Raw genomic sequence first — 72,089 nt, forward strand, 5'->3', positions numbered from 1 at the left:
ACATAGCCTATGCATGATTTATAGTAAAATATCTTCAACACATAGAAATCATATAGCTAACAATAAATTATTCAACTTTACAGTTTTCCGGAACGGACCAAGTCACAATCCCCTTGGTGCACGCCCACACGCCCGTCACCTAGCATGTGCGCCACCTCCAAAATAATCACATGATACCAAAATCTGGGGTTTCATACCCTCAGGACCAGATTTATAATTGTTACTTACTTCAACCTGTGTAATTCTTTATTCCGCTATGCCCTTTCCATGAGAATTGGTCTCCAAAAGCCTCATATCTAGCCATAATTAATTTGATTCAGTCAATACCAATTATTGTAATTAATTTCATAAGGAGATACTAATTTTTCCAATAAAATCCGAAATTAACTCAAAAATCGCTCGTAGGACCCACGTATCGGAACCCGACAAAAGTTATAAAATATGAACGCTCTTCCAACCACGAGTCCAACCATACAAATTTCACCAAAATCCGACAGCAATTCGACCCTCAAATCTTCAATTAAAGTCTATGAAGATTTCTACCATTTTCAACCCAATCCTTACCCATTTGAACTTAACAATCTTTCCACAACCTTATTGGTATGTATATATGATACTCTACACCCAAGAATCATACTATTAATCACCCATCTTTACTCCAAACCCGAAATTGAAGAATTAGGGAAAGAAATTCTTACCTCTTTGAAGCCCTAGCAAGATCCTTGTGAAATCTTCAAACCTTGAACAAGAATTGATGGATAAATAACTAAGTCTTCACTTTCTCTCTCTAAAATGCTCTCACCTCTCTCTAAAATATCAAATTTTGATTCAAAAATGAGCTTCAAGGGCTATAAATCGAAGTTGGGTCGGGTAAAAAATTAGAAAGAATGGAAGCTCCGACACAGTTATGTGGTCGCATAACAGGTATGCGGTCCGCATACCGGCCGCATAATTTGGCCTCCAAAGTTGGGCGCTACTGACCCGGTCTGCGGTCATTATGCGGCCCGCATACTTGTTCTGCGGTCGTATAATGCACCGCAAAATAGGTCTGCGGTCGCATAGTGCGCCGCAGATTTTCCTCAAATCTTGCCCCTCTCCTGATCCACTTTGCGACCATTATGCGGTCCGCAGAGTGATTCTGCGACCGCATAGTGGTCACAGAAATGACCATTTTCCGACAAAATCTTTCTTTACACATCGGTGCATTGTTCAACCCAAAAAGTCCGAGCCGCGGCGAGCTTATAATCTTTGTACTAATTGATATACCTCGGTACCACCAAACCTTAATTTCCTTAGCAAAATTTCTCCGGGGTCGTTACACATAAGTTAACATCCGGTCAACCTTTTCAACTTAAATTCTAAACCTTGGAACTAAGCACTCTAAATCATTTCAAAACCTTACCAAACCCAAACCAATTACCCCGGCAGACCAAATAACAACTGTAATTCACAATTTGAGCAGTAAATGGGGGGAACAGGATTGCAATAGTCAAAACAACCGGCCGGGTCATTACACTTTCGCATAATGCCTCATATGGAGCCATCTAAATGCTCGACGGGTAGCGATTATTGTAGGCAAACTCCGCTAACGTCAAGAACTGATCCCAAGAACCTCCAAAGTCAATAACACAAGCGCGGAGCATATACTCCAATATCTGAATAGTACGCTCGAACTGCTCATCCGTCTGAGGATGGAATGTTGTGCTCAACTCAACCCGCGTACCCAACTCACGTTGTACTTCCCACCAAAAGTGCGAGGTAAACTGTGTACCTCGATCTGAAATAATAGACACGGGCATCCCGTGAAGGCGGACAATCTTACAAATGAAAATTTCAGCTAACCTTTCTGAAGAATAGGTAGCTGCCACTGGAATGAAATGTGCTGACTTGGTCAACCTATCCACAGTGACCCCAAACTGCATCAAATTTTCTCTGAGTCCTTGGGAGTCCAACAATAAAATCCTTAGTGATACTATCCCATTTCCATTCAGGAATTTCTAACTTCTGAAGCAACCTATCAGGTCTCTGATGCTCGTACTTAACTTGCTGACAATTCAGACACCGAGCTACATATGCAACTATATCCTTTTTTATTCTCCTCCACCAATAATGTTGCCGTAAATCTTGATACATTTTGGCGATACCTGGATGAATAGAATACCTGAAACTGTGTGCCTCTTCAAGAATTAATCTTGATACATTGGGTTCTGAAACATATAACCTCACGAATTGGTTAGCAAAGGTCTAAACATATGCAGCTAATGGACTCTCACCAACCGGAATATACGCAAGACTGCCCATACTCACAGCCTTTCTACTCAAAGCATCGGCCACCACATTGGCCTTTCCGGGGTGATACAAAATGGTGATATCATAGTCTTTCAACAACTCCAACCATCTTCTCTGCCTCAAATTAAGATCTTTTTGTTTGAACAGGTATTGAAGGCAATGATGATCAGTAAATACCTCACACGAGACACCGTAGAGGTAATGCCTCCAAATCTTCAGCGCATGAACAATGGCTGCCAGTTCTAAGTCATGAACAGGATAATTCTTCTCGTGAACTTTCAATTGCCGCGATGCATATGCAATTACCTTTCCATCTTGCATTAATACCGCACCAAGCCCAATATGAGAGGCGTCATAATATACCGTATACTATCCTGAACCTGTGGATAATACCAACACTAGCGTTGTAGTCAAAGCAGTCTTGAGCTTCTGAAAGCTAAACTCACACTCGTCTGACCATCTAAATGGGTCACCCTTCTGGGTCAAACTGGTCTTAATAGTTGTTCATAATTAATTACAGAATCGTCAATTAACTTCATGTTAACAAAAATCTCGTTTCAAACCTTCACAATACTAATAACGAGATGCGAGGCATGAAGACCTCATAATTATTTATCCAAATTAACGAGTCGCATTTAACGGCACCTGGGCGGGCACCTACCTCGTAGGTTACAACTCAATATTACAACACGAATTTGCCAAGTATGCACAGAGAATTTCATACAAATATTTTTAAATAAGCCTAGCAGGCATGACTCCCTATTAGTACTATCGTACAAATTAAATTTCACAAGGGAGAATTTAAACACAAGAATTTTTGTTTTCACAAGGATCTCGTCCTTATATAACTTCCACCGCAGCTCATAGCCCGATTTAAGCATATCAATTTATTTTAAAATACGAGGACCTCGGCCTCCGTTCTGAATCACAAGTAATATGCACATCTTGCCAATCGAAACTTTCCATTTTCTCCTTTTAAATAACTTTCGTTAAACAAAATCACAACACATAATGAACCCCACACCGGTAGGGCATATAATTCATAATTTGTAAATAAATTATCCGAAAATACATCAAAACATACTGAAATAAGTACCAGAAATGCACCTTTAGCCTCACAGATCTTATTAGAGTCCATCATGGAATGATAGGTGTAGTTATCTCCATAAAACCTCCCAGCAGAAGTAAACACATAAGTAGATTATAGAATTACGAAGCTCACTCATAAGTGGAGCACAATAGGAGGACTCGTCTTGATACTCAAAACTGAATCAAGTTAAGGAAATTATTCCTTTATTTTAAATCGAGGTCGTACCTATAACGATACCATCTGATGTAATGACCTCCACCATACCATAAAAAAAATATAACAATGGCTGGGTCTCCACCTCTAGGACGCCTTCTACCCGCTTGTCCTCCACCCTTAACTGATCGTGTGGGTGGTGTAGTAACTGCATTGGGGCACGTAGCCTGAGTGCTTTAATGAAATATGCCTCTACCAAGTTTGGGATAATTTTCTCATGATGTGCCTAGTATCGCCGTATTCATAACAACCGGCTGCTCATACTGAGTCTGTGCCAGATAACTAGAATAACCATTGTAGGACACTTATATCAGTGGTGCATTAAAAGAACTTATTGGAGCACCTCGATTAATCCGATGTGCGAACTGGGCTGGCCGATTACCCGAGCCCCCGCCATAATGATTTATACTCGCAAAGTAGAATCCACTGAATCGCCAAGAACCTTGAGACGTCTTGGTCTCCTTAGTTTCCTTTTTCCTCACCCCGAACACGTTCTAATATCTTGGCAATTTCTACCACTAATGGAAATGAAGTATCAGCCTGTAGCTCCCGAGTCATACGAAATTTTACGATCATAATAAGTCCTTTAATGAGTCTGTGGACTCGCTCTCTGGCTGTAGGAAGCAAAGTTGGAATATGACGGGCTAACTTATTGAACCTGATGGCATATTATGACACCGTCATGGTAACCTGACGCAATCGTTCAAACCCCATGCGCCATGTATTACGGAGAGTCCGGGAAACAAACTCTTTCAAAAGCATTTCTGAGAACCGAGCCAAGTGGGCGGTGTTGTATTGGCTGGTCTGCCCTCTTCATAGGCTTGCCACAGATACCTGTGGAGAATTATCTCTCCCAAGGCCAATTTATTCTTTTGTTATGCTGTCTCGACACTGTTGAGCCAACCCATTTCTTAACATACTCTTCGATTCTTCTCAGAGGTAACCCTTACCCCTATTTATACACAACGATCACAAAAGTAGAGCTCCATACAGACAAATCTTGGCATAAACCACATAGTCTAGAATCTCGTCAACCACTGTACTTCCTCCGAAGCATCCCAAAATCCGCAACCATGACGTCCACGCTAAGTAGATCTTCTGTAAATTTAAAGTTGTTTCTCTAACTCCTTTGGTACTGAAGTATAGGATTATTACGGAGGCGGACATACCGCAAGTCCCAACCTTATTCTCTACAAAATCTCAAGCCTTACACACATATAAATTTTGGGAGAACCTTTCAGTACCACATATATACATTTCAGGCCAAAACTGATATAACACATGACTCGCAATCCATTCATTGATAGTGGACTCCCCCACTCGGCGCGAAGTCATAGTTCACCATGTTCGATGGTCCACAATATTAACCTTCACAACTCGTATAAATCAACCAGATGCCAAGGTACGTTGCACCCCCCCCCCCCCACATTATTCACTGGGTGATCTCTTTATATGTCCGCATCTTCAGTCGGAATCACACGTTGAGGCAATATTTGCGCATCTCTGGCTCCCTCATAATTCATCTGCGGCATCACGAACCGTCGACGCACAACTAATACTGAGTGCGCAATCTTATACATTAGTAGATACAAAGGAATGTGAGATATAGGTTTCAAGCAAAATCAATGCCACACGATAAGGAATGAAAGAGGTGATATTGTTCCTAAACTTCATAGCCTCTGAGAGATAAGTACAGACGTCTTCGTACCGATCCTTCAAACTCTACTAAGTTTGCCCGTGACTCGTGAGACCTATGTAACCTAGTGCTCTGATACCAACTGTCATGACCCGAAATTTCCCACCGACGGGACCGTGATGGCGCCTAACATTTCACTTGCCAGGCAAGCCAACATTAGAGAATCATTAAACCAATTCCTTATTTTCATTCAGTAAATAATAATAATTAACTAAGATAAAATATAATATGTGCGGAATATCATAAAACTATATTAATTACTACCACCTGGATCTGGAGTCACAATTCACGAGCATTCTAAAATTGGCTACAAGTAATAGTCAGAAAGAAATACAACTGTCTGAATGAAAGAAACAATAGAACAGAAAAGATAGACGGGGACTTCAAGGTTTGTGAACGCCGACAGATCTACCTTGAGTCTCCGGACAGCGGACCAATAGCAAAATCTCAATCAACCCGAGCCGGTATCAAAATCTGCACAGAAAGTGCAGAGTGCAGTATCAGTACAACCGACCCCATATACTGGTAAGTGTTGAGCCTAAACTCAACGAAGTAGTGACGAGGCTAAGGCAAGGCACCTACAAATCAACCTGTACAATTTAACAGTGTATATGCAAATAACAGAAATGAAGAACTAAACATGAAATGTCGGGAGGCGAACATACTGAGGGGAATACAAGATAAAGAACTACAACAGAATGATCACCGGAGCAGTTAATATACCATGAATCAACAGGGATAGTGAATACAGTAAGAAAAAATGCACGGCATCACCCTTCGTGCTTTTACTCTCAATCTCACCATAAAATAAATAGAAACGGCACGGCATCACCCTTCGTGCATTAACACTCATATCATGGCACGACATCACACTTCGTGTATTAACACTCACAATATAGAACGGCATCACCCTTCGTGCATTAGCACTCACAATATGGCACGACATCACTCTTCGTGCATTAACACTCACAATATGGCACGGCATCACCCTTCGTGCATTAACACTCTCCCTTACATAATACAATGCATAAATAACAACAGGGAGATAGAATAACAAGTACAAACCTTACTTCAACATTTGGTTCCATAATATCAATCTCAACTTTAAAATAAAAACTCAACTATTACCAGAAAATCCGTAAACATGATAAGAATGATAAATTGAACAATACTAGTATAACACGTAGCAATTTGGCATAGGAATGAGACAATATAAGAAAAAAATAGAGAAACATGGAAAACAGGTAAATTGGCGGCGCATAAGTACTCGTCACCTCACATATACGCCGCTCACATGAATTTCGCTTAGCAAGTAATCTAAGGTTCCTAATTCCCTCAAGTCAGGGTTAGACACAATATTTACCTCGCTCCGAAGGCCACTTAATTCTCAATCACAACATTTCCTTTGGAATTCACCTCCAAACCACTCGTATCTATTCAAAAATGACTCAATAATATCAAACATTGCTAAAGGAATCAATTATATTGCATAAATTAAATTTCCCAAATTTTCCTCCAAAAAGTCGAAAAATCGACCCTGGGCCCACTTGGTCAAAACCCGAGGTTCAGACCAAAATCATTTAACCCATTCACCCTCGAGCCCGAATATGTAATTAGTTTTGGAATCCGACCTCAAATTAGGGTCTAAATCCTCAAATTTTCAAAATCCCTAGTTTCTACCCTAACCCCTAATTCTACCATAAAACTCTAGATTTTAGGTTGATAATTCAAGAAATGTAATGTGTAATTGGAAGAAAATGGTTTAGAATCACTTACCAACACTTTGGGGAAGAAAATGACTCTTGAAAATAGCCTCTACCCGTTTGGTTCTTGAAAAATATTGAAGAAATGGCTTAAACCCGTGTTTGGAGTCTGTTTTAAGTCACGGGACAGGCCTTCATCGCGTTCGCGAGAGGCCTGTTGCGATCGCGATGCACAGCGGCCTAAGGCCTTCACGTTCGCGAGTCTTTCTATGCGTTCGCTTAAGGCAACTCCCCCCAAGCCTTCGCGTTCAGGACCCAATGGACGCGTTCGCGTAGAAGTTAATGACCCCCTTCCCCCAGGTCCCTTAAACTATCGCGTTCGCGTGAGACAGATCGCGTTTGCGAAGGCTACCACCCCCAACACTTCGCGTTCGCGAAGAAGAAATTTCTCCTGCCCCCATTTTACCTTTCGCGTTCGCAACACTACCTACACGAACGCGAAGAAGGACACACCAGAACAGCTAATGCAGCAAAAATCTAAGATTTTCTAAGTGCAAATCACCCCGTAGCCTATCTGAAACTCACCTGAGCCCTCGGGACTCCAAACCAAACATGCACACAAGTCTAAAAATATTATACGGACCTGCTCGCGTTATCAAATCGCCAAAATAACACCTAGAACTCTGAATTTTGCACCAAATCGAATGAAATTCTCAAGAACACTTTAAAATTGCTATTTTCTCAACCGAAGGTCCGAATCACGTCAAATCAACTCTGTTTCTCACCAAATTTCTCAGACAAGTCTTAAATATCATAATGAACCTGTACCGAGCTTCGAAACCAAAATACGGACCTGGTACTAACAATGCCAAACATCAATCAATTCTTAAAAATAATTAATTTTCAGACTTTTAGTGTTCATCAAAAATTCATAACTCAAGCTAGGGACCTCTGAATTGAATTTCGGGCATACGCCCAGGTCCCATAATTCGATACGGACCTACCGGGACAGTCAACGCACGGATCCGGGCCCGTTTACCAAAAATGTTGACCGAAGTATACTAAAATCAACTTTTAAGGCAAAAAATTCTTATTTACATTAGTTTTCAACATAAAAGTTTTTCGTAAACCTGTCCGGACTACGCACACAAATCGAGGAGGGTAAAAATGAAATTTTTTAAGGCTTAATAGTGCAGATTCGAGTTCTAAAATATAAGATGACCTTTTGGGTCATCACATTCTCCACCTCTAAAACGGCCTCGAACGGATATAGAAAAGTACCTGGGCTGGTGAAAAGGTGGGGATATCTACTCCGCATATCGGACTCGGACTCCCAAGTAGCTGCCTCAATAGGCTGACCTCTCCACTGCACTCGAACTGAAGGGTAACTCTGGAGGCAACGCAAGTCTATAACTACCTCCCACACTCTCTCGAGGATCTCAAATGGTCCAATATACCTAGGGCTCAACTTGCCCTTCTTCCTAAATCTCATAACACCCTTCATGGGAGATACCCGAAGCAATATTCTTTCTCCAACCATGAATGCAATATCACGAACTTTACGGTCAGCATAACTCTTTTGCCTAGACTGAGCTGTGCGAAGTCGATCCTGAATAATCTTGACCTTATCCAAGGCATCTTGTACCAAATCGATACCCAATAACCGAGCCTCTCCCGGTTCAAACCAGCCAACTAGCAAACGGCATCGCCTTCCTATCACAATCCAAAATCCTAACCTGTCGTGATGGCGCCTATCTCAGTATTAGGCAAGCCGACAACATCAATAACCCACAATTTCCTTTAAATTTAAAAACGTAACGTTTAATACAATACCAAATATCTAGCAATTTTTGATACAACACTCCCAAAATCTGGTGTCACTGAGTACATGAGCATCTAATATGAGTACAAGTCTAGAAAATACGGTCTATAATAGTCTGAGACCAAATACAATAAACAAGGAGATAGAGAAGGAGAGACAAGGTCTACGGAACCCGGCAACTACCTCAAAATCTCCTGAAAGTCAACTGCGCAAAATGATCAGCACCCGCTATGTTCAGGAATACCTGGATCTGCACACGAAGTGCAGGGTGTAGTATGAGTACAACCAACTCAGCAAGTAACAATAATAACTAAGAAACTGAAGATAATGACGAGCTACACAATCATAGTTCACTTTCAGTAAGTCAAATCAATTTTTATACAGTTCAATTTCAGGTAATCTGGATATAAATTCTTTCAGAGATTTTACAACAATGACAGATAGCAACCAAGTGCAACGACAAATGTAAAGCAAGTACAGCCTCTCAGGAAACAATCACTCAACTTATCACAACAGCTCAACCACTCGGCTCTCAGCCCTTGGTACTCACACTCAATGGGTACTCGCGCTCACTAGGGGTGTGTACAGACTCCGGAGGGGCTCCTACAGCCCAAGCGCCATAATTTGCACGGATAACTCACGTGTTGTATGGACAACTCACGTGCTATAATATCCTGCACGGACAACTCACGTGCCATAATATCCTTACCTCACCGACAGGCCTTCGGCCTTACTCAGTCCTCAACCTCTCAAGTCTCTCGGGCTCTCAGAAATCACAAAGATCAGCCCAACAAAGATAACATATTATATCAACAAATATCCAGAAAAACTGAGGTATAATACGCAAGAAAAATCATGACTGAGTGCAAGACAATAATTAGCAAATAATTCAACAAGTATGTGACCTCTACGGTCTAAACAGTGCTATAACATATCCTATGCATGATTTATAGTAAAATATCTTCAACACATAGAAATCATATAGCTAACAATAAATTATTCAACTTTACAGTTTCTCGGGACGGACCAAGTCACAATCCCCTTGGTGCACGCCCATACGCCCGTCACCTAGCATGTGCGCCACCTCCAAAATAATCACATGATACCAAAATCTGGGGTTTCATACTCTCAGGACCAGATTTATAATTGTTACTTACTTCAACCTGTGTAATTCTTTATTCCGCTATGCCCTTTCCACGAGAATTGGTCTCCAAAAGCCTCATATCTAGCCATAATTAATTTGATTCAGTCAATACCAATTATTGTAATTAATTCCATAAGGAGATACTAATTTTTCCAATAAAATCCGAAATTAACTCAAAAATCGCTCCTGGGACCCACGTATCGGAACCCAACAAAAGTTACAAAATATGAACGCTCTTCCAACCACGAGTCCAACCATACAAATTTCACCAAAATCCGACACCAATTCGACCCTCAAATATTCAATTAAAGTCTATGAAAATTTCTACCATTTTCAACACAATCCTTACCCATTTGAACTTAACAATCTTTCCACAACCTTATTGGTATGTATATATGATACTCTACACCCAAGAATCATACTATTAATTACCCATCTTTACTCCAAACCCGAAATTGAAGAATTAGGGAAAGAAATTCTTACCTCTTTGATGCCCTAGCAATATCCTTGTGAAATCTTCAAACCTTGAACAAGAATTGATGGATAAATAATTAAGTCTTCACTTTCTCTCTCTAAAATGCTCTCACCTCTCTCTAAAATATCAAATTTTGGCTCAAAAATGAGCTTCAAGGGCTATAAATCGAAGTTGGGTCGGGTAAAAAATTAGAAAGAATGGAAGCTCTGACACAGTTATGTGGTCGCATATGCGGTCGCATAACAGGTATGCGGTCCGCATACCGGCCGCATAATTTGGCCTCCAAAGCTGGGCGCTACTGACCCGGTCTGCGGTCATTATGCAGCCCGCATACTTGTTCTGCAGTCGCATAATGCACTGCAAAATAGGTCTGCGGTCGCATAGTGCACCGCAGATTTTCCTCAAATCTTTCCCCTCTCCTGATCCACTTTGCGACCATTATGCGGTCCGCAGAGTGATTCTGCGACCGCATAGTGGTCGCAGAAATGACCATTTTCCGACAAAATCTTTCTTTACACATCGGTGCATTGTTCAACCCAAAAAGTCTGAGAAGCGGCGAGCTTATAATCTTTGTACTAATTGATCTACTTCGGTACCACCAAACCTTAATTTCCTTAGCAAAATTTCTCTGGGGTCGTTACACATAAGTTAACATCCGGTCAACCTTTTCAACTTAAATTCTAAACCTTGGAACTATGCACTCTAAATCATTTCAAAACCTCACCAAACCCAAACCAATTACCTCGGCAGACCAAATAACAAATGTAATTCACAATTTGAGTAGTAAATTGGGGGAATGGGATTGCAATAGTCAAAACAACCGGCCGGGTCATTACACTTCCGTATAATGCCTCATATGGAGCCATCTAAATGCTCGACGGGTAGCTGTTATTGTAGGCAAACTCCGCTAACGTCAAGAACTTCCAAAGTCAATAACACAGGCGCGGAGCATATACTCCAAGATCTGAATAGTACGCTCGAACTGCTCATCCGTCTGAGGATGGAATGTTGTGCTCAACTCAACCCGCGTACCCAACTCACGTTGTACTGCCCTCCAAAAGTGCGAGGTAAACTGCGTACCTCGATCTGAAATAATAGACACGGGCATCCCGTGAACGCGGACAATCTTACGAATGAAAATTTCAGCTAACCTTTCTGAAGAATAGGTAGCTGCCACTGGAATGAAATGTGCTAACTTGGTCAACCTGTCCACAGTGACCCCAAACTGCATCAAATTTTCTCTAAGTCCATGGGAGTCCAACAACAAAATCCATAGTGATACTCTAATCCACTATAAGGCCTTTTTCACGATTATCCAACTCTATCTGGCTCGAATCTAACCAAAATAATTCAATACAATCACTAAAAATTATAGGAATCAGTTCTATAAGAAAATACTATATTTTTAATAAAGATCCCGAAATTAATTAAAAATTTGTCCGTGGGGCCCACCTCTCAGAATCCGGCAAAAGTTATGAAATCCGACAACCCATTCAATTACGAACCCAACTATACCAGTTTTACTCGAATCCGACTCTGAATCGATACCGAAATCTCAAAAATTCATTTCTATGAAATTTCTAAAAATTTCCCAAATTTAAATCTCAAAACACTAATTTATGGTGAAAACAATGATATACTTGTATATGTAGACCAAATTAGAGTTAGAATCACTTACCCCAATGTTTTACCCTTGAAAATCTGTCAAAAGTCGCCTCTGCTCAAGCTCAAGTTTGCCAAAAATGGGAAATGGGACGAATGTCCTCTGTTTTTATAACTTACAGCTCTGCCCAGTTCGATCAAGGCGCTCAATCTCGGGAGCTCGATCTCAGGGAGCTTGATCTCAGGAGCTAGATCTCAGGGAGCTCGATCTTGGGAGCTCGGTCAAGGAGCTCGATCTCAAAGAGCTCAATCTCAGGGAGCTCGATCTCAGGGAGCTCGATCTGGGGAGCTCGATCTCAGGGACATGGTCATGGCCTCGATCAAGTTCGATCTTGGGTCTTGACCCTGGCCCTCGAGCCTTGCCTTCGATCATGGCCCTCGAGCCTTGCCTTCGATCGAGGCTTCGACACTGAGCCTCATCCCTGACTTCGACTCAGGCCTCGATCATGGGCTCGATATCTGGGTTCGATTTGGGGCTCGATCACAACCCAGAATATACAGTAGAAGGGAAAATTGAAGCAGCTTTTTAAGTCCAACTTTTGTTCCGTTAACCATCCGAAACTCACCCGAGGCCCTCGGGACCTCAACCAAATATACCAACAAGTCCTAAAACATCATACGAACTTAGTCAAACCTCTAAATCACATCAAACAACGGTAAAACGATGAATCATACCCCAATTCAAGCTTAATGAAACTAAGAGTTTTCAACTTCTACATTCGATGTCGGAACCTATCAAATCAACTCCGATTGACCTCAAATTTTACACACAAGTCATAAATGATATAACGAAGCTGTAAAAAATTTTAGAACTGGATTCCGACCCCGATATCAAAAAGTTAATTCCCCGGTCAAACTTTCAAACTTTAAATTCTTATTTTAGCCATTTCAAGCATAATTTAACTACGGACTTCCAAATAAAATTTCGAACACGCTCCTAAGTCCAAAATTACTATACGGAGCTGTTGGAATCATCAAAATTCTATTTCGGGGTCGTTTTCACATAATTAGACATCCGGTCACTATTCGAACTTAAACATTTTAATTTTTCTTCAAAATTCCATAACTCGGGCTAGAGACCTCGGAATTTGATTCCGGGCATACGCCCAAGTCCCAAATCACGATACGGACCTACCAGAACTGTCAAAATACTGATCCGAGTCCGTTTACTCAAAATATTCACCAAAGTTAACTCAATTGAGTTTTAAAGCTCTAATCCACATTTTAATCCATTTTTTTCACATAAAAACTTTCCATAAAATTTTTATGGATTGCGCACGCAAGTCGAAGAATGATAAATAGTACTTTTCGAGGTCTTAGAACACATAATTAATTATTAAATTTAAAGATGACATTTTGGGTCATCACATTCTCCACCTCTTAAACAAACGTTCGTCCTCGAACGGGTTTAGAATTGTACCTGGAGTGCTGAATAAGTGTGGATATCTGTTCCGCATGTCTTCCTCGGCCTTCCAAGTCGCTTCCTCGACTGGTTGGCCCCTCCACTGGACTTTTACTGCAGAAATCTTCTTGGACCTCAACTGGCGAACCTGTTTATCGACAATGGCAATTGGCTCCTCTTCATAACCCAAGCTATTATCTAGCTGAACTGTGCTAAAGTCTAACACATGTGATAGGTCGGCATGATACTTCCGGAGCATAGATACGTGGAAAACCGGATGAACTCTCGATAGGCTGGGAGGCAATGCAAGCTCATAAGCAACCTCCCCAACTCGTTTCAACACCTTAAATGGGCCTATAAACCTTGGGCTCAACTTGCCCTTCTTCCCGAATCTCATACTTCCCTTAATCGGCGAAACCTTCAAGAGAACTTTTTCACCTACCATAATTGATATATCATGCGCTTTCTGATCCGCGTAACTTTTCTGCCTGGACTGTGCTGTACGAAGTCATTCCTGAATCAACTTTATCTTTTCCAAGGCATCCCTTACCAAATCAGTACCATATAACGTAGCCTCACCTGGCTCAAACCATTTGATTGGTGAACGACTTCGCCGACCATATAAAGCCTCAAATGGAGCCATCTCGATGCTGGATAGGTAACTGTTATTATAAGCAAACTCGGCCAAAGGTAGGAAATGATCTCACTGACCTCCAAAGTCGGTCACACATGCCCTGAGCATATCCTCCAAAATCTGAATTGTCCTCTCTGACTGTCCATCGGTCTGCGGATGAAAGGTTGTGCTGAGCTCTACACGGGTCCCCAACTCACTCTGTACTGCTCTCCATAAATGTGAAGTAAACTGAGGGCCTCTATCTGATATGATGGAAATTGGCGCACCGTGCAACCGAACTATCTCCTGAATATAAATCTAGGCCAACCTCTCTGAAGTATACGTAGTCACAACAGGAATAAAATGTGCCGACTTAGTCAACCTGTCAACAATCACCCAAACTGCATCAAACTTCCTCAAGGTCCGCAGCAACCCAACTACAAAGTCCATAGTAATTCGTTCCCATTTCCACTCTGGTATAGTCATCTGCTGAAGTAGGCCACCTGGCCTCTAGTGCTCATATTTAACTTGCTGGCAATTTAGACACCTAGATACATACTCAACTATGTCCTTTTTCATTCGTCGCCACCAATAATGTTGCCTCAAGTCATGATACATCTTAGTAGCACCTGGATGAATAGAATACCGAGAACTGTGTGCCTCTTCCAGGATCTTTTTCCTCAGTCCATCCACATTAGGAATACATAGACGATCCTAAAGTCGCAGAACACCATCCGCTCTAATAGTAACTTCCTTGGCACCACCTCATAGTACCGTTTCACGAAGAACCATCAAGTATAGGTCATCATACTGGCAAGCCTTGATCTTCTCAAATAGTGAAGATTGGGCCACGACACATGAAAGAACTTGGTTGGGCTCTGAAATATCCAGCCTCACAAGTTTGTTAGCCAAGGACTGAATATCCGAGGCTAATGGCCTTTCCTCTGCTGAAATGAAAGCCAAACTACCCATACTCTCCGCCTTCCTGCTCAAGGCATCTGCAACCACATTTGCTTTGCCCGGATGATACAAGATAGTAATATCATAATCTTTTAGTAACTCCAGCCATCTGCGCTGCCTCAAATTTAGATCCCTCTGCTTGAACAAATGCTGCAAACTAAGATAATTAGTGTAAACTTCACAAGACACCCCATAAAGATAATACCTCCAAATCTTTAGAGCGTGAACAATCGCAACTAACTCCAAATCATGTACTAGATAATTCTTCTCGTGGGACTTCAGCTGACGTGAAGCATATGCAATAACTCGCCTTTCCTGCATCAATACACAACCCAAGCCAACGTGTGACACGTCGCAATACACTGTATACATTCCCGAACCAGATGGTAACACTAACACGGGTGCAATAGTCAGTGCTGTTTTGAGCTTCTGAAAGCTTGATTCACAATCATCGGACCATCGGAACTGAACACCCTTCTGGGTTAATTTGGTCAAAGGTGCTGCAATAGATGAAACACCTTCCACGAACCGACGATAATAACCTGCTAAACCCAGAAAACTCCCGATCTCAGTCACCGAAGTGGGACGATGCCAATTCTGAACTGCCTCAATCTTTTTGGTATCAACTTTAATACCTTCGCCCGATACAATATGTCCCAAAAATGCTACAAACTCTAGCCAAAACTCACATTTAGAGAACTTAGCATATAGCTTTTTTTCCCGCAATGTCTGAAGCACTACTCTCATATGCTGCTCATGTTCCTCCTTAATGCGCGAATAGATTAATATGTCATCAATTAAGACAATGACAAACGAATCAATATATGGCATGAATACCCTGTTCATCAGATCCATAAACGCTGTTGGGGCATTAGTTAAACCGAAGGACATCACCAGAAACTCATAATGACCATATCTAGTCCGAAAAGCAGTCTTCGGAACATCCGAATCCCGAATCTTCAACTGATGGTACCCCGATCCAAGTCGATCTTAGAGAATACCCTAGCACCCTGCAACTGGTCAAATAGATCATCAATATGCGGCAATGGGTACTTGTTCTTAATAGTGACTTTGTTCAATTGGCGATAATCAATACACATCCGCATTGTTCCATCCTTCTTTTTCACAAATAATACTGGTGCATCCCAAAGCGATACACTCGGTCTGACGAACCCTTTGGCTAGTAACTCTTCAAGTTGTTCTTTCAATTCTTTCAATTCTTTCGGAGCCATGCGATACGGTGGGATAGATATAGGCTGGGTATCTGAGGCCAAGTCAATACAGAAATCAATATCACGATCAGGTAGCATACCTGGAAGATCTGACGGAAATACATCGGGGAACTCCTGAACTACAGGCACTGAATCGATAGCCGGAGTCTCTGCAGTAGTATCCCGAACATAGGCTAGATAAGCCAAACAACCCTTCTCAACCATGTGTTGAGCCTTTATAAAAGAAATAACTCGATTAAATGAACTAACAGGTGAACCCTTCCACTCCAGCTTAGGCAATGCTGGAATAGCCAAGGTAACAGTCTTGGCATGACAATCTAGAATAGCATGTTATGGAGATAACCAGTCCATGCCTAGAATAATTTCAAAATCGGTCATCTCAAGCAATAGGAGATCTGCTCTAGTTTCATAACCACAGAATGTAATAATACAGGACCAGCAGATCTGGTTCACAACAATAGAATCGCCCACAGAAGTGGACACATAAATAGGAGTACTCAAGGACTCACGAGAAACACCCAAAAATGGAGCAAATAGAGATGACACATATGAATGCGTAGATCCTAGATCAAATAATACTAAGGCATCTTTGCCACAAACAGAAATAATACCTGTAATCACGGCATCTGAGGCCTCTGCATCTGGTCTAGCCGAAAAAGCATAGAACCGAGCTGGGGCGCCAACTGTCTGGCCTCCCCCTGGCTGACCTCCACCTCTAGGACGGCCCCTACCCACCTGTCCTCCACCTCTAGGTGGTCGGACTACTGGTGGAGCAACTGGTCTGGTAAGCATAGGATGTTGACCCTGCTGTACTGGTCTACCCCGAAGCCTGGGGCAAAACCTCTGCATATAACTGGGATCCCCGCACTCGTAACAACTCTTCGGTGCGATGGGCTGCTGACTAAGCGTCTGGCCCTGGGGACGTGAATTCCCACTGGGAGGACCCTGAATAGCTAGTGGGTGGTAAGAACTCTCTGGGATAGAACTGAGATAAGGTCGCACTGGAGCACCTCGAGGAGGTGGTGGTGCTGGATATGGGGGTCTGCTGGACTGCCCCCCCACGAACTGACCTCTGCCCCCGGACGGAGCACCTCTGAACTCTCCAGAGTACCTGAACCGCTTATCTCTCATAATCTGCTCTCGGCTCCGCTGACGTACACCCTCAATCCTCCAGGCTATCTCCACAACTCGCTCATAAGAAGTACCCATCTCAACCTCTCGAGCCATAGTGGCCTGAATACCAGTATGTAAACTGGCTACAAACCTTCGCACTCTCTCCGCCTCAGTAGGGAGTATCATTAGTGCATGGCGAGATAATTCAGAAAACCTCGCCTCATAATCAGTCACTAACATCTGACCCTGCTGGAGCTGCTCAAATTGAAACCGCAACTCTTCTCTCTGGGAGGGTGGAATATACCTATCCAAGAAGATACGGGTGAACCTGTCCCAAGTCATGGGAGGAAAATCCGCTGGTCTGCCAAGAGCATAAGACTGCCACCATCTACGGGCTCTACCCTCTAGTTGAAAAGTAGCGAAATCAACCCCATAGGATTCCAATATCCTCATGTTGTACAGTCTATCCTTGCAACGATCAATGAAATCCTGTGGATCCTCATGTCGCTCACCCCCGAAGACAGGAGGATGTAATCTAGTCCATCTGTACAATAGTTTCTAAGGATCGGCGGCTACAGCTGGCCTGGGCTCAGGTGCAGCTGCTGCCACTGGCTGGGCGCCACCCACAGGTACTGCACCTTGGGTCTGATATACAACAGCTGCCTGTCCATGAGCCTTCACGGTAGGGGTCAGTGCTCCCCCGCCCGCCTGAGATGTGGCTGGGTCTGCCGGAAATAAACCGACCTGAGTCATATTGTCCATGAACCACAGCATACGACCCATGACATCCTGAAATCCTGGTGCAGATGTGAAATCCACCGGAGCTGGCTCTGCCACAGGCACCTCACCTTGTTCCTCAATAATGGGATTCTCTGCTGGACCCACTGGCGGCATAACTGGAACAGTCCTGGGACGTCCTCTCCCTCTACCATGGACTGGAGCCCTCCCTCGGCCTCTGCCTCGGCCTCTAGCAACTGGGGAAGTAGCTCTTCCCTGGTCTGGAACTTCATTCGAGCGCGTTCTCACCATCTGTGAGAGAATAAGAGAAGGATATTTAGTATTACATTAATTGCACAATGGAATATGGAGAAAGGTAGTTTCCTAACACCCTATAGCCTCTCCAAGATAAGTACAGACGTCTCCGTACCGATCCGCAAGACTCTATTAGGCCTGCTCATAACTTGTGAGACCTAAGTGAACCTAGTGCTCTGATACCATGTTGTCACGACCCAATTTTACCTATAGATCGTGATGGCGCCCAACACTACAGCTAGGCAAGCCAACTAATAAATTAAGCATACATTGATAAAATTCAAAACCAAGAAAATATAAACCCAAACTCTACCAACGTGTGTGCCAAGACCTGGTGTCACAAGTGAATGAGCATCTAGTAGATTATACAAAATATCCAAATACTGTCTGAAATGAAATAGACAGAATGTAAATATAAGAAGAGACACTGGTAGCTGCAGAACGGCTCAGAAAGGCAGCTCACCACTATGCCTCGGGATGACGTGGGTATGTGATGATAGGTCCTCCACTAGTACCTGTCTCAGATCCTGCACAAAAAGTGCAGCAAGTGTAGTATGAGTACGTAAACAACGTGTACCCAGTAAGTATCAAGCCTAATCTCGAAGTGGTAGAGACGAGATGGCCGACTTTGACACTCACTATGGGTCAATAATAATAACTGAAATAAAACTAGGATATTTAAATCAGCATGATTTACAGAATTTACAATAATTTATTTAATCAGCAGAAATAATCAAATCCCTTCAAATGTAACAATTATCAATATATTAATTAAATTCCTTCAATTCAAATAATTTTTAATTTATCAATTAAATCTCATTTACAGGAGTAACAATTAATTCCTTAACAAGCAAGAACAATAATTCATTAAATTCTAAGGATTTTCTAATTTATTGATTAGCTTCACAAGCTGAAATAAATTATTAAAGTATTGTGTAATTATTATTATTAAGAACGATTTCTGCCGAAGACGTACGACCCGATCTAGAGTATCGTGTATACTGCCGAGGGACGTGCGGCGCGATCCATAGATGCATCTATCCTGCCGAGGCGTTCGGCCCGCTCCACAAGAAAGGAGGACATTTTCTTATGTGCCTCCGGAAGGAGAGTATATTTATTATAAGATAAATTCGGGAGGAGAACAATTTCTTTTAACAATTTATTGATTTAAACAGAAAATCAAGCCTATGAGATTTCCATCCTTTCCATCCTTTAATATCTTTATCTAACAATTCACAATATATTTATATATATATATCAATTAATATTAATTAATCAAAGAATATAATTTACACAAGTAATGCATGCTTTGAGTCCTAAACTACCCGGACTTTAGCATTAATAGTAGCTACGCACGGACTCTCGTCACCTCGTGCGTACGTAGCCCCCACAATTAGCAACAATTATTTAATTTTAATTACCTATGAGGTAATTTCCCCCTCACAAGATTAGACAAGAGACTTACCTCGTCTTGCTCCAATCTAATCCACTATAAGGCCTTTTCCACGATTATCCAACTCTATCTGGCTCGAATCTAACCAAAATAATTCAATACAATCACTAAAAATTATAGGAATCAGTTCTATAAGAAAATACTACATTTTTAATAAAGATCCCGAAATTAATTAAAAATTCATCCATGGGGCCCATGTCTCGGAATCCGGCAAAAGTTACGAAATTCGACAACTCATTCAATTACGAGCCCAACCATATCAGTTTCACTCGAATCCGACTCCGAATCGATACCGAAATCTCAAAAATTCGTTTCTATGAAATTTCTAAAAATTTCCCAAATTTAAATCTCAAAACACTAATTTATGGTGAAAACAATGATATACTTGTATATGTAGACCAAATCCGAGTTAGAATCACTTACCCCAATATTTTTCCCTTGAAAATCTGTCAAAAGTCGCCTCTGCTCAAGCTCAAGTTCGCCAAAAATGGCAAATGGGACGAATATCCTCTGTTTTTATAACTTACAGCTCTGCCCAGTTCGATCAAGGAGCTCGATCTCGGAAGCTCGATCTTAGGGAGCTCGATCTTGGGAGCTCGATCAAGGAGCTCGATCTCAGAGAGCTCGATCTCAGGGACATGGTCATGACCTCGATCAAGTTCGATCTTGGGTCTTGACCCTGGCCCTCGAGCCTTGCCTTCGATCATGGCCCTCGAGCCTTGCCTTCGATCGAGGCTTCGATACTGAGCCTCGTCCCTGACTTCGACTCAGGCCTCGATCATGGGCTCGATATCTGGGTTCGATTTGGGGCTCGATCACAACCCAGAATATACAGTAGAAGGGAAAATTGCAGCAACTTTTTAAGTCCAACTTTTGTTCCGTTAACCATCCGAAACTCACCCGAGGCCCTCGGGACCTCAACCAAATATACCAACAAGTCCTAAAACATCATACGAACTTAGTCAAACCTCTAAATCACATCAAACAATGCTAAAACCATGAATTATACCCCAATTCAAGCTTAATAAAACTAAGAGTTTTCAACTTCTACATTTGATGTCGGAACCTACCAAATCAACTCCGATTGACCTCAAATTTTACACACAAGTCATAAATCACATAACGGAGCTGTAAAAATTTTTAGAACTGGATTTCGACCCCGATATCAAAAAGTCAACTCCCCGGTCAAACTTCCAAACTTTAAATTCCTATTTTAGCCATTTCAAGCCTAATTTAACTACGGACTTCCAAATAAAATTTCGAACACGATCCTAAGGCCAAAATCACCATACGGAGCCGGGGTCATTTTCACATAATTAGATATCTGGTCACTATTCGAACTTAAACATTTTATTTTTTCTTCAAAATTCCATAATTCGGGCTAGGGACCTCGGAATTTGATTCCGGGCATACGCCCAAGTCCCAAATCACGATATGGACCTACCGGAACTGTCAAAATACTGACCCGAGTCCGTTTGCTCAAAATAATGACCAAAGTCAACTCAATTGAGTTTTAAAGCTCTAATCCACATTTTAATCCATTTTTTTCACATAAAAACTTTCCATAAAATTTTTATGGATTGTGCACGCAAGTCGAGGAATGATAAATAGTACTTTTCGAGGTCTTAGAACACATAATTAATTATTAAATTTAAAGATGATATTTTGGGTCATCACACCAAACATGCACACAAGGTCTTAAATATCATAATGAACCTGTACCGGGCTCCGAAACCAAAATATGGACCCGGTACTAATAATGCCAAACATCAATCAATTCTTAAAAATAATTAATTTTTAGACTTTTAATTTTCATCAAAAATTCATAACTCAAGCTAGGGACCTCCAAATTCCATTCCGGGCATACATCCAGGTCCCATAATTCGATACGGACTTACCGGGACCGTCAACGCATGGATCTGGTCCCGTTTACCAAAAATATTGACCAAAGTCAACTAAAATTAACTTTTTAAGGCAAACATTTTTATTTTCATTAGTTTTCAACATAAAAGCTTTCCGGAAACCTGTCCGGACTGCGCACGCAAATCGAAAAGGATAAAAATAATATTTTTAAGGCTTAAGAGCACAGATTCAAGTTCTAAAATATAAGATAACCTTTTGGGTCATCACAGAACCCATGTAAGCTATTTGAGAGATTCAAAGATGAATCTTTACTTGAATTTAGCTGTATATTATTTGTAAGTTACCCATATGAGATAAAATATTGTGATAATCAAATAAACAAGATTAACTTTCAAAACTATCTCTACTCTCAGGAACCCAACATGAAGATGAATGCCTAATTCTAAGAAAGAGCTTCTAATACTTTTTTTTGTATATAAATGTAAACACAAAAAAGTTATTAAAAAGTGCACCACCTCCGTTATTATTCATGAACCGAGCTCCGCATGGTATTGCTAAATATTTTAGGGAGACATGTTATTTATGTGATAACTGATTGAAGCTTATTTTTTAGTCTCACCTAAAGATGTTATTGCAGGAACTGTTTCAGTAAGTGCAACATTCTGTAAGATAAAAAAATCAAAGGCATATATCTGTTGTACTTTTTCATGCTTTTGTCATAAAGTTGTGCTCAAATAGTGTATATATATATATATATATATATATATATATATATATATATGAAGCTATTTTTTGTTAAATTTTGTGAAACTTTTAGTACAGTGTAACCGAGAAGTTACACATATATGTGTGAATACCCATTTGGACTTAAAAATGTATTAAGTAGTTAAATCGCGGGATTGTTTTTGTTTCCTCAATATATTTATCAAAAACATAATCTTGAATCATTCCAAATAAAAGTATATTGTACATTTTATTAGATTTTGAAAAAATCTGAAAATATATTATCAACTAGAATATTATTTATTCCTCTAGATTTTCCTGGAAGAAAATCTTAGAAACAATGTAGAGGGAATTACTGACTTCTACTTCTTTCTCTTTCACTTCGAAAAATGATGGGTCTTGTAATTTGTTCTCAAATAGTGTAAGTTTTAGAATGAATAGTTTATTTTTTGATGTTTTAGCCTTGATTGTCTGAGATTTGTTATATTTTATATTATAAAAATTAAGAAATACCATAGAAAAAATATGTCGAACTTTTGTTTTCAAAAGTAATATTTTCTCAATTATTAATTAATATCTTAAAGGTTATATTTCTCTCATTTTCCTTTTATCGTATACCTTATTTTGGAAATCCAAAAATTGTATACATATTTTTTTTAAAAGAAAAGAAAGAAGGATGATATAAAGATTTTACAAAAATCTAAAACTAAACCTTGTGTTGGATTTTTTATATTTATTCTTCTTGATATTAATATTATATCAGGGAAATTTTCAAAAGAATATGACAATAATACATAAAGAGCTAAATGTTTTGCTGGATTTTAACTCAGTACCTAATTATATAAAATATTATATTTATTTTTTAGCTCATTTTATTCTAATAATATTATCATGTTTTGTCCAATGGCGCAACAGGTAGCCATGTCAATAGTTAGTACTTCATTATTTATTAAATAAATGTTGTCTTACTTTTCAATTTTATTTCCTCAAATCAAGAAAGATATTGTAACCTTTATATTTGTCGATCGATAAGGTTCGCGAGGAAGAATATAATGTATGTTATGAATTTGAAGGCTCAATGCTATATATGCAAAAATGCGATGTTGGAAGAATATATAAATAAAAGAGAAATTATTTGACAATGCAATAACAACAACAAACAATCGATAGTGTTAGAATATAGAAAAGATAAAATTGATGAACGACATACGGTTGATTCTTTTGTAATAACATTAAGAATAATAATTATTTGGTCATATTTTAATAATCGCGCGAAGCGCGGGCATATTTACTAGTGACAGAATAATTACAGCATTTTCAGGCCAATCCTAATATTCAGTAATTACATACAAATAGACCTCCACACAAACTCCTACGTGACATTATCCTTACACTCCCCCTCAAGTTGAGCAGGGTGTGGAACAACTGTCAACTTGCACTTCAAATCTAGGAAGCGGACCTTGGACAAAGGCTTGGTGAGAGCATCGGCCACTTGATCATGAGAACTCACATACCTTACCGACAAAGACTTATCACAAACCTTGTAACGGACAAAATGAAAATCGATTTCCATATATTTTGTTCGAGAATGAAAAATGGGATTAGCAGTCAAGTAGGTAGCACTAAGATTATCACACCAAAGAATGGGAATAGAGGTGGTAAAGCATCCAATCTCTCGGAGGAGAAGCTCAACCCATGTCATCTCAGAGGTAGCAGCAGCTAATGCATGATATTCAGCGTATGTGCTCGACCACGATATAGCTTTTTGCTTTCGAGAAGCCCATGAAATCAAATTGGAGCCAAGAAAAATGGCGAATCCAGTGGTAGACTTGCGATCATCAACATCACCTCCCCAATCTGAATCACTATAACCATGAAGCAAGGCAGAGGACCCACGAGAAAAAAATAAACCATGAGAGGAAGTAGCATTGACATAACAGAGAATACGTTTGACAGCAACCCAATGAGAATCCATAGGACAATGCATAAACTGTGAAACTTTGTTAACCGCATACGTTGTATCGGGTCTAGTAAACGTCAAGTATTGTAAAGCTCCAACGGTACTCCTATAGAGAGTCTGACCATGAAATGGACGTCCACCAGTTGTGGAGAGCTTGGATGAGGTTGAAGCTGGTGTGGAGACAGGACCACACGACCCCATTTCCACACGATTAAGAAGGTCGTTGACATACTGTTAGGATCGGGAACCCGAGTAGTGCGGAATTTAGCCAAATAACGGTATAATGACAATAACAAAGACAATGAAAGTTGATAATAACGGCAATTAAAGAAGATAAAGAAGACACAAATTTAATGTGGTTCGGTCAAGGTGACCTACGTCCACAAGCGGAGAGAAGCAATTTCACTATACCAACAAGAGTACAAAAGAGAGTACAAAATTGGAGTAAATACTCTAATTAATCCCAAATACCCCAAGAGAATAACCTCACAATATCACTCCAAATAAAGGGTTCACACAAGTATTTCCCAACACTCACTCTCTTACAAAATACTCTATAATGAAATAAAGGAGGAGAAAGAAAGACAAGAGTGAAAAGCTCTTGAATTGGTGTGTTTTCAAATGAGGAGAAACTCCTCTATTTATAGCAAGAAATCCTTGGCCTAATAATGGATATTATGTCATGGCAAATGTCATGATCCACAAATTTATTATAATGGATATTATGTTATGGCAAATGTCATGAACCACAAATTTGTTATAATGGATATTATGTTATGGCAAATGTCATAAAAATTTGGCCATATTACAAATCTCCACCTTGGCCTAATTTCGGCTTATATATAGTAAATTTGCTCCACCTTCTCCGCAAAAACCCCAATGGGCAAAATCATTCTTCATAAATGCCAATCAAGTTCAGGCAAAGCTTGAACTTGGACACTGGAAGAGGTTTTCTGAACATGTCAGCAGGATTGTCTCTAGTGTTGATCTTCTGAACAGAGACTTTTCTTTCAGCAATGATTTTTCGGATGAAATGATACTTTATATAAATGTGCTTCATCCTCTCATGATACATTTGATCTTTAGTTAAGTGAATGGCACTTTGACTATCACAGAAAATGGTAATACCACCTTGGTGTAAACTGAGTTCCGCAAATAGACCCTTTAACCATAAAGCTTCTTTGATCGCCTCAGTCACTGCCATATATTCTGCTTCGGTAGTAGATAAAGCTACTACATGTTGTAATGTAGCTTTCCAACTAATAGTGCAACCACCGATGCAAAATATATAGCCTATCAGTGATCTTCTTTTGTTAAGATCACCTGCATAATCTGAGTCTACAAAACCAACCAAAGTGTTAGTATTTCTCCCAAACTCCAAACATGTGTTTGAAGTACCTCACAAGTATCTGAGAATCCATTTCACAGCATGCCAATATGATTTACTAGGGCAAGCCATATACCGACTTACCACGCTCACTGCTTGTGAAATGTCTGGACGTGTACAAACCATTGTATACATAATACTGCCGACTGCACTGGAATAAGGAACTTGTTCCATGTACATCTCTTCTTCCTCTGACTACGGGGATTGAGCAACTGATAACTTAAAATGAGCAGCAAGAGGGGTACTAACTGGTTTAGCATCTTTCATGCCAAACCTCTCCAAGTACTTCTTCTGGGTCAGAAATAGCCTGTTGGCTTTTCGATCTCTTTTGATCTCCATGCCAAGGATTTTCTTAGCTGCTCCCAAATCTTTCATCTCAAATTCACTTTTCAGCTGACTTTTCAAATTGTGAATTTCTGTTAAATCCTTAGCAGCAATGAGCATGTCATCAACATATAATAATAGGTACACAAATGAACCATCATTTAACTTCCGGAAGTAAACACAACTATCATACATGCTCCTCGAATAACCATGACCCAACATAAAGGAATCAAACCTTTTATACCATTGTCTTAGAGACTGCTTTAATCCGTACAAGGATTTCTTCAACAAGCAAACATGATCTTCTTTCCCTTCAATTTCAAATCTTTCGGGTCGATGCATGTATATTTGTTCCTCAAGTTCGCCATGTAAGAAAGTTGTCTTAACATCAAGTTGTTCTAATTCCAAATCATACATGGCAAAGAAGGCAAGCAAGACACGAATAGAGCTATGTTTAACAACAGGTGAGAAAATATCATTAAAATCAACTCCTTGTACCTGACTATAGCCCTTTGCAACTAATTGTGCCTTATACCTTGCATCTTCAACCCCTGGAATGCCATCCTTTTTCTTGAAGACCCATTTGCAACCAACAATTCTTTTTCCTAATAGCGGCTTCACAAGAGACCAAGTACCATTCTTGTGGAGAGACTCAATTTCTTCATTCATTGCAATCAGCCACTTGGCTGAGTCAGCACCAGAAACTGCTTCTGAATATTTTGATGGTTCTCCAATTTCTTCAGTTTCCTGTGCAACTGAAAAAGCAAATGCAACATAATCTCCAAACCTTAATGGTTGTTTACCTTCTCTTCTTGGTCTATGTTTGGCTATAGAATACTCCTCTTCTTCTGGTTCAACTTCAGGAGTCTCAACTTCAGGAATTTCAGCTTCTGTCTCAACTTTAGGAGTTTCAACTGTATTTTGCTCCAAAGTTGATGAGCTTGGCTCAGAAGGAATGCCAATCTCAATCTCCACCTAGTTCTGTGTACTCTTTCCTTTATCTGTATTACAAGAACTAGAAGACTCTTTTCTAGAATGTAACATAGAGGATTCATCAAAGGTTACATCTCTGCTAATTATAAATTTTGGTACCGTGGGATCAGGATACCATAGTCGGTATCCTTTCACCCCCCAGATGCATACCCAAGGAAAATGCACTTTTTAGCCCTTGGCTCTAATTTTCCATCATTTACATGCATGTATGCAGGGCAACCAAATATCTTTAAATCAGAATAATTAGCAGGAGTACCTGACCACATTTCCTCTGGAGTCTTAAAGTTCAAAGGTGCGAAAGGAGCTCGGTTAATAATATAACAAGCTGTAGAGATAGCTTCTGCTCAAAACGCGTTTGTCAATCCAGTATTTGAAATCATGCAACGAGCCCTTTCCAAAAGAGTTCTATTCATCCTTTATGCCACACCATTTTGCTGAGGTATCATTCTCACAGTACGATGTCGAGCAATTCCTTCATTCTTGCAAAATTCGTTGAATTCATCATTACAAAATTCCAAGCCATTATCTATTCTAAGTCGCTTAACCTGTTTTCCTGTTTGCTTCTCAATCAAAACTTTCCAATGTTTGAAATTTAAGAAAACATCACTTTTATTTTTCAGGAAATAAACCCAAACTTTCCTTGAATAATCATCAATGAAAGTTAACATATACCTGGCACCACCTTTTGATGGGGTACATGAAGGACCCCCAAAGATCTGAATGAATGTAATCCAAAGTACCTTTTGTTCTATGAATACCTAAAGATTTAAAGTTGACTCTTTTCTGCTTCCCGAACACACAATGTTCACAAAAATCCATATTTTCGGTACTTTGGCCATATAAGAGACCTCTTTTACTGAGGATGAAAAGACCTTTTTTACTCATATGCCCCAATCGCATATGCCACAATTTGGTGATGTCAGAATCTGATTTATCTGATATTGAAGCTGCAGCAGCACCTGTAACAGTAGATCCCAAAAGAGTATACAACGTACCAGATCTGCGTACTTTCAGGATCACAAGAGCACCATGAGAAATTTTCAGAACTCCACCTTCACCTGTGTACTTGCACCCAAGAGATTCTAGAGTGCCCAAAGAGATGAGATTTTTCTTCAAGTCAGGAACATGTCTAACATCGGTGAGAGTTCTCACCACACTATCGTGCATTTTGATTCGAACTGTACCTTTTTTAATAACTTTGCAGGCAGCAATGTTGCCCATCAAGACAACTTTACCTCCAATAGATTCATATGTGGTAAATAAATTCCGACTAGGACACATATGATAAGAACAACCCGAATCTAAAATTCACTCATTGTTAGATTTGAAACTATTATTAGTTGCTAAAAAAATAGTTTCCTCAGTCTCATCAATAGCTACACTTACTTCGGCAGTGTCAGTATTTTTGTGCTCATTTTGCTTTTCTGCATGCTTTTTTTTTGTTTTTCAATTTAAAACATTCAGAAATAATGTGACCTTTCTTATGATAATATTTGCACATGACATTTCTGTATCTGGATTTTGACCTTGATTTAGGTTTCTCACTACTTGAATCTTTCTTATTGGATCTACCTCTTATGAATAAGCCTTCCCCTTGGTTCCCACTAGTTTTCCCAGTAATATCTCTATCTATTTGTTCTTTTGATTTCAAAATAGATTTGATATCTTTATAAGAGATATTATCCTTTCCATAAAGCATAGTATCTCTTATATGTTTAAACGACTGGGGTAAGGAAACAAGCAATAACACAGCTTGATCCTCATCTTTGATTTCAGCATCTATGTTACTTAAATCCATAAGAAGAGAATCAAAAGTATCAAGATGAGTAAGTATATAGGTACCTTCAGCCATACGAAAAGTGTAGAGTTTTTGCTTTAGGTAAAGTCTGTTTTCTACTGTTCTTTTCATATATATAAGGTTTTAAGCTTTTCTCATATGCCTTTGGCTGAGCTTTCTGCTGCAACTTCACACAAAACCTCATTTGAAAGATTTAAAATAATACCTACTTTTGCCTTTTTGTCTATGACTGCAAACTCCCCGTCCGTCATTTTATCCGGCATCTTCTCCTTTTCTTCCAGTGCCAAATCTAAGCCATCCTGAATTAGGATAGCTTTCATCTTTAATTGTCATATTCCGAAGTTTACACTTCGGTCAAATTTCTCAACATAAGACTTTGTTAAAGTCATTTTGGCTATTTAAACTAACCCGGTTAGATCTGGCTCTGATACCAATTTGTTAGGATCGGAAACCCGGGTAGAGCAGAATTTAGCCAAATAACGGTATAATGACAATAACAAAGACAATGGAAGTTGATAATAACGGCAATTAAAGAAGATAAAGAAGACACAAATTTAACGTGGTTCGGTCAAGGTGACCTACGTCCACAAGCGGAGAGAAGCAATTTTACTATACCAACAAGAATACAAAAGAGAGTACAAAATTAGAGTAAATACTCTAATTAATCCCAAATACCCCAAGAGAATAACCTCACAAGATCACTCCAAAGAAAAGGTTTACACAAGTATTTTCCAACACTCACTCTCTTACAAAATACTTTATAATGAAATAAAGGAGGAGAAAGAAAGACAAGAGTGAAAAGCTCTTGAATTGGTGTGTTTTCAAATGAGGAGATACTCCTCTATTTATTGCAAGAAATCATTGGCCTAATAATGGATATTATGTCATGGCAAATGCCATGATCCACAAATTTGTTATAATGGATATTATGTCATGGCAAATGTCATGAACCACAAATTTGTTATAATGGATATTATATCATGGTAAATGTTATGAAAATTTGGCCATATTACACATACTTATCTTGCGACAAATGCAATCCTTTATGCGTCCAGTTGGCTTGAATGCCCAAGAAATAAGATAATTTTCCCAAATTTCTAATAGCAAATTGAGTTTGCAGTTTGGCTATAAGAGCTGCAATATAAGCAGAATTAGAACTCACAACCAAAATGTCATCAACATATATTAAACAAAATAGCTTGTCATCGGCGTTCGGCATATAGAACAGAGAACTATCAGTTTTGGATCCCACAAAGCCTAGAGAAAGAAGTTCATCATCTAAACGCTTGTTCCACATACGTGGGCCTGTTTGAGGCCGTAGAGAGATCGTTTAAGTAAACAAACATGATCTGGATGAGTAGGATCAACAAATCCAGGAGGTTGAGACATATATACAATCTCATCTAAGTTCCCATGAAGAAAGGCATTAGAAATATCCAGTTGAGTGATGTGCCACTGATTAGACATTGCCAAGAATAACAACAATCGTATGGCGGCTGGCCGTGACGGCAAAATCGATGCCCGGTTGTTGATGATATCCTTTAGCTACAAGCCTTGATTTAGAGCGATCCAATGAACCATCTCACTTTAACTTTGTCTTGAATACCCACTTACAACCAATTACGTTATGAGATGGCGATGGTGAAACTAGTTCCCAAGTACCATTATGAATAAGTGCATTATACTCCTCTGACATGGCGCGGCGCCAAATAACATCCTTGATAGCCTGTGAGTAGCAAGAAGGTTCCATTATTGCCGATGTTGGTGTCAAAACAGACATTGAAAATGGCTTCTTCGGCTTCAGTAAGCCTGTTTGTGATCGTGTGACCATTTTTTGCGAAGCCGGAGCTGCTGGTTATAATGTACCAGCAGTTGAAGTGTCTCCAAGATCATGAGAGTGCATTGTACCAGATAGAGGATTTTCTTCAACCAGAGTGGGTGACATCAAGTCTACACCATGAGATACTCTAACTTGTAAAGGCTGATCAATAGCAATTATATGTCCATGAGTAGGATCAACAGATGATGAGGATGGGTGCTTAGACAAAGACTCTGCAGGTAGAGAGGGTGAAGGCGGATTCGATGTATGCGATGGGGATGAAAGTTGTGGCATAGATGGTTGAATACTTGAAGGGCCAGCAAGAGGCTGGAATGGCAACTTCACATTGAGAGGTTCAGATTTAGCATTGGGTATAGATGGAGACACCACGACATCTTGTGAAACAAATGGAAAAATATTTTCATCAAAAATTACATGGCGAGAAACATAAAATTTGAAGAAACTGGGTCAAAGCATTTGTACCCTTTGTGTAACTTACTATAGCCCAGAAATACACATGGTTTGGATCGAGGAGACAATTTATCCTTCGTATAAGGACGAAGCCATGGGAAACAAAGGCAACCAAAAATACGCAACAGAGAGTAATCTGGATCGGTGTTAAACAACGTATGAAATGGAGTTTTATTTTTTAAGCGTGGGGTTGGTAAACGATTAATAGTATACACAGCAGTATCAAATGCGTTTGTCCAAAATTTGTGTGGGACATTAGCATGATGTAGAAAAGCTCGGCCGGTTTCAACAATATGCCTATGCTTTCTTTCGGCACAACCATTTTGTTCGGGGGTATACGGACATGAGGAACGTTGCACAATTCCATTATCTCTCAAATAATTTGTTAAGGCTTGATATTCCCCTCCCCAATTTGCGTAAAAACCTTTAATAGGACGACCAAAATATTTTTCAACAATTGTGCGAAATTGCATAAAAATTGAAAGGACCTCAGATTTAAAGCGAAGAAAATAAATCCATGTATATTGCTAAAGTGATCAAAGAAAAGCACATAATATCGATAGCCTTCACTAGAAACAACTGGAGCAGGACCCCAAACATCTGAACAAACTAAATCTAAAGGTCCGGAGGCTTGAAAACTAGACTCATTAAAAGAAACTTTATGACTCTTACGAACAACACATGTAGAACATAAACGAGAAGATTTAAATGAAGGGACGATGACGCTAGACGATAATGCTTGACGAACTGTAGGATAGGATGTATGAGCCAAACGAGCATGCCAAATCCCAAGAGACGCAGCATAAGAAGCAAGTGCAGATGACTTCCACACAGGAAGAGAATATAATCCAGCTTTATCTGGACCTGTGTGCAATATTTCCCTCGTCACCAAGTCCTTAATCAAAAAATGGTTAGGAAAGAATTCAATTGAAACTTGGTTAGATTTAGTAAAAGAACTGATAGATAATAAATTTTGAGTAGCAGTTGTGTCACGACCCAAAATCCCACCACAGGCGTTGTAATGGCACCTAGTCTCTAAGACTAGGTAAGCCGATTATAATTACCTTTTGAAGCTATTTTTTTTTAAAACCAACAGCGAAAATAATCACAATATACAACCTCCCAAGATTGGTAGTATTGAGTCACGAACTATAACTGAATACATGGAATGATCACGAAGACCGAATATACAATACTATTTGATTACAAATTAACAGTACAATAAAATGAAAAAACTCCAAGGGACTGCGACGGCAAAGCAACTCTACCTTGAATCTTTACGATCGTGCTTTAACTCTACTCAAGTCTGATACCTCCAATACCTGGCTCTGTACAAAAATGTGCAGAAGTGTAGAGTGAGCACACCACAGCGGTGCCCAGTAAGTATCAAGACTAACCTCAATGGAGTAGAGACGAGGTACAATCAAGATACTCACTAGTCTAATAACTTGTGTAATATAATATACAAAATACTAGGAAACAATAACAATAAGGGCAGGATAAAACAACCAGTGATATGCACAACAGACAACAAGAATTCAATTAATATACCTCAACAATTAATAAACACAATTACACCCAATTAAATCAAGTCCTTCAAATAAATGTCTTCCACATATAATTCTTTTTGAATAAAAATCCTTCCAAATAAATATTTTGTATATAATTCTTTCAATTAAAAAGTCACCATGTGACACCTCATTTCATAATCATAAAAAAAATACGGGTCTCAGCCCATTTTCATATTTTTCATAAACACGGGTCTCAACCCATTTTCATATTTCCACGGCACCTCGTGCCTATAATTAAATCATCATATTTTTCCGGCACCTCGCGCCCTCAATTCATATCTCAACAGCACGAACAACTCACGTGCCAAATATCCTCAATGTATATAAGATCCACATGATCAATCTATTTCCACTAAAGTGAGTTTAAAATTTTTAAATCAAGTAAGAAATCAACAAAGAATTAAATTTATTTTTAGAATTCATTTGGGTGAAGAAAGTAACATTTCACTTAAATTAAGGCATCAGATAAACTACTGGTTTGGTTGTAAAACTATTTAATTTAAAATAAAATATTAATTCCTTTTTATTTAAATCAACTCATTCATCGACAATCAGTAAGAAAACCCAGAAATATACTTCTTCAAGGTCACGTGCTAAAAAGCCAAAACCAACACAATATAACTAGGAACACAAAATACATGATAATAAAGTCAACTAGTACATCACGGAAGAAGACAAGAATTTATATATTCAATGAAACAAAATCACCAAGACAGGAACATAAATAAAGAAATATCAACAGGGCACTCCCGAGGTACCGCCTCGTAGTCCCAAATCATAAATAAATTCACAATATCTCATTTTCTTATATCACCGTGGGAGCCTTCACATTTAATTTTTAAAGAAATCATTTTTTCCGAAATGGCATTCCGCGTTTTAGCCATCCTTATCACACCGCATGGCTTCTATTAGTTCCCCTACTAGCCACATGTTTTAAGCCACCCTTATCTCACCGCAAGTGTTTCAACACCCTGACCTTATATCACCGCATGACTTCTAGTAGTTCCCCTACTAGCCATGCATTTCAAGCCACCCTTATCTCACCGCATACGTATCAATATCACAATATTTCACAAATCGCACCTCAAGTGCCCAAATATCACAGCATATTACAACTTGCACCTCAAGTGCCCAAATATTACAACATATCACAAATTGCACATCAATTACTCAAATCTTACAACATTTCATAAATTGTACATCAAGTGCTCAAATATTATAACATATCACAAATTGCACATCAAGTGCTCAAATCTTACAACATATCACAAATTGCACATCAAGTGCTCACATATTACAACATATCACAAATTGCACATCAAATGCTCAATTATTACAACATATCATAAATTGCACATCAAGTGCTCAAATATTACAACTTGCCACAGAAATCAACAACATATTATTTTTTCACAATAAAGAGCCATGACTCGATCATAATGTACACAACATCTTAACAAAATGTTCGGGAGTGAACAACTCAACCGAATAATATTTTACAATTTGGCACTTTGCCTCAATATGATTCACGGCCTTTATAATTCAATACCAAATTTTTCACAACGTGAACTAAAAGGTAATTCATCTTATTAACTAAATTTTCTATTTTAATTATTTGTAGGTAAAATCAATAATGAAAGTATTTTCCATAAAATAAATGACAACTCAAACAAACACAGAGTTCACATAAAAGTCAAGTGACAATCACACCAATTTGTCCTATAAAAACAACCTCGGCAAACAAAGAATGAGGCATGACAAATAAGGGATTTAATAAGTTACAATAATTTTCCAACTTAATACTTAAGGGCGTCTACGAATTTCAACCGATATAATTTGCACATATAAACCAAGTACGTACTTGTCACCCCGCGTACATGGTTTTCAATTACACAATTTTCACATAAGACTCAATGCCTAAGGGATGATTCCCCCACTCGAGGTTAGGCAAGATACTTACATTTTTGAAGTTATGCCAATATTCCATAATAGCCTTCTTACTTGAATTTGACCTCCAAACACCTCGAATCTAGCCACAGATAATTCGATTCAGTCAATAAAATTTATTAGAATTAATTCCATAAGAAAATACTAATTTTTCAACAAAAAATCCAAAATTATCTCAAAAATCGACCGTGGGGCCCACATTCCGGAACCCGATAAAAGTTATAAAATCCGAAAGCTCATTCAACCACGAGTCTAACCATACCAATTTTACCCAAATCCGACCTCAACTCGACCTCCAAATCTTCAAATCTTATTTTCAAATCCCTACACCTCAAAAACATGTAATCTAGTCGGATTAGTCGATGATTATTCAATATTATGGAGTAGAAATGATCACAAGTGACTTACCTCAAGTTTCCCTTGAATTCTCTCTCAAAATCGCCCCAAAACCCATGCTTGAAGGCCCAAAAATGGCAAAATTCGGAACCCCTCTGTTTTTAACATTCTGTCCAGGATTTTCACACCCGCAGTGATTTCTTCGCACCTGCGGTCTTCGCATCCGCGGTGATTTCTTCGCACCTGCGGTCTTCACACCCACGATGATATCTTCGCGCATGCGGTCTTCGCACCCGCGATGATTACTTCGCACTCGCGGTCTTCGCACCCGTGATGATATTTTTTGCACCTGCGGTCTTCGCACCCGCGGTGATTTTTTTCGCACCCGTGGTGCCTGGACAGCCCATGTATTTTCGCTTCTGCGAATCGTTCCTCGCATCCGCGAGCTCGCACCTGCAGCCCTTTTTCGCGCAGGTGCGATCACACCAGCAGCCCAGCTGCTTCAGCTCCTCCTCCAAATCCAAATTCGATCTGTTAAGCATCTGAAACTCACCCGAGGCCCTCGGGACCCCGTCCGAACATACCAACAAGTTTCATAACATAACACGGACCTACTCGAGGCCTCAAATCATATCAAACAACATCAAAAACGACGAATCGCACCTTAAATCAAAATATATGAACTTTGAATTTTCAAATTCTATATCTTGTGCCGAAACATATCAAATCAATCCGAAATGACTTTAAATTTTGTACACAAGTCATAAATAACATAACGAAGCTATTCAAATTTTCAGAATAATATTTCGACCCCTATATCAAAAAGTCAACCCCTCCCTGGTCAAACTTCCCAAAATTTAATTTTTTTCGTCATTTCAAGCTTACTTCCATTACGGATCTCCAAATAATTTTCCGGATACACTCCTAAGTCCAAAATCACCATACGGAGCTATTGACGTCATCAAAATTCTATTTCGGAGTCGTTTACTCAAAAGTCAACTCTCCAGTCAACTCTTTCTATTTAAGTTTCTAAATAAGTATTGTTCTTTTAATTTAATTCCGAATCTTCAGTAAATCAAACTCGACCACACCCGCGGGTCATAATACAGATTGCGAAGCTGCTCGAGACCTTAAGTCATTGAACGGGGTATAAAAATTCTTAAAATAACAAGTCGGGTCGTTACAAGTTGGAACATGTAGGATATCATCAAGATTGAACTTTTTGTGAGAAATAATAACGGAGCTTTTACGAACATGAGAAATAGGAAGTTTGGAACCATTACCTAATGTAACTTCTTCACAGTGCCGACCCAAGGGGGAGGCAGCTAAAGCAATTGCTTTAGGCCCCCCCTAATTGAAGGCCCCAATTTTCATTATTAGTTAATTTTATATTATTAAAAATTTATTATATAAAAGATACTAGATTTATGTTTTTTATTTTTGGATATAGAAGTTTTTTAGAAAAAATAGAGGTTATTTAGATAAATACTTGAATTTCATAATACACATATAATATAGCAAAATAACAGTTTGATGATGACATTGATAATAAAAAGATAAAAACAAAATCTCTTGTAATATCTTTTTAAGTAAATTATTTCTTATAAAGTATATCAAGTCATTTTTTCAATTCAAATAAACTTGAACTCTTACAAATATATAAAATTATTTTAAAATCTACTTTAGTAGTATAAAATTATGATCATTAGATATTGAGAACTTATAAAAATATTTTCTTAACCGCAGATATTTCTTATTTAAAAAAATTGAAACCTTGGTGAGTAGAGTTACTAGATATCTTCGATGGTGGAATCTAGCAGGTAACCAAGTGAAGGGCCAAAATACATACAAGACGGTCCATAAAACTATTATTAATAACAACAAAGAAAAAAAATCATAAATATATACAATTTTATTAAATAACATTTGGGCCTCTTTTTAACATTCGGGCAACTAATTTCGTTGAGCTGCTTCTTCAGGACCTTGGTATTCGGAATGAATACCCAAGTTATCAAGGTCAGCTGTGAGATGGTGTGTGACCAATCTTGGGCAGAATGGGTTCTTGCTAAATTGGAAAGAGGTGGTCTAGAAGTTCTGTTGCCATTGCTAATTTTAGGAGATGGACATATGCGTGCAATATGACCTTTGCCTTCACAGTTATGGCAAATAATTCCAGACATGTCCGAGGCTTGGGATTGAGTAGTATTGGTTTATTGAGTAGAGTTCTGAAAACCACGATGTTGAGACAATTGATTAAAGCCTTGATTGGAGGAGCGTCCACGACCTCGACCCCCTCGGCCTCTACTACGTCCACGAGTAGCAGGAAAGGAATTCTGAGTAAATTGTGTTATAGGTGCAATGGCAGTAATGGCTTCATCCCTTTTTAACTGTCGTTCTTCATTCAATAACAATCCATATAATGCATCAAAGTAATATCCTCTTGATGCGATTCAAGTGACCTAGTAAAAGGACGATAAACAGGTCCTAGTCCAGCAAGAACAAATTCCACCAGATCATCATTAGGAACTGGATATTGCAATGCAGCCAACTTATCTGCTATTGCCTTTGCCCCTTGCACATATGACTCAATACTGACATTATCACGACGCTAAGTGTGCAACTGCATCTTAAGGTCACGAATCTGAGGCTTTGATCCGGAAGCATATGAAGCAACAAGCTTATTCCAAGCGTCACGAGCAGTTAATGCTCCAACCAACTGAGGCAGGATACTTTCTGAAACAAAAGCAACAATCCAACTTAAAACAAGTTGGTCTTCACGTAACCAAACCGTATAGGCCGGGTTGGGTTTGGTATTAGTATCATCTAGGAATTGTGTTGGCATCTGTTTACTATCATTAATGTGATGGTTCAAACCACAAGCATATACCATAGGCATAAACTGTGCCTTCCATAGAAGAAAGTTTGAAGATGTGAGTTTCACAGGCAATTGATATGCGAGGTTTGGAGAAGGAGAGACAATAGATAGGCTTGAAGCCATTGAAGAGCTGTTGTTTTCACCCATGGAAGCGTAGAGGAAAAAAAATTTGGGTTGGTTTAACCTCTAATGGCTTTTGATACCATGTAGAAAACGCTTCTCAACTCATATTATCGTGTGCAAATACATTAGTATATACATGAGTTTCTTAGAGAATAAGACTCTAAAGCTGTGACTGCTAAGGACTCCTAATGACAGAATAATTACAACATCTTCAGGCCAATCCTAATATTCAGCAATTACATACAAATAGACTTCCACATAAACTCCTACGTGACATTATCCTTACATTATATTGTATTAATAATATAATTTTAAATTCTATATACGAATGATGTAAAAAAATATTTGCATAATCAAATCAATTATAGATGACTTAGTTTGCCGATGGTGTAAAAGGTTATGTGTACGATCAACAGAGGCGGACGTAAAATTTGAAAATAACGAGGTACCACTGTTGAATAAAAATTTGAGTAAATGTTGGAGTAAGAATTGAACCCAGGTAGTGCATTAAAAGTCAAGTTGTGTCCCCAAATCCACCAATGCAGCTACTTAAGTTTTGAGTCTTAGGGTGTCAATCAAAATATATACAGGAACTGGTGACCCCTATCCTAATAGTATCGTAGTAGTATCGTGTCTCTTGTAATTATCATTGCATGCATGGTTCATAAAAACACACCAAATCTAACTAGCTAGCTAGTTAGGGTTCTGACTTGTATCTTTCAATATAATATTCCAACAAAGTTTAACCTCAATCTCCATGTAAATCCAAGCCGTGAAAATTGGATGATAGAGGCTGGAAATATGTCAAATCCTTCATTAGCATATTGTTCCACCTTCAATATACCTACAAATAAGAAAAGGAAATTAAAGAGCAAAATAGTTTTCGTTTTTACACTATACTTAATTAGAAGAATTATGTGCCAAAAGAATTTTCCAATGTTTACAAAATTAGTACTTTCGTAGCAGATAGGTGGTGGGAACTAATTATAAAACAATTTTCTTTTACGGGAAAAAACAAAACCTAAAGCTAGCTATAAGTGTATATACTGTCGAGTAATACACAGTAGCTGAATGCTGAAGCTTTGCAGTAGCATTAAAGAGGATGCTGAAATTTAATTTCTGAATGCAACATAATTAGTAGGGCGTTGGGATTCATTTATACTTTTAGGTGGTTGTATGCATTACTCTTCGAAATTAAATGCCTTTCGCATTTCCTAGGAATAGTAGAAGATTCTTGTCTTCACAATTGACATTAAAGGTGTGTTTGGTACCATAGAAAATATTTTTTGGAAAATATTTTCTAATTTTTTAATATTTGATTTGCTTAAATATTTTAAGTATTAGCATCACAATTTAACTAATAAAGTTTTTTTTGAAATTTTTTAACACAATAATGATCTATTATATATATATATATATATATATATATAATAGTTGATTGATATTTATTACTTTTGAATATAGAAAGAATAAAATAAAAATAGTTGAAAAAAGAACAAGTCTAGGCTTTAGATTGATCCCACCGGAATTAAGAACAATTGAAAAATCTTAATAACAATAATATAAAACTTTTTCAATATGAGAGATGAATATCAGCCTTTTGTAATACACGTATTTTGTCCCCTTTCGTGAGTACAAATATTACTATTTATAGTTAAATTAGAGGAGACAAGATCCTCAAATCATGCTACTCTTAAAGATGAATAAAAACTCTTCTTGATAGCTGCATAACGATTGAGAATAAATACTATGATTTTCTATAACGGTTGATCATTTAATGTTGTCCTCCTCAATCGGTACCTTACTTTCAAATTCTCTTCCCCGACCTGGTATCTTCGGAACTTATACAATACCGGTCACATGCTTGTAATCGGTGTCCCATTTGCTGACTCATCTCCTTCTTGTCTTCACTACCACGTGTCTATTCGATAAGCATCCATGTGTAATCTGTAAATTTTACCCAATTAATACAAACATATATAAAAAAAATAAAAAAAAATTGAAAATTGTAGGATAACACTCATAGTGTCTCTATAGATGAAGATGAATTGACCAAATATCCCATTAATTGTGTGTGTTTGACGCGGGGGGGGGGGGGGGGTCAAACATCTATCTTTAACCTCGAGCTTCACTAGCATTTATTGCAACCATTGTATATGTCAAAGTTAATTTCTTTTACATAAACATAATTCAAGTAGGTTCACAATGATATGATTGAAGTTTTAACTCACAAAATTTAGCCGTCAAAGATAATTTTTTTTCTCTTAAAAATTCTTTAATTGGGAATATATTTTCTGTGTCACGTGAATTTTGCTTTCAGTTTTCTGAAAAGTATCTTAAGCTAGCTTTTATTAAAATAATTCGTCATACTCCTAAACAGAATTATAATAACGACAAAAATGAAACAACCTTTTTAGCAGTTATATTATATAATTCGCCTAATAATGTCAACATACATTCCAACATTAGCTTTAGGTTGTGGTGCTAAACATGATGTCCTTAAAATGTGCAACTTTCTATCCTTCAGTTATTTCACTTTGACCTTTACTCACTCCAATTCTCCTTAAATTCTCCCACCCCCACAAAAAGAAAAGAAAAAAAAAAGTGAGGGAAAATAGAGAAAAATGGGATTCTTGAAATGTTTCTTAGGTACTACTCTTCTTCTTGTTGTGGTATTTTCTGTGTCAAATGGAGATCCTCTAGTTCCAGCTTTGAACATTTTTGGAGACTCTGTAGTTGATGTTGGAAATAATAACAATTTAAGCACTCTAATCAAGGCAAATTTTCCTCCTTATGGAAGAGATTTTGTTACGCACAGACCAACAGGAAGGTTTTGCAATGGAAAGCTGGCCACTGACTTCACTGGTAATATATGTTTAGAAAAATTGTTCTCGTTGTTTCGTAATGTATCGTTTTATATTGTATTGTTTTGAGTCGAGGATTTATTAGAAACAGCATTTCTACCTCATATAAGGTAGGCGTAAGGTCTATGTACGCACTACCTTTTCCTTAGACCCCACTTGTGAGATTACACTGCGTATGTTATTGTTATATTGTATTGTTTTGAGCCGAATGTCTATCGTAAACAGTTTCTCTGCCTCACACAAGGTATAGGTAAGATAAGGTCTGCGTACGCACTACCCTCCACAAATCCACTTGTGAAAATATACGGGATATATTATTGTTGTTATTGTTGTTGTTATATTCGTATTGTTTTGTAACGTAATATTTTTGTATCTTTTTCTCATAGTTGCATGTTTTTAATATGAACAGCTGAATATCTTGGGTTCACTTCATATCCACCAGCTTACTTTAGCCCAGAAGCAAGAGGGAAAAACATACTCACCGGTGTCAACTTTGCTTCTGCTGCTTCTGGTTATTATGACAGGACTCCTCAACTTTATGTAAAGTTTCTTGAATCTCCCTTTCTATGTTTTCTATGCTTGCCGGAGAAGTAGTAGCGGAGCCAGAAATGTCACTAAAGAGTGTCAAAATATAAAGAAGTAAACACACAAAAAAACTAAAGGGAGTCAACATATAGTATATATACATAAAAATAAAATTTTGACTTAGCTACACAATGTAATTTTCTGGCGAAGGAGTGTCAGTTGACACCCTTAACCTAAGATGGCTCCGCCACTGCGAAGAAGGTCATTTCACGCATGGTTACTCAACTTTTTTCATAATTTTATTTCTTTGTTATAATAATTTCAAACAAGAATTTAGCTCGAACTTGATGTCGATAACCCCGCGGATCCAAAAATTCATGTTGGCCAATTGAACCAACACTCGAATTCTTTCTTTCTTTCTTTTGGTAATAAACTGTGAATATTGCCATTGACAATAAAATAATACACCTAAAGAGCATGCAGTGTTATAACCTTCCCGAACTCTTTCTTTTTAAGAACCACTAAAATAGTAAAGTCACAAAACTATTTTTTATCACAATAAAGTAACTGAAATTTTTCTAGTATAACAATAAAGCCACAAACTATTTTTTGTCATATTAAAATAACTGAACTTTATCATCTAAAATAGTAAAGTTACACAATTTAACATTAAAACTTTATGATGGATACGTCTTGTTGGTACGGCGGATAAAGTTTAATGACTTTACTATTATAGTTGATAAAGTTCAAAAAATAGGTTTATGACTAATGTTATATAAGTGAAATTAATTAATATTCTGGTCTCTTGTGGATAACTAACTTGAATTACTATATGGTGTTATTTGCAGCGCGCGCTTACACTGGCACAACAACTAAATAATTACAGGGAGTGGCAAGGAAAAGTAGTGAATTTGGTAGGGAGGACACAGGCTAATAACATATTCTCAGGAGGAATACATCTTTTAAGTGCAGGTAGCAGTGATTTTATTCAGAACTATTATATCAATCCAATGCTCAACAGGGTCTACTCACCTGATCGGTTCTCGGACATGCTTATGCAGTCTTATTCTTCATTTGTTCAGGTGTTTTCCTCTTCTCCTCTGTACTATTTATTAATATGAGTTTAAGTTATATACGTTGTTAGCGTAGATCAATTCTTACACCATAATTTATGCCGCATTTATCTGTTATAGTAGGTAACATGTATGTGGATATCCTTTGAATGATTTGATAGTAATTTTTAAACTCATTTACTTTTTAACTCTCTATTAGTTCTTCAATAGACTAGCATTTCACATATTGATGTACTGACATGAAATTCGTAAGCAACGCTTATCTATAAAAAGTACAAATAGGGATATAGTTTGCCAGACTTAGAGGTCGGAAATGAGTCAAATCAATAAACGAGTCATTGATGTAATACTCCAAGTTTGCGTTAGTCAAAATGGATTGGACTAAGATGAGTCAAATAATGTGTCATAACCTAACTCATCCAAATGACCCAACCTCCCCTCCTTTTATTTGTGTTTTGAAACAAAAGCGGAAACTAATGTATTTTTCTTAAATGATTAGCTTATGTTCTTACAAATGTATATAATTCATATCTCCAATTTTGATTTTGGGTTGTATTTTTACCTATTAGGTTACACTATTTTGACCCATTCTGACCCTACAGTTTAACGTGTCAATTCAAATTCAATCTGTTTGGATCAAATCAACAAAGTATAATCCAACCCATTTAACACTACCTTAAGATTTCATAATAATAGCCGGAGCTAGCCACTTTTCAGCCCTTTAATTGAAAAATAGTCATTGTCGTTGAATTTTAGATTCCACAGTTCAAACTCCAGCTTAAATTCCACAGGTGAAACCCCAGGACAATGAGTTGAAGTTTGTCCTGTTGAATTTAAAACTCTACCAACAATGGCTATTTTTCAAAAAACAGAGCTGAAAATTGGCTATTTGTGTATTTTATCTTAGAATTTCTGTTTCCGCCACAGTAAACAAGAATGAGATGCACTTAAGAACCTGTGTGGTCCAGCCTGAAATATTATGTTGGACACCTTAAGAATCACTGTAGCTAAAACATGACATGACAAACTAAGATATAGTAATATCTTTCAATTACGATTGAAATTAACAATTCACATAAAAGCCAATCAGTATTTTAACATCATTAGTAATATATGAACAGAACCTCTATAATTTGGGAGCAAGGAAAATTGGTGTCACAACTCTGCCGCCAACGGGTTGTTTGCCAGCAGCCATTACTTTATTTGGTGCAGGAAGCAATCAATGTGTAGCAAGATTGAACCAAGATGCAGTTTTCTTCAACAGAAAACTCAACACAACATCAGACAATTTGAAGAGCAGACTTCCTGGCCTTAAACTTGTAGTTTTCGACATCTATCAGCCTCTCTTGGATCTCATCACTAAACCTACCGATAATGGTAATTTGCTGAAACATGTTTTTTTTCCTTTCATCTTATATTATATTGATCAATGATCATCAATCTGGCTTTAAAATAACTGAACTTTATCCACTATAAGTCGCCAAACTTTGACTTTATTGCTATAGTCAGAGGTGAAGCCAGAATTTCAAGCTTATGGGTTCGGAATTCTAATCATTCTAAATAAATAATTTATACATATTCAATGAATTTTTAAGACAAATATAGGGGTTCGAACCAAAGCTACTGGTTCGGCCGAACCTGTTCCCGACACTCTAGCTCCGCCCCTGGCTATAATGTGTAAAGTTCACCAACTTTAATTTGACAAACAGGGGCGGAGCTAGAAGCCCGAATGTTGGTTCGGTTAAATCCAGTAACTTTTGCTCAATTAGTGTATTTATGTTAAAAAGTTCATTAAATATGTACAAATATTAAATTTAGAGCCCAGTTATTAGCACTTGAAGTTGTCGTTCTAAAATTCAGAACTCCGCCTCTGGACTAACAAAGAATAGTTTTGTGACTTAGTGTTATACTAGTGGTTAAAGTTGAGTAACCTTACATGAAATTAATCCTTATTTTTCTCAGGATTCTTCGAATCGAGGAGAGCTTGTTGTGGGACTGGTACATTAGAAACATCATTCCTTTGCAATGTGAGGTCAATAGGGACATGCTCCAATGCAACACAATACGTATTCTGGGATGGATTCCATCCCTCTGAAGCTGCCAATGAGAAATTAGCTCAAAGTCTACTGGAGCAGGGTTTTGATCTCATCTCTTAAGCCTGAAAATTAAGGGAAGTTCTCTACTTTCCTAGTTCAGTCAGTTAGTGACATGCAGTGCTTTATAGTTGCAAATGGTTTTGTTTTATTCAGGTTTAAGCTTATATTATGTCTTGTGGAGAAGTAGTTAAAACTATTTAAAGGGCTGCAGAGAGCTTTCTTAGGTAGTTTCATATATGTTTGCCAAGATTTCACCTACGGTTACATAATAATCTGCAGAAAAATATTATTACTAATATATATGTTAAGAGTTTCCACATTACATTCTGTCTCTTCATATCATTGAAGCAAACTAGTAAAAAAGACATTGTTCTAATGGAATTTCTCACTATTCCTGTGTATCCATATTCACTGCGAAGAACCAGCTTTTAAAGAACACACAACAAGCCAGTTATGAAGTCTCAAATTTTCTTTGGGATGTCCTACCACACACCTTGTTTGTGCGATCCCACAACACTAACATGAAATAAGGTTTTCAGTGACGATCTTTTGTGGCGACTTCTTTAGCTGTCGTTGTAAGTACAGAGTAACTATATGTCACTTGTTTGAATAACGACCTACCTTAAATATATTGCGGTGCATCATTTATTTACTTTTTGTGGCGAGCAAAGTCGCCACAAAAGACAAGTGTGATATAATTAATAACTGAGTTTACTTAAATTTGGGTCCAAATACCATGTCAAAAGAATTCGACAATATTCCAAACCCAAAGTTTTGAACTAATTGCAGGAATAACTCTAGGTATTTGAAATCCGATCCCTTGTTCTTTTTTTCTTTTCCTCGCTTTGAAATCCTTTATTCAACGAAATGAGACGTTGCCTTTTTTCTCCAACGTTACTCACGGGATTTGAAAAGTTTGCAATCCTACTTCTACAACATTTTAACTATTCTTGATTTAGGCAACAAATATATATATATATATATATATATATATATATATATATATATATATATATATATATATATATATATATATATATATATATATATATATGCATATGTAGCATAGGTTAGCGGAAAGTGCATTTGGATATCTATTTGATTTCTTTTGAACAAAAAAATGCACTACTAAAAGAAATGCATTTTTTCTACTGGAAAATCGACCGATAGTACCGACTGAAAAAATTCCACTACTAAAAAAACGTTTTTTTTCCGGAAAATGAAGAAAATCTCAAGCTTGTAACGACCCGAAAAGAGCGAAATGATTGAACCGCTTCATCAGGGAATTAAGATTTCGAGATGTCTAACGACAGTTCACTCATTTAGAATAATGGCAAAATTCGTCCACAGAATACCGACCGAAATCGGTCGGTAAATAAGTAAACTGATCACAAAAGTCAAAAAAAATATTTCTGACAACGAAAATAATGGTCCCACAACAAAGATATAAAAATTCCGACCGATGTCAGTCGGAAATTGGTCAATCTTTGACCAAGACCTGATCATACTTGCATATTATCTACCAAAAAATAAATAATATTTAATACTTAATTGATATATATATATATATATATATATATATATATATATATATATATATATATATATATATTTGTGTGTGTGTGTGTGTGTGTGTGTGTGTGTATTTTTATATGGACATTATACATAATATTTAATTAATTTAACATCCTAAATTGTAATATTCAATATTTAATTAATTTTATATTTATATGCACGCGCGCGCGCGCACACACATTTATATAATCTTGAATGTTTTATTCTCGATCATTTTATTAGTACTTTGCTTGGATACTTCATCAGTGGATCAATTGAAAATTTAATTATATTCGATTAAAACTTACTATAACACATTTAAAAACAAAGTGTATAGTTGTATAAGATGTATATATATTAATATTTAAGTTTTAGCAACAACAACATATGAATATAGCATATGTTAATATAGCATTAATATGTATACATATGTTGTTGTTGCTACAACTTAAGTATTATCTTTAATTATCTTTTAACTTTCTGACTGTGTAAATATTTCATGTAATGGCAGTTTTATAATTGCAGAAAAAGTTAGGCAAGTATATTATGCTCCATATCCATTGCGGAGGGATAAGGCTGATTAGTTAGTTGTAATCAAAACTAAACCTGTTGGTAGGGTGGAAGTTGAGAATGTGCTAGATGTTGCTTACCAAAAAAGTGTTAATCAAATGGTGGATGATCAATTAGAAAATGACTTGGAGCATCCTCAACGCATATTAGAAGAAGTTGATATGGAGGAAATAATAATCATAGAAAATGAGGATGAAGAATCACCTAATGAAAATGAAATAAGCGAAGAGGAAGAATTTTCGGACGAGGAAGGATACTTCGAAGACGACTAATATGTTAGTTTTTCAAGTGCTCTCAACTTATATAGATTTATATTCTCAATTCTAACATTTTCTTAAATTTATTCAGATGACCGGTAGGGGTCGAGGTAGGTCTATGAAGGATAAGAGGCCTATTGATCATGATGATGGTGCTACACCCTCGCTTCCTTCCACTCCACACTTGCATCCCTCCGCTGTTGATGGCTGGCAGCAATCTTCTAGGCACACATATATTCTACCACATCCATCTACTCATTAAACTACCTACAATTCGCCCGGACAGCAGTATTCTTACAATTCTCTGTCACAGGGCTATACCCCGCTTCCTCCACATGATCCTGCATATAGTTACATGTGTCCATCGAGTCAACAGTCACAGGGTCATGTGGTGATACGCCCGTCATCTGCTTCATTTGCCTTATTACCAGCTGGATCACATCCATCTAGATTTCAGCCAGCCGGATCACAGCATTGGTCTGGATCGCAGTAGGGGTCTAAATCGCTGCAGGGGTGTGGATCGCAACCATCTTCATCGGTGACCCCGTCTCCCTCTCCACGGAGTTCGTCTCCTAGCATTTCTAAACTTCGCCTTCGGGATAGTAGCGCTGATCCAGATGCCTCCCCCCCCCCCCCCTTCTTCTACGTACGCTTCAGATTCATCAGAGGATAATGATCGAGAGGAAGTACGGTATGATCGTTATCATAAGATGATCATCAGACATGAGGGCAATGGGTAAGATTTATTTATTACTTCTTTATTTTTGCTTAATTATAATAGCTACTCTTATTTATTTAATGTAATTGCTATGTTGCAGGTTCATACCTAATCATTGGACTACAAAGATAATCATTGAAGCTCTTGGCCGGTTATATGATGCACCATATGCGACTTGAAATGAATTTCCACCGGAGCTCGGGGAGCAAATTTTCAACCAATTTAAGATTTTAATACAATTCTTATCTATTTAAGCATTATAGTAATAATATTTTTATCTAACATTACACATTTTATTTACAGACTAAGTGTGTCTGGGAGGACCGGCATAACAGTGAAATTCTTACAAATTTTATGTTCAAATACCGTAAGAGACTATCTGATTCCTTCAGCTCTGCTCGAAAGAAGAGCAAGAAGCCTTCATGGGTTCTACCGCATATATGGGAGGATCTGCTGAGGCAGTGGACCACCGAAAAATTTGAGAAGAGGAGTGAACAGGGAAAGAAGGTCCGAGCTCTGAGAAGGGTAGTTCCTTGCACTGTGTGGGTGCAAGGAGCATGGGGACTGCGAGGAAACTACTGGTAATTCCTTAAAATATTTACATCTATTTTTATCAAACTATATTTATATATTTTAACTTAGTTAACATATTTTATTATATTTGTAGGAAAAAACATATGGGAGGAAGATGACTCATGATGAGTTCTTCATGGAGACTCACATCCGGAAGAAGAAGAAGGCACCGATAGATCGAAGTAGATAGGTCGAGGACCGGGCGGAGACTACATATGTAAGTTTCACTACTACTATAACTTGAAATTAATGTTTATAATATAATATAGTTAATAATTTTCTATCTTCTAAATAAAGGGTCGCTACAAGACTAATGTGGAGGAGTACACTTAGAGCTTGTCACGGAATGAGCAAGTCGAGCGACCACCCATTTCAGACTAAGAAGCGCAGAAGATATGGTTGGATGTTATCGGTGGTACTAAAAAGGGATAGCATACGGCCTTCTAGAGAGATCATTTCGGCACTACAGGGCTAGATTGCAAGGTATAGGGACTTCCGCCTAGGGCGAGGCAATTGATAGGTCTACTCTCTCGTCTATGGAGAAGAAGATCGCAAAGCTGACAGCAGAGCTTGAAGAGACAAAGGCTAGAGAACAAAAGAGAGAGAAACAATTTGATACCCTTCAAGTTCAGCTAGAAAAGAGGGACCAACAATTTAATATCCTTCAAGGTCATCTAGCCAATCTTCTTGCTTGTGGTATTTTTCCTATTCTCCGGTCTCGTGAGCCTTCCCCATATTCTAATCCTTCGAACCATGCTGACGATGAATGCTATAGTAGTGGAGATGAAGATGATATAGTACAAAACACTCATTGAATGATGTTTGAACTTTTAACTTGTGAAATATTTTGTTGTTGGGTATGATGTTTTGTTAATATAGTTTAGTGGAGATGGAGATGGTGATAATATTTTATTAATATAGTTTTGATAGTTGTTATTGTTGTTATTGGTTGAATGGCATCAATGTAATATTGCCATTATAGGTGATTGGTTGTTGGCAGGTGGTGCAGCTATAAAACAATTGTATTATGCCAAAACATTACCCAAAAAACCGACCGACTTCGATCGGAACTTCGGTCGGAAATGCTCATCTGATTTCCTAGAAAATCAAATTTACCGACTGACTTCTGTCGGACTTTTTGATTTTAAATTTTAATTATTTAAATAATACCAACCGATTTCGGTCGGAATTAACAATTTTAAATAAAAATAAATAATTATATATTTTAAAAATACCGACCGATTTTGGTCAAAATTGAATAATTTTTTTAAAAAAATAAATAATTAAAATTCCGACCAAATTCAGTCGGTAACTTTATTTTGTGTCATATAATTTGGTCAAAGTGCGTTGACAGTTACCGACCGACTTCGGTCGAAAAATATCGACCGTCTACGGTCGCTCTCCGTTTGCGACCATTGTTTTATCGACTAACTGAAAACGGTCGGAAATCGATCGATTTTTTATGGATTCCGATCGATTTCAGTCGGTTTTATGGACGCTTTTTGGCAGATTTTTAGTAGTGAATTCTCTAAGATAAAGAATATCCAGGAATTGAGAGTTGCATGATCTTTTAAGTGTTGCTTAGAATGTGCCTGGAAAGTCATTTTGATAAAATTCATGCAAAGAGCCATTGTGATGATATTCAAAAGTTGGTTAGAAGGTGTCTAAAGAGTCATTTTGATGTTTACACCATTAAATCAACATAAGGACAATTGCATGTAAGTTAGTAATTAGCTGACTTCTAAATGAACTAACATTGTAACAAATTTTAACCGTCAATATATATACTCTCTGTATTTCAATTAATGTGAACTTATTTTATTTTTAGTCTGTGTCAAAAAAATGACTCATTTTCTTATTTGAAAATAATTTACCTTTGTGCAATGATATATAGCCACACAAAATATATGTGCCTCATTTTACACCACAAGTTCAAAAGTCTTCTCTTTTTTCTTAAATTTCGTGCCCAGTCAAATGGGTTCACATAAATTGAAACGGAGAGTGTATGTGTGTGTGTATATATATATCAAATCTATTAGTTTACAAACCATTGTGCTGTAGCTTTTGGTTTTAACTTTTGAGAGCTAAGCTCCGTTTGACCATAAGTTTTTTTCACTTTTTTAAAACACTAAAATTGAAAACATAAGAAGTGACCAGTTTTTTGGGCAGTTTTTGAAGATGAATTTTTCAAGTTTAAAAAAGTGATTTTAAGACTAATTTTTCAAGTTTTTAAAATTTGCTACTGACAAAACTTCAACTTCTTTTCAAGTAAAATTCATGTTCAAATATAATTTCAACTTTCAAACACTATTTTTCATCTCATTTTCAAAAACTCTTTTCTTTTTAAGTTTCAACCAAATCTATGTTCAAACACGATTATGTGACCTATAGCTTTAACTATTCCTTACTTTCTCTAGTCAACAAACCGGTGATCGTGTATTGGATTATGTGACCTAAGCTTTAATTATTCCTTCACAATGTTAACTAAACGTGGCCGTTGCGCACTTAGTAACGCTAATCGATCAATATTAACCGTACTATAATAATTGATGGTTGTGTTTATTGAAGCCTATTTCAAGTAAGGGTGGTAAGTGGGCCGGGCCCGATCCTAAATGGGCTTCACGGGCCCGATTTTAAGTGGACCGGTCCTATGCGGTCCGGTCCTAAATGGTTCCGGGCTTCGCGGGCTTATTGCTGGAACCGGCTCAAGACCGGGACCACGAACTAACGGTCCCGGGTTAAGTGGGCCGGTCCCGGGCCTAAACGGGCCCAACAGAAACTTTGTATTTTTAATTTTTTTTATAGAAGTTAGAGGAAAAAAATAGTAATAAAGATATATAAGCTATATTCGATTTATATACTATATATACATCTTAAAATATATATATATATATATATATATATATATATATATATATATATATATATATATATACACACACATACACACACACACACACACACACACTATACTATATATACATAGTATATTCGATATACTCGATATACATATATATATAAGCTTATATATATATACTATACTATACTATGTATACATCTTAAGATATATAAACTATATTCGATTTATATACTATATATACATCTTAAGATATATATATATATATATATATATATATATATATATATATATATATATATATACACACACACACACACACACACACACACACACACACACACACACACACACACACACATATATATATAGTATATAAGTCATATTCGATAGTATACATCTTAAGATATACTATATATACATCTTAAGATATATATATATATATATATATATACACACACACACACACACTATACTATATATACATCTTATATATACACACACTATACTATATATACATAGTATATAAGTCATATTCGATAGTATACATCTTAAGATATATATAATATATATAGTAAGATGTATATATATTATAGTATAGTATAGTATATACTATATATACAACTTAAGATATATAAGCTATATTCGATATATTCGATATACATATATATATAAGCTTATATGTATACTATACTATACTATAATATATATATATACATCTTACTATATATAAGCTATAGTATATCTAGTATACTATGTATATATAGTATATCTTAAGATGTATATATAGTATAGTATAGTATATATAGTATATCTTAAGATGTATATATATCTTAAGATGTATATATAGTATAGTATATATAGTATATCTTAAGATGTATATATAGTATAGTATATATAGTATATCTTAAGATGTATATATAGTATATCGAATATAGTTTATATATCTTAAGTTGTATATATAGTATATATATACTATACTATACTATACTATACTATACTATAGTATAGTATATAAGCCGTATTCGATAGTATATATATAGGCTTATATATATATGTATATCGAATATAGCTTATATATCTTATGAGATGTATATATAGTATAGACTATAGTATAGTATATATATATATATATATATATATATATATATATATATATATATATATATATATATATATATATACACACACACACTATACTATACTATACTATATTATACTATATGTATAGCTTAAGATATATAAAAAGACAAAAATATTGTAAAGAGATATTCAAATCAATGCGTTATATTTTTATTATAGCATTAAAAATCATGGCAATATCTTTCTTAGTCTTCCTCCCCCTATGGAATGAGCACAACAAGGTGCTAATACCACCATTGAGAAGAAAAAGAAACTAATCAAGATGTGCCAAAATACAAGTTACATATTAATTTACATGGTATCTCTTACAAATTTCATAAATCCTTCAAGGTCCGGAGGAATTTCCGTTGGTGGTGGCGGAAATGAAGCTTGGTCATCACCGCTTCCAGGCGAAGCATCATCCTCCGCAAGTTCAGCTAGCATTTCTTCGTAAGCTTCGTCTACCTCTGGTTGTGATTCAGCAAGTCCAAAATTTCTTCTTTCAAGTATCAACTTTTTTGGTTCCAACAACGAGCTTGTCTTAGAAGGGGGAGCCTTGGAACAACGCTAAAGTTGTCTCTGTATTACAAGGCCTTTATATAGGCATGAAAAGTAAAGAAATATGTCATTGAATATGTCATTAAGCATTTGAGATCATGGAGGAAGATCATGGGAAGGTTATGAAGTTACAATCATAACTCCATAAGTATTATAGTAGTGAAAATTATGGACATAATGGAGAAGAGTAGTGAGCATTAATCCTTTGGTGGTTATGGACATCCACCATAATTCAAGATTTTATAACACTCCTTATAACACTCCTCGTTGGATGTACATAGATAATGTGCCTCGTTAAAACCTTGCTAGAAAAAAATCATGTGAAAAAAAATCTCAGTAAAGGAAAAAGAGTACACATATCATATAATACACATTGTTTGCTACCTCATTAAAAACCTTGCTAGGAAAACTCAGTGGGATAAAACCGTAGCTAAGAAAAAAAGAGTACATCGCGTATTTGCCTCCCCTGATGAAAACATCAATTTATTTCACCTAGATGATGTGTTCCGATCATGTACACTAACTTCTCAAATGCTGAGGTTGATCATGCTTCGTTGAATAGTATCACCAAATTATCAAGCGAACAAATTCATTGTACATGTATTTCACCGTTCGATGAAGATTGTGTCTGATAAAGAACTTTGATGAATATATGATTTATCCTGTCTCCTTCAATATATCCTTCTTTCAATTGAGATAAGCAAACATCATCGTCTTCACTATTATTGGAGTCTTCTCTTCAAAGAAAAGTCACACACCGGTTGTGTGTTAAGTGACTTGATTTATTAGTTGCTAGTATATTGACATTGTTGAATAAGTATCAACAATTGATTGCCTTGTGAAATAATAATAATATGACAGTACTCTCACATACAAATAGATTGTTTGAAGAACGAACTTCAAAAAATGTTTGCATTTGCATAACCAATAAAACTTTGGCAATATTTGTTAGAATAAACAAATTTATATCAAGGATTCCTTTTGCAATATAATCTAACAGTATTCCAATATCTTCATATAGGAATAAAACTATATCTTGCTTGCATATTGTTGTGCTCATAGTTCTATCAAGATACATTAGTGCACCAATTGCACTAGACACAAAAACAAATCATGTACGCCATGATCGCTCTAATTCACATAAGAATTTTCTAAAGCTTTATTTAATAAATTTCTTGGGAACCTTAATATGCTTCAGAACAATTTAAATCCTTCAATGATTTTCATTATACGCATATCAAGTTTTTCATGTATTGCCAGGTTAAAACCTGAAATGACTACATCCACCACGGGAGAACATATCTCCATATAATCAATGCCAGGATATTTACAAATCTTCTTGTATCACAAGTCGTCTTTATGTCTATCGACTTAACCTTTTTCGCATAAGAACACATTTATACCACCATTGGCTTTACACTTTCAATTGTTGGTACTATCCGTTCAACTCACATTTTTCAGGTGAAGTCAATTTTCATTGCGTATTTTTCATTTAGTCAATCATTTATCTGTCCAAATTTTTTGACAGATTTGAGCTCAAGATCCTCATCAATATTAATAATATAGAGCGCCACATTATATTAACAATATCGTCGATGATCATTTTATGCCAGTTCTGTTGATACCCAATTTTACCCTCATATTTTTCAAAATATATATACTTTCAAAATAGCATTTTTGCATCATTATTTAGTTTACAAACCTATACAAGCATTTTCTATAATTTTCAATAATTTTAGAGCTTTAAATTAATTTTCTTGTATTTAAATTATATGTAAATATCTAGTAATTATCATTTTAAATTATTTTGTAATGACTTAGTTACCTGAAATAATTATTTTTCACCTATAATATATGTTTCAAATATTTTATTTTATTTCATATAATTACATTAGTATTTTTTAAGTTGTTTATTTAATTTTGCAATAATGGCCTATATTCATATACAAATGCTCCTTATTTATTCTATTTGTGTCAAAAATAGCATTTTAAATTTTTATAATGTTAAATCATTATTATTAATCATTTTAGTGCATAAAACATATTTCACTCATTTACTAATTCTTTTTATAAATTATGTTTGCTAAATTACATGTGTTTAAAAGGCTGGCCCAATTTCTAAGTGATTTTTCGGACTAAATTAGCCCAGTACTGTAGTCCAACAACCCCAACCCAAATCAAACAACCTTTCTAACCCAACCTGGTCGCGACCCATCTAATTAACCCGCCCCAATCCCTCTTTAAATTCTGGCCGTTGATCTCTAAGATCAACGACCCACAACTAACCTACCATTTTATTTGCCCAACCCCCAAACCCTAATCCCCATTTCCCTCTCACCCACCGCCCTGGAACCCTCCCCCTTCTCTAAAGAACCCTAAATCGCCGCCACTCCCTAAATCCCTCTCCTAATGGGATTTTCCTCTCATTTACTTGCCATATCTGTGCTTTTCCGCTACTGGTTGTTCCTTCATGGTATCACTTAGTACTTGCCTAAACATGGCAAGTACTATCTCTCTGATTTTGTCCATTCAATTTCAATCATTTGAATATGGGCCATATCTCGTCTACATACGTTCAATACTATATTGTGTGAGTCCGATTTACTCAGTTTCCTTATGTGCTCATTCGATTTTTGACTAATATATATAACCCCTCATTTTCCCTTCGAGGGGGGATTGAAAAGAATCGATTCTTACTAAAATTTGGGGGTTTTGCTACTCTCTTGCTTGGTATTCTGTGCTGGCCGGCTGAAAGCCAAGGCCATTAACATTTTGTTACATGTTCTTGGTGCGAGCATTGCCCTGAGTTTATCGAAGCTCTTGGGAACTTTGATGCATCGAGGTTTTCGGGTGCTTGTGGATCTTTTGTTCTTTATTGTTGTCCGTTAACTGGTAAGCTACTTGACTCTTGCAATTTCATCCCTATATGCCTTTGATTTGCATGTGTTCTCGCCTCTGAAATTCCTGGCTTAATATGTTTTTCTGGATTACTTTTGTGCACAATTTTGTTAATTCTACTTTGTTCTAAATCTTTTAGAATCTAACTTCTTCCTAATGCTACTAGTTCTGAGTATGCCTAAGTCCAACTTGGATAATCGATCCTCTTAAGTGTATGGGTGTCTGGATGTTCCCTAATACATGCTTATTTGCTTTGTCCTTAATCTCTTTAGTGAATGCTTCATAGTTCCTGTGGTAATTGTGACATGTTTGCCTGCTCTTTTGTCCCTTTTGTCACTCAACATGATCCCCCTACCCCATTAGTGATTGACTAAGATCTTGACAGTTATCTCAACTTGATCTCTCTACCATGTTTGAACTATTTTGCTTTATGACATAACTTAGATCTTCTCTAGTAGATTAGTCTATTATATCAATCTTAGAATACCTACATGTGTTTGCTATCACACTCTGTCCTGAATCTCTGCAATGTCTGTCTTGCATGTACAATGTATTCTAATTTGTATTAAAACCATTTTCTATCGACTATGATCTTGATTCCATGTTAATATGTATCCAGCCTGTCTTTTGTTCATTTGATACCATATCTATTTCAGTGTTTATAACAATGTCTAAATACTTATTAGCATGACCCTAAGATGCATGCTTAGCTTAATCTGAACCTCTTAGGTATCAATCGGTTTAATGTCATGAATGATAATCTATGTATATCTTACAAACCTGTTTCTTCCCCAGTTTCTTTCAATATGAGGCTATCTATGTGGTGTTTTGTTGTCCTGCTGAACCTACTAGCCTATTTGATTAATTACTCTATATGCTCAAATTGGCTATGTCTACTTTAGGATATGAATGTATTTCCTAACTTCTGTCCATTTTCGTCACTGGCAACTTATGCTATTCTAAATTTTCATTCTTAGCCGGCTGAAAGCCAAGGCTATCTAGGTTCTATTGCTAGCCTCCCTAGTGTGAGCACTGCTTGGGGTCCCATTGAGGCCCTTGTGAACTCTGACACACTAGGGCTTGGTCCTTAGTCACTCCCTCAACCTCCAAAACTGTTCCTACTATTCCACTTCCCATGTCATGTACTGTGTATCTGAATTTGGTTGTTTCAAGTGGTGCAACACTTGGTGTTGTGGTTAAGTAAATTGGTTTGGACTCTCATATGGACCCTTGAGTCGTGTATTGAATGTGGCTCTCTGTTGAAGTCCTGGGTACGCTGTAAGAGATATTGAAGGCCCAGGCAATGCTGGGTATTTATTTGGGCCTACTGTGGGCCTATTCACTGTTATGTAAGATTGTTACTTTACTCATTATTGGGCCTGTAATAATCTTTGTATAAATGATTGGGGTTGTTAGTAAAAGGGAATGGGGTAGATTTTAATATTTACATGCGATGGGTAGATAACATGCCTATAGGACTTAATAATGTGTTTGCTATATGTGTCATTCACTCTCTATGTACACTATAGAAATCATGCCATTAGGAGAAGCACACACTCACACTACTTGTCTACTAGCAAAGCATGAGCTCAAATGCTTCATTTATCCTTGTTGCTATATGTTATTAGAAAACATGCCCATAGGAAATAAATATCGTTGAACTTTCCTTCAATTTGCATTGCTGCAGCATATATACTAGAAATCATGCCTATAGGATTTGGATCACTTCATTTGCTATCGTATCGCACTGATCACTAGAAATCAGGCCTAGAGGATTTTGATCATTTCATTTTCTATTGTATCGCACTGTTCACTAGAAACCATGCCTATAGGACTAAGTATAACAATAAAACAAGTTCCAAGCGTCAACTGTTAGATATCATGCCTATAGGGTATAATTACTCGTTCTATATTAATGATGGACCTCTAAAAACTGTTTACTGCTTGTTTATGCCACTGTCATCAAGCATAAGTAATTCTGGGCTCCTCCCAATGATCTTCATTACTCCTTACTGGGGAAGTCACCTAGACACAACAGGGTTAATAACTGGAAACCTATAATCTCAATAATCAGGATGTATAATCCTGTCTATAAGCAGTGCCTGGCCTCTAAAACTGCTTGTGTGCTTTGATGCCGTGTCACATAGAAATCATGTCTATATGGCTTAAGGTTCTTAATTCGGAATTGCCTAACATGAAAACTTGTCTTGCGTGCATTTGTTGCTTAAGTGTGGAGGCAAACTTGAGCCATTATGTTACACCCCATATTTTCGTACGTGAGAGTATGTCATAAATAAATTGTTAAAATCTCAGAAATAAGATGTCACAACCCGCATTTTCGAACGTTAAAGTTTCGTCGTAAGGTAATCGACGTAAGTTTGGGAATGGGATTATTTTGAAATTATAATCCCTAAAGCAAGTAATGTGAGCAAAGTTAAGCTTAAAGGACTGTGTGTGCCAGTTACACTGTCACCCTCGTGAGTAAGGAATTCTATTATCCTTGGTACAGAAGGATTACCGCAAGGCGAGTAAGGATCATCAATGATATGAAAAGACGACAAAGATAAAGAGGTAAAACATCTATAGGAGGGTCGTCGTAGCGCTAAATCTTAGTACTCCCCTAAAGGGGGGAATATGGAGTGATGTGGAATTAAGTCAGAATTAAGTGGTTCTAGTAACTATGGAATGGTAAAGGAAGAATGCAAAAAAAAAATAAGAAAGAAATGAGATTTCACTTATCCAAATCCTACATATATGCTACGATTCTAGAATATTATGCAAACACGACGTCAAGGAGAGGAAGTAAGGGTTCCTGCCAGAGATGCTATTGATAAATAAGGAGCCAGTGCAAGACGTAAGTTAAGACAAAGAAAATAACCCAAGAAAGATTATAGGGAATATTGATATGAGAGTGGGCCAACGAGTGGTTAGTAGTTGATTCAGGAAGAGCCTAGTTATGGATAGACAATAGGATACAGACAAATCAACAGATCATGCAAGATAAACATAGTGAACCCCAACATGGGGAATTCAGTCTCGCAGATATGACATCGTGACCCTTGGGAAATATTCAGATAGGAGTTGGGATAGTTAAAGGTACCGTATGAGTATTACAGGAATAAAATAGAGTGCCACTGGGAAGATAGTCAAAATATTAGTTCTGACGCAACACTACAAGTGCAGAGGCATGGAAGTAAGTAACTACGGATAATTATAGGCAAGGAAGGACATCAAAAGGTCTGTCGAATATATAATGTAATAAGCTCACAGCTTTACAAGAGTCAGAGGATTCTCCCTAAATACTACAATGAAAGACTAGCTGAGAAAGTAAGGAAGAAGGCTTCAATCTAAGCTCAGTAACCTAAGGAGGAAATGGTCTTATAACAACAGTCTCACAACAACATTGTATGCACTCCATAAGAAGGTCGCGCCTACTATGGCTATTGAACGGGAAGTAAAATCAGAAGTGATACTCGAGATCATATGAGTTGCATGAAAATTCCTGCATGCGTGGGAACTAAGATAAGCTAAGTAGGCACGCAACAAGGAGGCAGAAAGGCCAAGAAAAAGTAATAGGTTACGTTTAAAGGAAGTTGAGAAGGAGCAGAAGGAATTATTCGATCAATGATCCAGAGTTAGTTACATTATGAACGCATTTAAGAGTTTGGAGTATTATCCATGCACCATATATGTTGACAATCATATAGCCGCAAAAGATTCTAGTATAAGTTAAAAGAAAGAATTGAGCCCAGGTCATAGACAAAAGATTGAATTGTTAGGAGATAGTATCATGTATATTCCATAGCGCCCATGAAAGGCTAAAGTAATAACTAATACCAGGAGCCGCATATCGGAAGATAGCTTAAGCCTACATGAAGGCTGATCAGAAGGAAGAGGAAACTAAAGAGTTACATCAACTAAGTAAATCAGGAGTCTGATTATTGGACCCAGAAAATCATATACCTCGTGATTGAGAATATTGCAGGATTACTCTTAGATATCAGAGGTATAAGAGAGATAGTACAGTAGCCATATTCTATAATGGCTCTACGATAAAGCTAGTTAGAAGAAGTACCAGCCTCATAAGAAGTATGAAGCTCCCACTGGATGGTGTATGCACTAGAGGTGCAAGTATTATAATAAAGCTTCAAGTCGTGGATATGAATCATACCTATATGGAACAGAGGTTATGAAAGAGATAGAAGATATGATGTAAGACTTTAAGATAAGTAAGGTAAAGGTGGACAATGTACGGGATACTCAAATGCAGAAGGTTTTGAATAGTCCTTACTTCGGATAGAAGGCTAAAAGTGCGGGGGTTCAATATCCAGGAATGATAGCAACGTCGTCAGTGGCATGTCTTCCAGCCTATGGTTTCTAGGTATCGAGAAGCCTAATTAAGAGAGTAAAGAAGAGTTAGAGACGATGTGATGTCTCGCTTGATGTTCCAGAATAACATGAGGAAATCTATCGTGCAAGCAAGTTGAAGGAAGGTTACGAGCAGTATAAATGGATACGTGTAGGTCGCAAGCTAAAGTATGGTAAAGTGACAAGGTTTGAGGAAGACAGGAGTAAGGATAAGAAAGGGCGAGTGAGAAGGTGATGAGAATGGATAAGTCCTCGGGATTAAGCCCATGAAAACAAGAGAGCTGATAGTTTCTCTAAGTTATGGAAAGCTCAGTATAGCCTGAATGAACTCAAAGGAGTCTAAGACTAATAGCATTAGAAGAGATGGAATGCTGCCCTAGTAATAGAATAAGGGTGTAATTTTGATAGATAAAGGATGACGTCTGGGCCTTCGATTGAGTAATGATTTGATGAATTGTAAAGGATTAAAATACCCTCATAAGGTGAACCACATTGGGATGCTGTAAAATACGGTTATGGAAGTATAGTATCGCCCCTAAGTGGATCAATCTAATTACTCCAGATGTCCCCGATGAGACGTGAGCCCTAGTGGTAGTGTTACATAAGAAGTTTCAAGTTATCAGTGGTATATTGTAAATCAATATTGAGGTGAATCAACAATAAATGGACAAAAGTCACAAAGTATGAGATGAGATTAGGCCGTCATTCTTAAGATAAACAGTAATTAGGAAGCATTAAAAGACCTAGATTTATACATATGGGATAAGCAACAAGAGTAAGTTGGAATTTGGTAGCAGACCTCAACAACGATAAATCAAAGTAAGAGTTATGGTATAGTATGACCTACCTAGATGCAGTAAAGTCATACGGATGGATAACCGGGTCTATGAAATAAGATATAGAAATATTCGTAAATTTAACAAAGTACCGAGTGAAGAACTTCAGTATACCTATAGATGCCCAGAGGGACATCTTATCAAGCTCGGTATATGTTTACAAAGTGAGGGCTAGAGATTGGCTAAAAACTGGAGGAAAAAGGAGAGAAGAGTCGCATAGACGCACTTACAAAGTCAGAGTCGTATAGGCTGCATGATAAAAGGTAGCAACAGTCACAAGATTGGAAAGATTCCGACCACAAGTCATGGTGTGAGAAAGAGGCCTAAAGGGGAAATGCCCTGGCCTTTGGATTTATTCACAGAACAGTTGCCTAGATGGCAAGGAGAGTACTAAAGTATTTAAAAGACATAAGTTACGAAAATGATAAGTGCATCAGTCAACATTCGAGGACGAATGCTCCAAAGGGGGGAATAATGTTACACCCCATATTTTCGAACGTGAGAGTACGCCACAAATAAATTGATGAAAGCTCGGAAATGAGATGTCACATCCCGCATTTTCGTACGTTAAAGTTTCGTCGTAAGGTAATCGACGTAAGTTTGGGAATGGAATTATTTTGAGATTATAAGCATTATGCTATTTCAAACAAGTGACGAGTAAATTCGTGACGGTGAGAGGGTATTTATGGATTAGTAGCATACAAGGTACCATGTGGCCATGATAGTAAGGTGTACAAGGTATATTAAAAGTGAGTAGTATTTTAAGTAAGTTAAGATAATTCTTAATTATTGAGTAATGGGATATTACCTAATTAATTAAGAGAATTTTGTCGATAATTAACTAAGACTATGGATAAGTGTAAGGGCACCAACGTGGCAGCCAAGAAACTTGGTTAAATATGACTCTTAAGTCATAAAGTAATGTGGCACATTTAGAGAATTATATGGATTAGTCATCTTATCATGTGGGGCCCACCTAAAGGTTAAATAACCTTTCTAATTCACAATTTTGCTCATCTCTTAAGAAAAAGTTTCAGCAAGGTCCATGAATTGCAATGGCAATGTGAGTATTTCAAATGTTTTGTACGAAGGCTCAAATTCACAAAGACATAGAATGGAACGTGATAGCTTCGGCAAAGATGTTGATTTGAAATAGCAACGTAATAGCTTCAAATGTGTCATACGAAGGCCATTTTATACTATATAGCATGGGATTTTGCAATTTTAAGGAGTACGGTGCAATCGTTTCCAAGAATATCATAAGGATTGTTTCCTATTCCAGGTATGTTAAGGCTATCCCTTCTTTCTTTTGGCATAGTCCAAATGATACAAAGAAAATGAGCAAAATACACAACTTCCATAAATGACTCTATTCATAGAAATACTAGGGGTGTCTATATTCTTGATTCCCCATGTGAATTATTATTATATCTTTTGTTCATGGTTCTTAGAAAAATACGTATTTGAAAAAGTTTATCCGACAAGCATATTATTTTTATGACATTCCGAGAAATCTTATTAACGTATTTCTTATGCATTTATACATATACATTGACCCATGACCAAATGGCGTTATATATATATATATATATATATATATATATATATATATGTGTGTGTGTGTGTGTGTGTGTGTGTGTGTGTGTGTGTGTGTGTGTGTGTGTGTGTGTGTGTGTGTGTGTGTGTGTGTGTGTGTGTGTGTGTGTGTGTGTGTGTGTGTGTGTGTGTGTGTGTGTGTGTGTGTGTGTGTGAGTGGCTGAAATGATATGATGGGATGCCCTCAGAGGCTTGATTATGTTATGAACGCATATACCTATGCATGGTATGACATTTATACGCATATGCATGACATTATAAATATGAAATGATTCACAAAGTTATGCAGACGTACATGTCGAGTCGTTTACTCCATGTTTCTCCCATGTCTATTATTTACTGATTTTCATTCCTTACATACTCGGTACATTATTTGTACTGACGTCCTTTTTGCCTGGGAACGCTGTGTTTCATGCCCGCAAGTCCCGATAGATAGGTCGAGGGTCCTCCAAGTAGGCAATCAGCTTAGCGAAAGATGTTGGAGCACTCCATTTGCTCCGCGGTTGCTTGTTTGGTCAGTATGATTTAGATGTGTATTGTTTGGTTTGGCGGGGCTCGGTCCCGACCTTTATGACAATTATGTATTCTTAGAGGCTTGTAGACAGATGTCATGTATATGAAAGATTGTATGGCCTTGTCGGCCTATGTTCAGTATACGAGTGATCATTTTGGTCTTATAGGCCAATATGTCATATGTATAAGTTTATTCCCTCATGCTTTACTCTGGTTCATTTACCTATGATGGAATGATATGAAAGATACGTTATGTTGGTATTCGGTTGAATAAGGTACTGGGTGCCCGTCGCGGCCCATCGGTTTGGGTCGTGACACCTTAATTGTCCATACTTGAAGTCCAATGTGTTTTTGTATGTTACCTAGATTTGACATTTCTGAGAAGCCTAAGTAAGGTCTAGAACCACCCAAATAGAGGTCCAATACCTCCTGGGCCATAGGTATAGGACGGGTAGTGCATGCATAGGGTACGACTTAGAATTGAATTAGAGCGCTTTTAGGTAAACAACTTTAACATAGTAATAGGGTAGCAGGAGTTGATAGTATGTGCCTGCTGAATAATATGAGTAACTCCCTATCTTAAGGGAGTTGTGAAGTATTATTTATGTTGCACGGGGTGATCCTTTAGACTAAAACAATTAGGACCCCCGCTCCCCCCTCTTTATATATTGTTATTAGATCTAAATAGTTGTATCCCTATATTCACACTAAGATCTGTATTAATCATGTTGTAATAAAGTTCTTTGACTTCTGAATTCCCTTTGTTTATTTGATCACCTAGCTTAATTGTAATCCACATAATCTTAAGTTCGATCGGGACCCACAGTTGTGGACCTCGAAGAGTGCCTAACACCTTCTCTTTGAGGTAATTTGAGCCCTTGCCCGGTATTTGGTGGCGTTGACTAGTCAAACAGAGTTATCTGCATAATAGGTGCCCTAACGCACCTTAAAAATTATTAGGTGGCGACTCTTCTCCTTTAGCACTCTATCTCCCATTGTAAAAGGATTTGTCACGTGTCGAAGCCCGCTTTCGAGAGGAAAAGGGGGTGCAATAGCATGGCGACTCTACTGGGAATTTACTCTTAGGCTCTTACCATAATGAACTTGGCTTATGTGGATTAGTTTTCTTTGTTATAAAACGCACATTCCTTTTCCATCTTTATTTGTTAGATTTGCTATTACATGCGCATCCCTTTCTTGTTAACCTTTACTTGTTTAAAACTGTTATAACATGCACATCTCTTCCCTTCTCCACCTTTATTTGCTTAAATTTGTTATAACATGCACATCTCTTTCCATATTCGCCCTTAGTTTCTCTAACTGCTATTTATTAGCTATATCATGTCTCTCCCACCCCTACTCCCTTGCTTACTTTATTATATTCCATATATTCCACGAACTAACTTCTTCTTTTGTCTTTCTTTTTACGTCCTTTATGTTTTATCTTAATACTGCATTTATTGCTTTCATATATTTATCATGCAAATACTTGGAAATGTGTTATTATCTTTGCATAAAGCATGCTCCACATCATATCCCACTCAAGTTACCCTTTATGAGTGTCCCCGCTCTTCCAAAATTACCCTTTAAATTGGAAAGGCTTATTTGCGGTAAACTAGTCGATCAGCGGTGCAGTCGATAGTTTCGTGCCTTTCCCTCTCAAGTTATCCACTTGAGAGTATCAGTCTAGACCCTTCTAGACACCTTGCTCCAATATCAATTGTGCATGCATCATGTCAAACCTAATATGGGTTAGAACGTTGTCCGCGTGATAATCCACTAAGATAAGCCTTGTCCAAAGCCCGACGGGATTTCCATAATCCCAATGGATACCATCACGTTATATGCATTACTTGGAGAAAACATGCCGGTATGTTAATCATTAATGTGTAAATAGTCAGATCCGGAGGGGGAAAGGGCTAACTATATTTGTTTTGCAGAAAATGAGGCATGAAGTCCCCAGGTTCAGCATGGTTCAAAATATCCCACCTTTGCTGCTTGATTGGTGGAATAACCTCTCACCTAGTGACAAGAATCATGTGAAAAGGGTCCTCAGAAATTTACCTTCCTTATTGGACATTCGGCCAAATAACGCATTGATAGAGGCCGCCACTATGTTTTGGGATGAGAAAAAAGTTGTCTTTCGCTTTGGTGATGTAGAAATGACCCCTCTCTTAGAGGAAATAGGAGGCTTCATTACGCTGCCATGGGATAGACCGGGTTTATTAGTACCAATAAATCGCACTCCCCGCGGTCTTTTGAAAATGATGGGTTTCAAGAAAAATGATGAGTTACTCTATCTGAAGAAGTCATACATACCATTTGAATTCCTTTATGAACGTTATGGGCATAGCAAGTCATATCGCCTTCACTATGATGAACTTGCCATTACTTCTTTGGGTTGGACACACCTTTCGAGTTTATGTGTTCATTGTCTGTTTCTTGGGGTTGCTGATATTTCCGATGAAAGGGGGGAGGATCCACAATTGCTTAGCCATGGTCGCTAGGACTCTAATGGAAGGAATTGAAGGACAAACTTACACTTTCATCCCCGTGATCTTGGCCAAAATGTACCGAGCTCTAGATCGATGCAAGCAGGTGTATGGGCATTTCGAGGGCTGTAATCTGTTGCTGCAGGTTTGGTTATTAGAACATTTCCAGAGAGGTGAATATCATCAGGAGATTCTGGGATGACCATTAAATGACTACATAACCTACCATCATCCAAAAAGAATGACATTTATCCCAGATAGGTTCATGCAACCTGGAAATGTTGTGAGTTGGGTACGCTTCTTCAGCAATTTAACTGATGAAAACGTACATTAGATGTTCGAATGGTTCCCTAGCAGCGAATTCATCATCATGTCAAGAGAAACCACTCATATAGTGTTGATCGGGTTAAAAGGAATCTATCATTATGCTCTTATAAGGGTAACGAGGCAAGCGGGAAGAAAGCAGGTTATAACTCAAGTTTCCAACATGGTCTAATACAAAGTAGACTTTAAAGGTAACATCATTTCGTTCAAGTTCGAGGCACAGCATATGTGGAATCAAAAGGTCATTGTAGAGAAAGACACTATCGAGCCAGACAGGTACCATGTCGGCCATGTATACTTCTACCCATCATGGTTGGTAGATGATATAGCGGGAGATGTCAAGCCCGGGATTAATCTGAAAAATAGGGTTATAGATGACGCTGCTGAAGCACAAGTCAAGTATAGGATGCTGCGCAAGAGGGTTTTCGAGTCTGAAGCTAGACATTTGGAATAGCACAAAGTGGATATGGAAGCAATCAACGAATGGAAAGAAATTGCTACTAAATCAATAGAAAGATTGGAATATTTGGAGCAAGGTTTAATGGAATTTGAGGGGAAGATGAGGAAGAGGCTCTCGGATTGTCAGAATATGGAAGGCAATGAGGCAGGGCATCTAGCAAGGGCTTACCTACTATTAGACATGCGCGACCTGGGGAACTTGATTGATAGAACCAAGAAGGACAAGCATGGAGAAGGTCCCTCTGGGGCCAAGTAGATTAGGAAATGATGTTCTTTACTACTTGTTAGCATAGTTTTAGATTTCGATTGTAATAAGGCAAATGCCAATAGTAATTTTCTTATTATTGTCGTTTTAGTATGGATCTGATTCATTTTCGCATTAATGAAATGACACAATTATTGGCATCAATTTTCTCCAAGTCTAAGTGTCGTTTGGGCCTACCTCGGTCACAACGAGGTCCCCCAAATTAGGACGCGTATCTGTTACATGATTTTTCAAAGCATGTTCAATATTGCAATCATTCTTTCAATAACCCTTACTGACTTGGTTACCTTTTTGTTTTTCTTTTCTTTTATTTATTCCCATTCCCCAAAGGTTGGTTCATGCATACTGGCATCATCTGCATATCACACCAGATCCTAAGGTCCTCCACCTCCTCCTCCACCAAGTGATCCTAAAGGCAGAAGAAAAGGGAAAGGAAAGATGGACGATTTAAGAGGTATCAGAAAGGACAATGCAGAGAACGTTGAAACTTCGGACGGCCGTAATACTCCAGCATAGAATGACTTAGTCCTATGTCTGAAACAGAAAATATTGGAGCTACAAGGGAAATTTGAACAGGTCCGGAACTTGGCAAACCTTTCCCTCACCCTAAACGTCCCTGACATTAACCAACAAAACACACACGCCCAAAACCCGGCACCTTCCCAAAACACACAAAATCAAAATCCGCAAAATCCTCCCGCACCACATCAATACACCACACCTCCTCAGAACCACAACCATCCACCGGTACCTACTCCTTAACAACACCATCACCACCCAACTCAATACCTACAAACAACCACATACCATACCCCTCAGAATGCACCATAGGCTATTCATGACCCACAAAACTCAACCAATGACCACCATTACGCTCAGATTTCCGAGGTCCACCAAAGAAATCATATATATGTGGAAACTTTACCCCACACCCCTCAACAGACCCTATACATACCCGAATCCGCTGAGAAGGACCTGCTCATCAAGAACATGGAGGAAGAACTCAAGAAACTTACTAGCAGAGTTCAAAGTGTCGAATGGGGCAAATGCATTGAGGGTTTGAATTATGAAGATTTGTGTATTTAGCCAAATATAGAACTGCTAGAAGGTTACAAACCTCCTAAGTTCGAAATGTTCGACGGGACTAGTGATCTGAAGGTGCACTTGAGAACGTATTGTGACAAGCTTGTAGGAGTTGACAAGGATGAAAGAATCCGTATAAAGCTGTTCACGAGGAGCCTCACCGAAGATTCCCTATCTTGGCACATCGGTCAGAACCCAAAGAAATGGGTTAATTGGGTGAGCATGGCATCAGATTTCATGGATCGGTTTAGGTTTAACATAGAAAACACACTAGACATTTTCTACATTCAAAATCTCAAGAAGAAGCCAACGGAAACTTTCCGCGAGTATGCTACTCGATGGAGGTCTGAAGCTGCAAAAGTAAGGCCAACACTGGAAGAAGAACAGATGAATAAGTTCTTCGTCAGAGCTCAGGATCCGTAATACTACGAAAGACTGATGGTTATTGAAAACCATAAATTTTAGAACATCATCAAATTGGGAGAAAGAATAGAAGACGGGATCAAAAGTGGAATGGTGATAAAATGTTGAAGCACTCCAAGCCACAAATAAAGCCTTACAGCCAGGAGGTATCTCCAAGAAGAAAGAAGTAGGTGCGGTGATGGTAGCCCAAGGTCCAAAGTCTCCTCTTACATACCAAACACCCCTACCCACATATCAGCCTTCACCTCCCAGATACTAACAACCAACTGCCACTTACAATACTTATAACACCCAACCAGCGTACTACCACTCACCACCAGCCCGCCAAAACTACCAAAAATCTAGACCCAATTTCGACCGCAGACCACCCAGACAATACACCCCAATTGTTGAACCCATATACTAATTGTACGAGAGACTGAAGGCTACCATTTATGTCACTCCCATCCCCGTTATTGCTATGGAAAACTCCTCCCAGTGAATTAATCCAAATAAGACATGTGCTTATCACTCAGGCATGAAGGATCATACTATTGATGAGTGTCGTACTTTGAAGGATAAGATTCAGACACTAATTGACACCAAAGTCATACAGGCAAAGGAGTCTGTAGCCAATGTCCGTAACAACCCTCTCCCAGATCATAGGGGTGTAGCGGTAAAAGTGATAGAGATCGATGAAGAATGAGACTAAGAGGGGTCAATTGGACTCATTCGAGAAGGGGATAATCCTAAAACATCTTCAGTCGCTCTCACACCTATCGTGGTACAAACTCAGTCACCGATTAAAGTTGAGGTAGCTGCACCAACTCCGTTTGAGGTTGAGGTAACAACACCCTTCACCATGATGGTGGCACCCACACCGTCTTTTAAGTCTAATATTATACCTTAGGATTATGTTGCAGAACCAATAAGGAAAGGAAAGGAAAAAATGGAAGAAACAGGTGCAGCGCAAGGCATGACCAGAACTGGTAGGGTTTATACACCCCGAGCATTTGGGAGGAACAAGCAAAGAAGCCGCCTCTAAGCCTCCTGTCGTTGAGACTGGCCCAGATGATCTTTGGAGAAAGGTGCAGGCGAGAGAGTATTCTGTGGTTGATCATGTGAATAAAACCTCTGCTCAAATATCTATTTTATCATGGCTGCAAAACTCCGAGGCACACAGGAATGCCTTGATGAAGGTGTTGAATGAAGATTATGTACCCAATAACATCACCAGTGGAGAGATAGCCAACATGGTAGGGAAAGTATTGGAAAGCCACAAGATCACTTTTCATGAAGACGAGCTGCCACCGGAAGGACTAAGTCATAGCAGGGCACTACATATCACAGTGCAGTTTGAGGACAAATTCATTGCTAGGGTCCTCATAGATGGGGGTTTCGAGTCTCAACATCTGTCCACCAACTACATTGAAAAGGTTGGGTAAAGGTCTGCACGAGATACGAACAGGGAGTATGAATGTGAATGTATTCGATGGGTCTCAAAGGCCCACAATTGGGGATACCAACCTTAGCCCACAGATGGGCCCGACCTGATTCGATGTTGAGTTTCAAGTATTGGATATATCTGCTACATACAATCTGTTGTTAGGGAGACCGTGGATACATGCCGCTGGGGCCGTGGCTTCTACACTACATCAGGCTGTGAAGTTTAAGTGGAACCATCAAGAAGTGATCATCTATGGGGAAGGAAGTAATCCCATTTACACCAATCAAACTGTTCCGGTCGTCGAGAATAGAATGAAGTTGGGTGGGGAAACATACCATCACGTCGAGCGTGTCAACGCAATTAAAAAAGACAAATGGTGGAGCAGTAAGATAGAAGGCATTTTGGCATGGACAGGGTATGAACCTGGCAAGGGTCTCGGTAAGAATCTCCAGGGGATCACCAAACTGATACAGCTAAAGTGTCACGGCACAACTTTTGGGCTTGGGTATGAATACACCTGGCACGAGTATCAGAATTGGTCACCACCGTAGCGTGGTCCTTATTACCCTCTAGAGCAGCCAGCACCATATTTGAGCCAGTCGTTTCATCAAGCTGACATGATGTAGGGGTCTGAAGAAGATGAAGCTCTAGCTGGCATAAAGAAGCTATTTCTGGATGACAAAGACATGGACTGCAGTGTGATAGTTGAGGAGGAGGAGGAGAAAGAAGACCTTATTATTCAGACAATGGAGAAGGGAGTTGTTCTCAAGAATTGGACTGCTACGCCATCAAGGACTCGTCGAGTTCCTGGGTAGCCTGGCAATTAGCATCAATTATTTATTTATTTAAAAAGCAATTTTATGAGCATCTAAGACATTTTCAATATTTTGTTCTGAACGTATTTTGTTTTGAAATAATTGCTCGAGTCATCGAGCCGTACTTGTTTGGCATTTTCAAGATTTATTTAATGCATTGTTATTTTTAGTATTTATTATTATTCTTTACATTTTTCTCTACAATATTATTATTACCTATCCCAATGAACCTACGACTGTGACATGTAACGAGACAACGCAACATAGGGATAATGATTCAGAAGATCTGGAAGAGGATATAACACCCGAGGAAATTGTCAGAGAAGTTGAAAATTTTGAAAACAAGCCTAAGTCCAATTTGGATGAGACTGAAACCGTTAATTTGGGAGACTCTGAAATAGTCAAGGAAACTCGTGTAAGCATTTACCTATCGCCGTCAGAGAAATGAAGAATACATCCGGTTCTTAAAGGAGTATGAGGATATTTTTGCATGGTCTTATGATGATATGACCAGTTTGAGCACGTCCATAGTGGCTCATAAACTACCTACCAACCCTATGAGTCCGCCTGTAAAGCAGAAGCTCAGAAATTTCAAATCAGATATGAGTCTGAAAATAAAGGAGGAAGTCACCAAGCAGATCAAAGCCAAGGTTCTCAGAGTGATTGAATATCCGACCTGGTTGGCTAACATTGTGTCGGTTCTAAAGAAAGATGGGAAGGTCAGAGTGTGTGTCGACTATCGAGATTTAAACAGAGCGAGTCCCAAAGATGATTTCCCTTTGCCCAATATACACATACTGATTGACAAATGTGCCAAGCATGAACTTCAATCCTTTGTGGATTGCTTTGCTGGATATCATCAGATCTTGATGGATGAAGAAGATGCCGAAAAGACAACCTTTATTACACCATGGGGAATATATTGTTACAAAATGATGACGTTTGGCCTAAAGAATGCTGGAGCCACTTACATGAGGGTCATGAGAACCATTTTCCACGACATGATACAACAGGAGATAGAGGTGTATGTGGATGACGTCATCATCAAATCCAAGAGAAGCACAGGTCATATAGCAGATTTGAGGAAATTCTTTGATCGACTTCGAAGGTACAGCCTGAAACTGAATCCCACAAAATGTGCCTTTGGAGTCCCTACTGGAAAGTTGTTAGGGTTCATCGTCAGCCGTCGAGGAATTGAGCTAGACCCGTCAAAGGTCAAGGCTATCCAAGATTTGCCATCTCTGAAAAACAAGAAAGATGTGATGAGTTTCTTAGAGCGTCTCAATTACATCAGCCATTTCATAGCACAATCAACTGTGATTTGTGAACTGATTTTCAAAATGTTGAAGAAAGACGCTACAACAAGTTGGACTGAAGAGTGCCAGAAAGCCTTTGACAAGATCAAGGAATATTTATCCAAACCACCTGTCCTGGTCCCACCAAAACCTGAGAGACCTCTGCTACTCTATTTATCTGTACTAGATGAGGCTTTCGGCTCTGTCTTGGGACAACACGACGAGACGGGAAGAAAGGAACATGCCATATACTATCTGAGCAAGAAGTTCACACCCTACGAAGCATGGTATTCTTTGTTGGAATGCACCTGCTGCGCTTTGACATGGATAGCTCAAAAGTTGAGGCACTACTTCTGTGCTTACACTACATATCTCATATCAAGTATGGATCCATTAAAATACATCTTCCAGAAACCCATGCCTACCGGAAAGTTGGCAAA

At 37.9% G+C, this 72,089-nt stretch overlaps 1 protein-coding gene across 1 annotated transcript; it reads left to right on the forward strand.

Annotated features, from left to right (window-relative positions):
- Nucleotides 1-40,624: 40,624 nt before the first annotated feature.
- Nucleotides 40,625-44,969, forward strand: LOC107801739 (GDSL esterase/lipase At5g03820-like). The gene is made up of 5 exons (XM_016625113.2): nucleotides 40,625-40,954; nucleotides 41,363-41,493; nucleotides 42,327-42,560; nucleotides 43,673-43,928; nucleotides 44,514-44,969. Exons 1-5 carry the CDS (start codon nucleotides 40,714-40,716, stop codon nucleotides 44,705-44,707), a joined length of 1,056 nt encoding a protein of 351 aa, XP_016480599.1. The 5' UTR covers nucleotides 40,625-40,713; the 3' UTR covers nucleotides 44,708-44,969.
- The last annotated feature ends 27,120 nt before the right edge of the window (nucleotides 44,970-72,089 follow it).

This window comes from Nicotiana tabacum, chromosome 24 (assembly GCF_000715075.1).
Source record: "Nicotiana tabacum cultivar K326 chromosome 24, ASM71507v2, whole genome shotgun sequence".
Lineage (NCBI taxonomy): Eukaryota > Viridiplantae > Streptophyta > Magnoliopsida > Solanales > Solanaceae > Nicotiana > Nicotiana tabacum.

Bases quoted from the DNA above. Each gene is read 5' to 3' on its own strand.
- LOC107801739 (XM_016625113.2), top strand. From the start codon at position 40,714: ATGGGATTCTTGAAATGTTTCTTAGGTACTACTCTTCTTCTTGTTGTG. The intron at 40,955-41,362 runs GTAATATATGTT...TAATATGAACAG, and splicing joins GCTGGCCACTGACTTCACTG to CTGAATATCTTGGGTTCACT. The intron at 42,561-43,672 runs GTGTTTTCCTCT...ATATATGAACAG, and splicing joins CTTATTCTTCATTTGTTCAG to AACCTCTATAATTTGGGAGC.